This window comes from Tasmannia lanceolata, unplaced genomic scaffold (assembly GCF_043159265.1).
Source record: "Tasmannia lanceolata isolate RefF3 unplaced genomic scaffold, GAP_Taslan_0.1 ptg000007l, whole genome shotgun sequence".
NCBI lineage: Eukaryota > Viridiplantae > Streptophyta > Magnoliopsida > Canellales > Winteraceae > Tasmannia > Tasmannia lanceolata.
Window position 1 is genome coordinate 443,536 of NW_027518684.1, and position 72,089 is coordinate 515,624.

Consider the following 72,089-nt stretch of genomic DNA (forward strand, 5'->3'; position numbering starts at 1 on the left):
TAGGACAATCATACCCTTTGCCCTATTATACTTTCTTTCTATGCCTTCTTTTCTCCTTCCTTCTTGATTCCTCTTCGGGCTTCAATCTTTCTCCTCTCCAACTTTCCTTCTAAAAGCTTTCTTAGTTTCTAGGAAAAAGAAAAACTCCTTAAAAAAAAAATTCCTGGTGGCCAAACGTGGCCATTGTGATTTACAAAAGAAAAACAAGAATTCATTCCTTAAAAAAAATTTCCTGGTGGCCAAACATGCACATTGTGATTTACAAAAGAAAAATGAGAATTCATAAATTTGCCCATTTTTCTTCCAAGGGCCACCCTCTTGTAGTGTAAAAGGGTAGTCATAGATACATTGTAGTGGGCTGGCCCAAGGAAGAAAAGGGGGCGAATATATCATTACCTTTTTCAAAACTAACTTGCGCAAACTATGTAAAAGTCTATTTTAGATGAAAAATAATATGGCAAGGGGTATTATCGTCCTCATGAAAGTTGAGTATTTTTTGCGTTAAAGAGTCCTCAACGTGGAAGAATCTTACTCGCACATGTAGAATTGCGGAGCAGTTTTCTACTAAACGTTGAGGAGCGAAGTTTTGTCCCCATCCACATCCATTCACTTTATTGATGTGGGATCTTTCCTTTCAAGAGAGACCCCCCAACAATCTCCTCATCCACACACAGACGCAATGTGGATAATCTCACCCCTCCACATCGAAGTAACGTGGGAACTACGAGATCTACCTCGAGGGATTTTTCCCATCCTCGATGGTACATCAGGGTTACTGAGATCTTCCCCAGGGAATTTTTTCCATCCACGAGAGTACACAAGAGTTACCATGCCCTGGCTCTGATACCGCTTGTTGAGAAAATCCGATAATCACTTGTTATAAACTGCGATCTAATCACAACACTCATTATCACTCCACCCAGCATCAACGATTACTCCAACCTCAACAAAATTGAACCCGGCCCACACATGTACATCCATGACACTGCGTGATTGCTCACTCTTGATTGGCCAAAAGGAGTGGCTCTACCAAATGAGGCTATGGCCATGTCTAGCAAACATGAAAAAATATTCCATGGAATATTTGTGGGGCCAATTGTGAGATGGGCGGGAGATGGAGAGACTTGAGAGGGCGGAAGTGAGGGATTTTCTTTTCACTAGCTAGTTTTTAGGGATTTTTTATGCTGTTTCTACTCCTTCCAAGTTCCAAGTCAATTCTCTCCCAGCGCCTCTCACACATGCAGTTGCGTCCACGGATATTCCATAGAATAATTTTCCTTTCTGCCAACACACGACCTATGTAGGAAACATTTGAAGTTGTAGTTAGCATGGAGGATAAAGATTTATTGAGTTACACTAATTCTTATATGATCTTTATTATCAATAAAGAGTGCTTATATAATCACTTACAGATAGTGATATGGATAACTTTAAACATCATAATCCTAATCTAAATACCTAACTACCCCTTTCTAATATCCGACCTACTCCGACCTGCCCCCTCAAACGTATTTGGATTGAAATAGGATTACAATGAAATTCCCTAGCTAAAATTTTCCCAATTTGATGCAACCGTCTGCTGAAAATGTCATATCATTTAATTTGCCGATGTTGTTGAAGAGGATGATTTCTCCCCATTGTCAGATGACTAATGCTTGTTCATAATGATGATGTCGCTTGGAAGATGAGCCTTAATAGTCTTGATAGGACTCTAGCCTCGATGATGTGTTTTTACGGACCGAATTTAGATATCGATCTTCAAGGATTGATCGGTTTTAGATACTAATCTTTAAGGAAATGGGTCCCAATAGACCAAGCTTCAATGGGCAAATCATCACGTTCAGTTTTAGTTAATGATCCTCATGTTATTTGACTCTCTCGGGCACAACCTCAAGGAATCGAGACCCCTCAACTGAGTTACTCCATGCTTTCACCTCAAAATGAAGTACCTTAACTAGAACAAAGTGATAAAAGAAATAACAAAAATAGGAAAGAAGTGTGGAGGATAAGTGACAATAGGCAATTAAGAAGGGTGACGACAAATATCATCAATAATGGAAATATGAGACATGCTATAGATTTAGACACTGCGGAATTTTCGTTTAAAAGTGTGCATATCAAACTTTGGGGTACATGGATGGCGATAGCGTAGGTTTGTAAGAAAACAATCTGGAAAAATTAGGATGAAAGGAGTGACAATATCAATTTGGAGAGTAGGTAGTTCAAATAAAACAAAAGAACAAGCTTCGGGAAGATAAGATGTAGAGATTGTCCGTCTTATGGAAGATAATGGAACCGGCATCAATGTTGTCTCAGGGAGCCAGCAGAATGGTTTGAGATGTGATGGATGGTGCTGTTCCTTCGGTCAGGGAGTGAGATGCTTCCATGCATAATTTGTATTTGAAAATGATTGGGGTACCCAGGACCTTGCCGTTCGGCAATAGCTCTGATACCATAAAGGTGATAAAGAGCAAATGAATGCTCTATTCAATTGAGAGTTCTATTGTATTTGATCTTTACGTACAAGTATTACATGATGTTAGTATATATAAAAAGAATTTTCTACCTGACAGGTCTCCCCCTTAAATGAAAAACTCTAAGGCTCTGTTCACTTCTTTTCCCCGGAAAGGAAAGGAAAGGATTTCGTTTTCCTTTTCTTTCCATGTGACATGCCAGAAGGGAAAGGAATGAAGAGGAAAAGGCTTCGCTTTCCCTGGAAAGTCTCTTTCTGATATATTTAATCGGAAAGCAAATCTCAAGTAAGAGGGAAAAAGTCAATTTCTACGTCATTTTTAGCCTTTAAATAAGAAATTCCACATCTGATAATAGTTTTCCCTGGAAAAGAAGTGAACACAGAAATTCTGTCTTGTCAAGGTCATGTCAGGGAAAAAAAAGGCTGTTTTCCCTGCATCAAGGAAAAGAAGTGAACAGAGCCTAAGAGAAAATTCATTCAAGCCCCTCTACTAACTAGCTTATGGAATCACAAATTGCTTTGGAACTCGTAAAACTTAACTAGTTTGGGAACCCATAGACACAATCTACTAAAATTGTCATAAATTTCTAACCACTTATCTGATTTATGAGTTCTTATACTCTTTGGAAGGGGGACAAAAATATTTGCAACTTCCTAGTGTACCACTTCTTGAGATTCTTCAATGTAGGAGTCGAAATAACAAGTACAAAATCTGGCTGTTGCATTATGGCGGGAATGCACATTGGACATTCCACGCAAGCCACCTATGTGTGACAAGGCTGCCATGCTGGCACTGCATCATGAGTACAGTGTCTTAGAGTCTCTACCTTGAAGGACTCACTATCAACTAATAAAAACTGACATATCGACTCGTCTAGAAAAATTGTTCCTGTCAATCATTGAGTTGTTCATGTTATTTCCCCTTTATCATGGACGAGTTCTCGTCCGAGCCCATGTTTCGAATACTGATCAAAAGCTTCAAAATGAAAATCATTAAAAGTCTCTGGTGTCATTATCAACTCGCTACAGTCAATAAAAAATTTACTGCCTCAATCATCGACTCACCTGAGCTGATCCCCTTTTATCATGTCTGAGTTCTCATCTTAGTCCGTGTTTTGAAATACTGATCAAAAGCATAAAAATTAAAAAAATTAACTTATTTTAATATTGACTGCCTTCTTTTATTTTACACTTTTCTCATTGGATGTTACTAAGGCTATTAATTCCCAACCACAAGAAGGAAGTTCAAAATTGAGAGGAGTGCCAATTTCATCATCTTCCCGGCCCTTAAAACTATCCTTTCTTATCCCACTACACCACCTTACACACCCACCATATTAACCATAGCCTCACCTAATCTTGCATGTGGCCACCCACATGGATTCGGTAAGTCACGAAAGTGCACTAACTCTCTCTTTACTTTTACCCTTTTCGTTGCTATTATAATTTATAAATGCACTTTGTGGATATGAACCCAATGGGGGTGCCCTTGGGGTTGGTTTTTGTAAAAGTGCCCTATAGTTTTAGTATTTCTGAAATAATAAATACTCCTTGTTTTTAAGGAAAATAGAAATTTTGTACGGAAAATTATTTTCCACAATTTTCTTTTCTTTTCCCTAGATAAACACTCCATAAAGATAGATACATGCATCATACATGTACACTTGCATCTAGCGGACACATTAAAACGAGGGGGTGCGTATCAGCTTAGATTTTTGTTTTTTGTTTTTTGATGGCCGTATCGGCTTAGATTTGCCATAGACTTTCATATCTAAAGGGCCTCTAGGATGGAAAATTTGATAAAGACACCCTCTTTTTTGTTTCCTGTTTTTTACATAGACAACCAACTTTCTCCAATACTGTCGTACTAGCATCGCATGCATTGCCTCTCATTTTACACAAGTTTTTTCCAAGAAAAGAAAATCCCTAGATCCAAACACCTAACCACATCTCGTGTCATTTCTCTATAAAGCATTAAAGGTGATGCAAATACCTAACCACATCCCACGTGTCATTTCTCTATTGGTGCACGTTGCCCACATTTATTTTAGCCTTTAGTTCCAACCATTCTATTTAAAACAATATAGAAGGACCTCATTGCACCTCCTTGCTTGTGGAAATTGCCATAATGCCATTAAAACTCTCAGTCATTTTCAGAATAAATTTCAGCACCTAGGGCATTTTGGTATTTCTCCAACAAACCATGGGCAAATTTATAGTTCCCTCACTATATCAACCCCATGCCCTTTGTTTTTCCACATCTCACTTCACAACAAAAGATGCCTCTTATCACGGAAGAGCTCAAGGCCAATGCTGAGGTCTATTGTGGAGATGAGCTTGGCAGAGAGAAATCCAGGTTCTTACTCCAAGAAGTAGGCTTGCCTAGGGGACTCCTACCCTTAGAAGACATCATAGAGTGTGGCTATGTGAAAGAAACTGGTTTTGTTTGGCTCAAGCAAAAGAAGAAGAAGGAACATACCTTTGATCAGATTGGAAAGCTTGTGTCTTATGCCCCGGAGATAACTGCCTATGTTGAGAAGTTCAAGATCAAGAAACTCACTGGGGTGAAGACCAAAGAGCTTCTTATTTGGCTCTCTCTTACTGAAATTTACGTCGATGACCCGCCGACTGGAAAGATAACCTGCAAGACTCCCACCGGCTTGTTCAGGACCTTCCCCACCTCCGCTTTCGAGCTCGAGGAAGACAAGAAGAAGGAGGCAGTAGTTTCACACTAAACTTGATTTCTGGTTTCATTATTTGCCCTTTCATGTGTTACGTTGATGTTCTCCTAATTATGTCTATCCTATTAAGAAAAATAAAAGGAAGTTGGATTTTCTACATTGTGTTTGTGTTCTCTCCTAGCTATTATGAAAAATAAAAGGAAATTAGATTTTTAACATGGGTTTTGAATTTTGATCATATTAATGTACTTTAAGCTTGATTGTTGTTTCTTTATCTCCCTTTGATTTGTTCTATTGGTGTTCTCTCCTATTTTGAAAAAGAAGGAACTTAGCTTGCCTGCAATTAAAAAGGAAAAAAAGTGATATTTTGGGTCCCCATAAATAATATTTCCAATCCCTTTTCCAATATTCTTATCTCTTTTTTTGTTTATTTTCTTAACCCATTTTCTTTATCTTTTATAAAAAATGAAATATTTTTTTGGAAAAAGCAAACAAAAGGGGTGGAAATATAATTTCTCTAAACGATAGGCAAGCTTTGCCGTGACAACTGGCAAGGACCAACAGGAACCTTCATTGAGAAGAGAAGCAACATCTCACTAGTCCAACATATTACTGGTCCCTATCAGCACGTTAGCGAGCCAAGGTGACATTATTATGTTGTTCTTGTTAGGAATTAACAACGCAATAGAATAACAATACACGAAAGATAAACAAAAGATTCACACACAGATTTATGTGGTTCACCCAACCAGTATGGTATGGGCTACATCCATGGCAGAGCGACAAGCCAACGATATTACTATTCTAAAGAAGAAATTACAAACCCTCACACCTCTATAGGGCGGCTTCTGATATCACCCCATTTTATATGGCGTTCTCAGACGCGTTACAATAAAGGGAAAAATCATAATTCATGAAAGTGCAAAACTACCCCCAGTATAAAAATACCTTAAAATATTTGTGTCGGGGCCTACCACCCCCGAACCCCCGCACCCCCTGCAACCCCCGGCCCACTCAGCGCTGAGCAGGACCGCCGTAGTCGGAGAAAAGTGTACACTACTTTCCGGATTAGACTGAGATCAGGCTTCACCAATAACAGTTCTCACTTCAATGCTTATATGGGGTCCCCCCTTCTCTCACAAGAAAAGCTCTGACATGTGATATCACTATTAGTCTATAATCATATACTTCATAATGTAAAAATAGAGGCAAACTTAAAAATGTAAGGTATTTAAGGGCAAGTTTGGCTACCATGAATTTTTCCTCCTCATATGAAGATTGTTTGCTTGTTTTCTAGCCACTTCTCACCCTCTACTCATTCGTGCCTTCTCAGATCTCTCATTATCACTCTTTCACCTTGCGAAACTAATTTATCATGGAAAAAAAATTCATGGTTGTTTTAATACGTATATTACCACTCTTTCACCACTTCCGAAACTAATTTATCAAGGAAAAAACAATTCATGGCTATTTTAATACGTATAGGGAAAAAAATACATACAAAAGATATTTTAGGACTTGTAGTTGAAGGCTTCTTTTCATTTTCCTTTTTTTTAGTCCGGGCAAAATAGGCACAAGAGAGAATAAGTTGGAGCGACCGCTTCACTCTGAGAATTCATCGCATATAAGAGTAAAAAATTACAGAAATTGGGAGAGAGGTTAGATTTGTCAGACACCATTCTTGGTTTTTTATTCTCTACAATGAAACCATTGAGACGGGTCAAAGAATGTCACCTCAACAGCTATAAAAAAAATTTACTTGGGAGTTTCGTAAGAAGGGCTGGCTATTGCACGAGAGAGTAGCCACCTCGATGAATTCAAAAGATTGAGACAAAATCTGCTCAAAAGCAAGGCTGTGGCTGCTCTCTCATGCCGCGAAACGCCTCTCTGTGAAAGTCCCTATCAAATCCCTTGTGAGCAACTACGCCAAGTTTTCCCGTTATGCATAATATAGACGATTGAATGCTAAACTGAAAGGAGCCCTCGGAAAAGACCTGCCACAAGGGCACCCCACTGGATCAATGTCACCAGTTGGATTTATCATTCCTTTTATATGCCGTTAATAAATTGCTAAATCACAATGCATAACTACCACCCTCTTACATTTATTTCTGACCTAATTGACAGAAGAACCAATAATAGAATGAAAACATTATCCAGCCCTTTTTGCTAATCTACATTAAAGCATCAAATCATAAACAGCTCTCACAAATATACTAAGATCCTTTTTTACTCATCTTTCAATAATTTACTTCTTTACCATCTTCTTCTTTCCTTTTTAAACCATGGAGACACCAAAGTCAGAAAGAAAAAACAAGGAACGTCATAGGGTCATTACTCTTTTTCTTGCTTCTATTTTCTAGAGATTTTATAAGGGTGTGGTCATATTATATAATCCAACATTTTTAAAAAAGTGCTGTAAGGTCCACTTCATAGGATAATCCAAACCATTCATTTGATGGGCCACAATGTATGTAGGTTGTGCACCGGAAATCATCTCCATATGATGATCCTAACCCTCCGACCTATTGAGGGACTAGATCAGAGGGTTAGGATTATCCTATAGCCAGGGAACAGCCTACTTACGTTATGGCCCAACAAATGAACGGTTTTGATCATCCTATGAAGCGGGCCGTATAATCTCCACCGTAGCAGTGGCAGATGGGGATTGGGGATGGTCATCAAATCGGGTACCATGGATGGCCACGATCCAATAGTCAAAACATTCCTAGCCAATGGCTAACTAAAGTTCTGATGATCAGATGGCACACCTCACATTATTAAAAAGTACAGTATGATCGGCACCATAGGATGATCCAAACCGTCCATTAGATGGGCCACATCCTAAATAGGTTGTGCCCCAAAAATCATTTCCTTAGTTTGATCCTAACCCTAAGTCATCCAATGGTCTATCCAGCTATAGGAAAATATGTATCACGGGAAATGATATCACCACTGCCGTATTTTGATGATCACACCCCTCACATTATTAAAAAGTACGGTCCATACCGCACCATAGGATGATCCAAACCGTCCATTGGATGGGCCAACACCCAAATAGGTTGCGCCCCAAAAATCATTTCCATAGTTTGATCCTAACTCTATGATATAAAGAGGGACTGAATATTAGAGGGTTGATACCATGGTTTTAAATTTCGACCGAAATCCGAAATTTCGGATTTCGGATAAGACCGAAACCGAAATGGCACTTATCCGAAACATGTCATTATTTCGACCGAAATTTCGAAATTTTGGTTGAAATTTTCAATCGAAATTTCGTTATTTCCGAAATTTCATGCTAAATTTTTGGGATTTCGACCATTTTTTTGGATTTTTTAATTATTCTGTAATTATCCCGAAATTTCTACCGAAATTACCGAAATTTCTACCGAAATTACCGAAATTTCAGGGATTTCGATTAGGAATAAAATATTCTTCTTGATTGTCCGTCGAATTTCGAGCGAAATTTCTAAATTTCCAATTTAGTGGGGTCCGAAACCGGTAACGAAATCGAAATTTAAAACCTTGGTTGATCCTAACCTAAATTTTGGTCGAAATCCCTGAAATTTCGGGATAATTACAAAATAATTAAAAAAAAAAAATGGTCAAAATCTCAAAAATTTAGCACGAAATTTCGGAAATAACGAAATTTCGACCTAAATTTCAAAATTTCGGTGGAAATAATGACACGTTTCCGATAAGTGCCATTTCGGTTTCGGTCTTATCGGAAACCCGAAATTTCGGTCGAAATTTAAAACCAGAAATGATTTTTGGGGCGCAACCTATTTAGGCTATGGCCCATCCAATGGACGGTTTGGATCATCCTATGGGGACCGTATTTTTTAATAATGTGAGGGGTGCGATCATCAAAATACGGCAGTGGTGATATCATTTCCCGTGATATTTTCCAATAGCTGGATAGACCATTGGATGACTGACACATATACCATACACATTGTGTGTTGAAGACTAGAACTTGGCTAGTACATTGTGAGCTCCCATTTGCAAGCTTTGACAATTTAAAAGAAATAGTCGGTTATCAGAATCATGAATTCCCCTGTGTGCAACAGTTGCAACTGGCATTTTTCTTCGGGTAGGCTCTTCAAATCACTTACCACTACTAGCTTATAGGGCAGCCCTCGCATTCCTCACGCTCTACAACAAGCGCCATGGACAAAGCTCAAAGCTCATCTTCAAAACTCATTTAGAGGACAAAATAAGAAAGACCCATTTCTTCTTCCTCTCACTCTCTATGAATCTCGCTAAACCACATCTCTTTTCAGCGCTTTTATCTTCGATAAATCAAAATTCAAACATAAAACCAACGATAAATTTCTCAATCTTAGAAACCCAATTGCAGAAATGCGGAAATCTGAAGGAATTCAACCAAATTCACTGCCAAATGATTGTTTCGGGACTCATCAACGACACTTTTGCCGTTAGCCGCCTTCTTAAGTTCTCCACGTCTTGGCTATTCATCAATCTAGACTACTCCCGCCGTGTTCTTAATCAAATCGATAGTCCAAATGGATTCATTTGGAACACTATGATGAGAGCTTATTTGCACCGAAATTCTCCTCGAGACACAATTTTTCTTTACAAATCCATGTTAAGGACGCACTTTGATCCTGATAATTATACATATCCAATACTTGTTCAGGCATGTACTCTCAGATTATCTGAAAAAGAAGGAAAGCAGATGCACAATCATGTTTCAAAAATGGGGTTTGATTCTGATGTTTATGTTCAGAACACCTTGATTAATATGTATGCTGCTTGTCTGAATTTGAGTGACGCACGCCAACTGTTTGATACAAGTTTAGTAGTGGACTCCGTTTCGTGGAATTCTATTTTGGCGGGGTATGTTCAGATAGGAGATGTTGAGGAAGCTACCTTGATTTTTAACTGTATGCCGGAACCCAACACAATCGCTTCAAATTCTATGATCGCTTTGTTTGCGAGGAGTGGCCGTGTATTTGAAGCACAAAAACTGTTCAATGATATGCCTGATAGGGACATTGTCTCGTGGAGTGCTATGATCTCTTGTTATGAGCAGAACAAGATGTTTAGTGATGCTCTCTTGACATTTTCAGAAATGAATCATAAAGGAATTGTGATGGATGAGGTTGTAATGGTTAGTGTTCTATCTGCATGTACACACTTGTTTGCAATTAAGGATGGAGAATTGATTCATGGTTTGATTGTTAGAATTGGAACTGAATCTTATGTTAATCTTCAAAATGCCTTAATTCACATGTATTCTAGTTGTGGGTGTATATCTGCAGCACAGAGATTGTTTGTTGAGGGTCGGCATTTGGACCAGATTTCTTGGAATTCTATGATATCTGGGTATTTGAAATGCGGGTTCGTTGAAGATGCCAAGAGGTTATTTGATTCCATACCTGAGAAAGATGTTGTCTCATGGAGTGCCATGATATCGGGTTATGCTCAGCATGATCGATTCTCGGAGACCTTGTCCTTGTTCCATGAGATGCAGGTTGGAGAAATTAGGCCTGATGAGACCACGTTGGTGAGCGTTATCTCGGCTTGTTCTCACTTGTCTGCTCTAGACCAAGGCAAATGGGTTCATGCTTATATAAAGAAAAATGGTGTGAACATCAATGTGATTCTTGGTACAACCCTTATTGACATGTACATGAAATGTGGGTGTGTGGACAATGCGTTTGAGGTCTTTCATGGAATGGAAGAAAAGGGTGTTTCTACTTGGAATGCTGTCATTTTAGGACTAGCCATGAATGGGTCGGTTGAAGGGTCACTTGAGAAGTTCTCAGAGATGAAAAGGAGTGGCATGATGCCTAACGAGATAACCTTCGTGGGCATTTTGGGTGCCTGTCGACATGCGGGCTTAGTAGATGAAGGGCGCCGACACTTTGATTCTATGACGCAGATACACAAGATAGAACCCAATGTTAAACATTATGGATGCATGGTCGACCTTCTTGGCCGTTCGGGTTTGCTCAAAGAAGCAGAGGAACTCATAGAAAGTATGCCTATGAAGCCAGACGTGGCTAGTTGGGGTGCTTTGCTTGGTGCTTGTAGGAAATTCAGTGACACGGAGATGGGAGAGAGGGTAGGCAGGAGGCTCATTGAGCTTGAGCCTCAACATGATGGGTTCCATGTATTGTTATCTAATATATATGCTTCAAAAGGAAGCTGGAATGATGTTATAGAGATTAGGGGGATGATGAAGCATCAAGGAGTTGTAAAAACACCAGGTTGTAGCTTGATTGAAGCCAACGGCACCGTTCATGAATTCCTAGCAGGAGACAGAACCCACCCTCAAACAAAAGAGATTGACAAAATGCTGAATGTGATGGCTAGGAAATTGAAGATGGAAGGATATGAACCAGAGGTTAATGAGGTTTCCCTTGACATTGATGATGAAGAGAAGGAAAGTACTCTCTACAGACACAGTGAGAAGCTTGCCATTGCCTTTGGGCTTATCAGCATAAGTCCTCCACTGCCCATCAGGATAATTAAAAATCTGCGAATTTGTCGTGATTGTCATGCCGCAGCAAAGGTCGTCTCTAGCGCCTTTGGACGTGAAATTGTGGTGAGGGATCGCCACCGGTTTCACCACTTTAAGAAAGGTTTATGTTCATGTTCAGATTATTGGTAACAAATTTATTTACCAACAATATTGTTTATTTATTTCTTAATGTAAGAAAATTCCATGACCTCAATGTTGTGTTCCTAGCCTAACTTTCAGGGACTAGGCTTGCCATAATCATATACTTTTTGTACACTGTTTCTCTAATACTAAACCAGATATACTTTTTTTTTTTTTTTGAAAATTAAAATTTATAAATAGCAAACTTATTACATCCAAGGGGACAAATTGTCCTGCAAGCAGACATAATTACTAACGCTTCACGGGGGCCCATCAATACATTACACAATATTTTCAGTTCATCCCTCCCCATTTCCTTCAGCTACAAATGCGGTTACTAACGCTTCACGGGGGTCCATCAATACATTACACAATATTTTCAGTTCATCCCTCCCCATTTCCTTCAGCTACAAATGCGGTGACGATGGACATCGATTCGAGTGTAACTCCTTCTATGTTCAATTTTAGGGCGAATAACTCTAACCAGATCACTGATTTCTGCAATGTAGTTTTGTATCCTCAAGTTCCTTTCGATTTCTCTGTGGCCCATGCAATAGTATTTGCAGAGTCCCCTTCAATAATTAGTGGGCCCATATTGTTGGCAGAGAAGCATTTAAGTCCAAAAAGAAGTGCCCTTACCTCGGCTTCATTAGCGTAGCAATTCCCCACCGGTCCAGAGTAGGTCATCACCATGTTCCCTTGATCGTCCCGGATAACTCCACCGATGCCAGCTTTTCCTGGATTTCCTATTGATCTGCCATCAAAGTTTAGTTTCATCCATCTCGGAGGTGGTGCTTACCTCTTCGGCACAAGTTTTACCACAAACTGCTTCTCCCAGATAACTGCCCACCAGTTGCGTAGTATGTCTCCGATTCCATGAGCAATGCCCCAGATATACATTTGTAAATCTGCGTAAGATATTCAATTACAGGAAAGATCCACCTCAAAATGAGAAGAGCATTTCTCACTCACAGGGAAGCATTCAAGTTGTTGTTACATCTAACAGAACTCTTTATTCATAGTGCCACCGATGGTTAGCTACAAGCCTTCAACCATGGTTTCAGACTAAAATATGATGAAGCTTAATCTTCAACACTCCACTGCCACAAGAACAGAGAAAAAAACAGAAGAAACAGAAATGAGTATAAATGTTAGAATATGTGGGATCCAACGGTTGGATTTGTTGTAGATCTCTTCGTTGGATCACCTTAGTGGTAGATTAGGCAAGTGGGTAGAATAGCGTAGCCTAGCTAAATTAAGTAGCGGGATTGAATTAGAAATTAGGCTAGAATAGAATGTTCCATTCTCATCTCTTTCCATAATTATCAAGATTTGATTCTATGTTTGTCATCTATGTGCTCTATATAAGCACACCTTTAGATTAATTGTGATTTATCCAAGAATCAGTGAAATCCTAAAATTCTTCACGGTATCAAAGCGGTCGATCTGAGCGACCTATTGAATACAACATCCGTGAGTGCGTCCTCCGGCGGACGGCGATCTAGGCCGTCTGCCAGGCATTGCACCTATCATCAACACCTCTTCCAGTTGCGCCAATCCTACCTCTTCTTCCCTAGGTTTTCTTTCCGTACTCTTAGGTTGCAATCTCTGCCCTAATTTTTTGTTCCTTTTGTTTACTCTCTTGTTTCCTTGCTGCCTTTCTCACATAGGTATTGTTACATGTTGCCCATAGCACATCTCATACTGTTATCAAGTTTGCCTCACATGATTATCGTCCAAAAAAAAATGGACATATTGATTACCACAAGGTCCACAATGTGTCACTCTCTTTTGTCCTATTTTTTCACATGAGATGTTGATACTGGCACTCCTTTTCTAATCTAGTTTTTGAGATTTTCTCTCTTGCCTTTCTCTAATTTGTACAAGTTTTTTTTTGTGCCCTCGGTGCTCGTCGGCAGCACATCCCCCTAGGCGTTAGGACTTCCCATCGGTGCCCTCAACTCCTCCCTTGCCTTTCATTATCTTCACAGAGGCTGTTATCACCATAATTCTTTTCATGGATTGGTATAGGTATAATGACCTTATGCTATTTGGTAAATGTGAAGCAATCACTGACTTTCTTGTCAGACAAGATGAGAGGAAAGGACAGAGGTGGTGAAATGCATCCACATTTTCATTCCAATACCCTTCTTTAATCACCGGAGAAGCACCCACTTCCTTGACCTAAATACAGCTCCTCATTTTGTCTTATTCCTAAATGCTCAGTTTCATTGTTTCTCATTCTCTTTTATTTGATCGTCCTCATTATGATCTCCACACACGCCTCTAGTCCATCCTTAGCCAAAAGAACAAAGATTACATACTTCCTTGTTGATTTTTCCATTGGCTTCTAAGACGCTTGTTGATGCTTTCTTCTTTATTTTTATTTCTCTAAATTATTCCTCTTTTTAGTTGTGGTGCTTCATATTTTGAAGCGCGTGCCTGAAAGAGAATTTTAATTTCATGAGATCGGTACTCAATGCCGACCTATGATGCTTTTGCCAATCGAGGCTATTTCTTGCCCATTCTGACATTGGTCCGTTGTGACTCATTTTTTGCCCATTTCGGCGTTGGTCCATTATGACCCATTTCTTGCCCACTCCGGCATTGGTCCATTCTGGCGTTGGTCCATAGTGACCCATTTCTTGCCCATTCCGGCATTGGTCCATAGTGACCCATTACTACTCGCCCATCGAGATTTGAGTCTTGTATAACCCATTGATGCTGTGTTTTTTTTCTGATCCATCTATTCACAACACATCAACAAGCAACATTCGGCATCAACATCACGGGATATTCATCATCAAATTTTGGTTGTGTGCTTCAAATTGGAGGATTCTATTTTTTTATGGGGATTTCTAGTGGAGGATTTGGCAAATTTTATTGTAATCAAACGTATATTGATTTTCAATCCATATACGTTTGAGGGGGCGTGTTAGAATATGTGGGATCCAAAGGTTGGATTTGCTATAGATCTCTCAGTTGGATCACCTTAGTGGTAGATTAGGCAAGTGCGTAGAATAGCGTAGCCTAGCTAAATTAATAAGCTGGATTGAATTAGAAATTAGGCTAGAATAGAATGTTCCATTCTCATCTCTTTCCATAATTATCAAGATTTGATTCTATGTTTGTCATGCATGTGCTCTATATAAGCACACCTTTGGATTAATTGTAATTTATCCAAGAATTAGTGAAATCCTAACATCCTTCAATAAATGGATTAGGCGGTCCAATGCATTCAAAGGGACCAAACTTAATTGGACCAGTGACTTGATCTGTCGGGTCTGATTTTGGATCCATATCCTAAGGTCTGAAATCATGATGGATCAGACCCAGACATAGTTGTAGAATTAGGGGTGCAGCTGGTATCAGACCCAGACATAGCTGTAGAATTAGGGGTGCAGCTGGGATTCGATGCAACTGGGATTCGATTTTTAAGAATTCAGATTGAGCTTTTACCATAAATTCTGGTTGGGTTTGGGTTGATTTCAATTCATTTTTTAGCAAAAGTTCAACCCGACCCAACCCAAGCTGCACCCCTACATAGAATCTGTGGGAGTGTCCTAGATCGATCGCACCACTACATAATAAATCAAGGACAGTGACATTGGCAGTACAATGTTTTAATAATTGCACAAAGCTCTATCTTTTCTGCTTTAATTTGCTTCCAAGAGCTTTTTGGGAATTGTAATAACCTTTGACAGCTGTTTAAAATTTGAATAGACAAGCTGAGTTTGTACAAGTATGAAACCATGGTTGTACCAACATCAGTAGCCAAATCAAAATATCAACCTATGTCATACACTGGGACATCTTGTCCCTCCTACTCGTGACTATCTTCATCATGGAATAAATTGTTATTGTTGGAAAGTTGCCTTGTTTCCTATGATGGTGGGAAGCCGTAGTAGGAAAGTGACTTTGTTGGGTTTTAGAAAACCCTAGTTATGATTTTCTTCTCTAGAAAAGAAAAATGGCAAGAGAGGGAACGGTTGAAAATGTGAGAGGCTCTTGGGTGTGTTGGCTGCCCAAGAGAGAGAGAGAGAGAGAGAGAGAGAGAGAGAATATATATATATATATATATATATATATATATATATATATATATAGAGAGAGAGAGAGAGAGAGAGAGAGAGAGAGTAGGTTTCTTCCTGGGATCCTCTTGGGTTTCTTCTTGGGGATATTCTCTTGGCTTTTCTCTTGGGTTTTCTCTCGGATTACTCTTAGTGTACGGTCTTGGGTTTGAGAAGCAAGGAAAGGATTGCGGATTTGTGATTAATCCATTGTAATCCTTATACTTTGTTTTTCTCATAGTGGAAGATCTTGTTTCTTGCCCGTGGAGTAGGCTTGGCCGAACCACGTAAAATCTTGGTGTTCATCTTGTGGCTTGTTTGTTTATTTATCTTTTTTGTTTAATTTGTGCACGACCAGATTGTTTTCCCAGATGGATTTTCTCAACAGTAATCTTTCAAAAAAAGAAAAAAGAAAAGGGCGATGATATTTTCACCCCCTGCATTACACATGCGTCCCCCTTATGACGTGATTTGACGTCAAAAAGTGTTGAAGTTGCTCACTTTTCATGTCAAATCACGTTATAAGGGGAGCACATGCTTAATGCAGGGGGAGTGAAAATATCATCTCCCAAAAAAAAAAATCAACACTATGTCCTCACTAACAACATTAGGCATTCAGCTGTTGTGAATAGGGTTGGCAACGGGGCGGGTCGGGGCCGGATGTTGGGGTCCCCTACTCCTTCCCCTCTGCGGGGAATTTCCCCCATCACCTTCCCCTCCCCACTGCGGGGATGGTGGGGGAATCTCCCTCCCCTCCCCACGGGGAATATCTAATCCCCATCCCCTCCCCTTCCCCGCCCCGCTTCCTTCGGGGACAATCATTTTACTTTCTCACTTTACTTTGTTAAATGTTAGGTTTAAAACTAAAGATTTACTAGGGACAATCACTTCAGGCATGTTGCGGCTTGGCTGTTGCATGTGAGAGTAGCCACACAACCCACATAGGCTAAGATTTTGTCTTATGCATTTTATTAACCTGGGGACCACGGTGGTTGCTCTCAGATTCATTTAATTGATCAATAGTCCCTAGCAGATCCCTAATTCCCAATCTCACTTGCCAAAAAGTATTGTACGTGCCACACCATAGGAAGATCCAAACCGTCCATTTGATGGGCACACCATACTACCATAGGCATAGGATGATCCAAACCTTCCACTTGATGGGCACATTGTAGGATGATCCAAACTGTCCATTTAATGGGCCACAGCGTAAATAGGTTGTGGCCCAAAAATCATTTCCATAGGATAATCCCAACCCTCTGATCTATAGGGGAATTGCATATTATGGTACCTTCTATAGATCGGAGGGTTGCAATCATCCTATGGAAATGATTTTTGGGCCGCAATCTATTTACGTTGTGGCCCATCAAATGGACAGTTTGGATGATCTATGGTGTGGTCTGTAAAGTACTTTAAATTGTAGCCTATCAAATGGACGGTTTGGATCATCCTATGGCGTAGCCCATACATTACTTTTTGAAAAATAATGGATTATACGAGCGCACACCATATAAAATCTCATCACTCATCAGAGAGATGTTGCCTTTATTTGGGGGAGGGAGATTTTCAAAGAATTTAATGTTGCCTTACAGTGATGGTTTGAGGGAGAGATTTTAGGGATTTCTAAGGGTAATATACTAATATAATAAGGGACAATGCCTAATGGATTATGAGTAAAAGAAAACATAAAAAGCTATTTCAGGGACAAAACTCTACTAATGAAAATTATGAAAATTTTGAGGGAATCTTGTAGATATGTTTTGATCCAAGGGGTTTCTAGTACTTTTCCCAAAAAAAAAACCAGTTAAAAAATACAAGAAAAAATGGCATTAATGCGGGGCGGGGCGGGGCCAACTCCATCCCCTTCTCCTCCCCTTCCCCACACCGGGGAATTTTTTAAATCTCCTTCCCCTTCCCCTTCCCCACTCAAATCGGGGAATCCCCTCCCCAAGCGGGACGGGGCGGATCCCCGCTTTTCCGGGGTGAAATTGCCAGCCCTAGTTGTGAAGTCTGTATCAATTGATAACATGTTCCACACTATGAGCAGTCAAAGAGTTCTTTTGCAAGGCCAGTGCCAAAGGAGATCCAATCTGCTTGAGCAAAGCTTGCAAATGTTTATTATGATAAACCTAAAATCAGTGGTCAAATTTTTATTCTGTTTAGCTGTAATCGGTATATGCATCAAGAAAATTTAAAAGCAGCTACAAGAACAGGGAGGAGTTCTCCCACAGCCATCCTAAACCATACAACCCACTGAACCCCCCCCCCTTTAGACTAAAATATCATGAAGCATCAACAATTCACGACCACAAGAACAAGGAAATAACAGAAGAAACAGGAAGGAGTATAAATTGAGTAGGCGGTCCATTGGATTCAAAGCGACCCAACTTAATTGGACTGGACTTGGGCATAGAGACTTGATCCGTACGGTCTGATTTAGAATCCATATCCTAAAGTCCGAAATCGTGATGGAATAGACCTAGACATAGACATAGAATCAGAGGTGAAACTGGGGTTGATTTTTAAGAATTCAAGTTGAGCTTTACCATAAAATTGGGTCGGGCTGGGGTTGACTCCAGCTCATTTTTTTCCGCAAAGGTTCAAACAGACCAGACCTGACCCGACCCAAGTTGCACCCATAGAATCAGTCTCTAGATCCCATCGGAGGCTGCTAATATACCAAATACCATTTATACATATTATTAGGGATTTGCTATGAACCATCTCAGAAGGCATTTCGTGAACAGGCCGTTGCATGAGAGAACAGCCACATAAGACAACCTGTAGCTACGTGGCTGATATTTCTCTCATACAACAAAGTGTCTAGAAGTGCCTTCTGCAATGGTCCCTACCAAATCCCATTAAACGAATAATGATATTGGCACTACCATGTTTTAATAGTTGCAGAGAGTCAGCTTGTCTTTTCTGTTTTAATTAGCTTTTGAGAACTTTTTTTTTTGAAAGCTAACCAAGATTCATTCCAAAAAGAAGAAGCATACAATAGGGACGAGTAGTATCAAGACCCAGAGCATACTCGGGAGTGCTAAGGATAATCCAGGTAAGGCCGGAATAGAGGGAGTGATTCAGGATTCCGCGGAAAGGATATGGATGTCGTAGTCGGGCATGGGGGGCATTTGTGATGCTAATGAGGCGGAAGTAATGGCTCTTCTTTTCGGGTTAAAATGGTTCTCACGGAACAATCTGGGACCTCTAATTGTCGAAGGCGATTCAACTAATGCAATTACGTGGGCTACAACCTCCTCGAAGGGGCCTTGGCAGATCCGAGACTTGATTTCGGAAATTAAAGATTTAGTGGCTCAAATCAGCCCAACTGTGGAACACAGACGGAGGACTGCAAATGTGATGGCTGATAGTTTAGCCAAAGATGGGGTCAACCTACAAGGGATGTCGCTATATACGGATCTGGAATTGGAGGATCCTCAATTGTAATTTGGTCTTATTGAATGTAAGCTATCGGCTATTGTAATCTGGGGGACTTGGGGACATCTTGTTCCCTGCCTGCTTTTGCTCCTTTAATAAAAGTCAATTTAAAAAAAAAAGGAAGACCCGGAGCATACTCCGGGAACTGTTTACATTGTGAACAGATCTAAGATAACATGCCAAGAAGCTCGTAGCATATTGTCGCCACAGAACTTAAATTTACACCCTCATTCGCTAGAGCGTCTGCTTTTGAATTCGTAGAACTTCGCTGATGATTGATTTGAAGATGTAAGATGGAGACCAAATCCCTAATTTCGTTAAGAATATTGGAAAGACGCTATGGCCCCCCCACTTTGATTAGACGCCTAAGTAATCACATTGGAGGAGTCTCCTTCAGCTATCAAGATAACATGCCAAGAAGCTCGTAGCATATTGTCGCCACAGAACTTAAATTTACACCCTCATTCGCTAGAGCGTCTGCTTTTGAATTCGTAGAACTTCGCTGATGATTGATTTGAAGATGTAAGATGGAGACCAAATCCCTAATTTCGTTAAGAATATTGGAAAGATGCTATGGCCCCCCCACTTTGATTAGACGCCTAAGTAATCACATTGGAGGAGTCTCCTTCAGCTATCAAGGCCCAAGGGACCAATATTATGATCCTTGAACCATTTTAGTCCAAATAAAAGAGCTCTGGCTTCTGCTTCGTTTGCATCACACACTCCGGCTGGACTGAGAAAGACATAAGCTTTTGAGAGCTTTTTGAGAGCTTTTTGAGAGAACTATAATAACTTTTGATGGCTGTTTAAAAAATAAAAGACATGACGAGTTAGCGCGATTATTAAAATATGTGAGTGCCAATATCAGTAGTCTAAATGAGAGTATTTATCAAGGATATTTTCATCCTATGAAATTCCTGTCAAAACATCTACACTATGTACTCGTTTCCATCCTATTCTTGCCAAAATTCTCCCTGATCCTACCTATCCGTTGCAGAACCGCCAAATTCAAAAATCTTTCCCACAGAAACTACTACTTTTCTTTTTACAAAAGAATTCATTTTATAAATTTTTCTGCAACTCCTTCAGATTGTTTCTCCCAACACCAAATCCTTTCCATTCTCCAAAGATGTAACAATATGAAACATCTACAAGAAATCCATGCTCATATAATCACAACAGATCTTCACAAAGACCCTTTAGTAATTGGAAAACTCTTATACTTTTGCGCAGTCTCTCCGCCTGGCTTTCTAGATTACGCTGACTCAATATTCCATATGGCTGATAAGTCAAGCACCTTCTTGTGGAATACTATGATCAGAGCTTATTCAGGTAGCTCCTCTCTCCTGAAATGGGTATTTGTTTTTTTCAAAAATATGATTGAAAAAGGAATTGTTTTTTTTTATATGAGTAAGCTGGGGTTAGGTAGGACCCCGACCAGATATATTAAAATGCAGAAGAGAGATACATGAATAATATATATGAAGAATGTTAAAGTATAAAAGATAAATAACGCCTTTCTCCAACAGCATAAGCTTTTAGAGAAGTTGGTAAGTTAACATGGTATCAAAGCCAAATGTCTAGAGTTCAAACCTCCCGGATAGCAAAAATCCACATGCGATGGTCGGTCCGAAGTGGGACCACATGTGCCACGTGTTTGCCAAGTGGGCCACAGAGTGCATGGGCACCAAATGGCCCCAAAAATCAAATAGAATCACATCGCATTCTCCTCCACAAAAGGGTATGCTATCCTCGACATTGTTAAGAAAACTCCCGCCTTAGCCAAAGCATCTGCACTTGAGTTTGCAAATCTGTGCTTGTGGTTAAGCAGTGGGTTTAAAACCCGAATCAAATCTCTGATTTCATCTATAATCTGATATAGACACCACGGGCCGCCGCATCTCCCTTTTGCCCATGCGATGACATTGCTTGAATCGCCCTCGATCATCAACGGCCCAAGATTGTTCAGTGCAAACCATTTTAATCCAAATAGGAGGCCCTTTGCTTTAGCTTCATTTGCGTCGCAAATTCCCGCCGAACTCGGGTACGTTATTATCATCCTACCATCCGGGTCTCTGATTATCTCGCCAAAACCCACCAATCCCGGATTGCCTAACGAACTACCATCGAAATTAAGCTTTAGCCATCCGAAGGGGGGAGGGAACCACATGGGTTTGATACAGGAGTTGCTCTTTTCTTCTGACATCACCTGATTCCAGTTCCTACGGATGATGTTGACCGGATACGAAAGTCCACCCTTAGCCTTTATCCAAGCAATCAGTGAAAGTTTTACTTCTAACGCGATATGATAGAATCCCCTTCTTTTGTTTAGGAAGATTCAGTTCTTCCTCTCCCTCCATAAATGCCACAATACAGCTATAGGGATTGCCTTCCATAAAGATTGACCCAGACAACCATTAAGAATACCACGTCAATTCAGCACTATATCAATTATGCTTCCTTGGAACACCCAACAGCAACCGAACGATCTAATGATGGCTATCCACAAGCTATAAGCATACGGGCACCAAATAAACAGGTCATCGATGCACTCCTACGCCTTATTGCATGAGACGCACCTACTCACCATCTGGATTCCTCTTCTTTTCAATCTGTCACAAGTGTTAATACAACCAGATACCACGGTCCACGCAAATGCAGCAACTCTAGGAGGGACCGTTGGGAGCCATACACGTGCCTTCTTAGATTGAGTGTCACTGCCTTCGTTCACCGTTTTAAAGAAGGGGCGGACCGAGAATACCCCATCAGGATCAGGGATCCATATCCACTTGTCCTCGCGGAAAGGAGATAAGTAACATTTTGACAAGGTGCTCAATAAGTTTTCGAAACATACGATTTCATCATGTTCTAAATTCTGACGCATTCTGATATCCCAGAATATTTCAGAGGAGCCCGTATCACGCACCACATAGGCAGCAATTGCCGCATTTGGATTAACGGCCAATCAGAACAGATTTGGATATTCCTCCGAGAGAAGGCGCTCCACACACCATAGATCACACCAGAATCTAACCTTGGTGTCGATACCCACTTTAAATCTGACGTTTTTATGGAATTGATTCCGCGCAGAGGTGATAGATTTCCATGCTCCTGAGCCCTTCCCCGCCACCGCACTGTTATAGTTCCATTCTCCATAACTGCAACCGTATTTTTCTTTTATTAATTGGTGCCATAGCGCTTCCTTCTTCACCCCAAATCTCCACAACCATTTACCGAATAGGGCTTTATTATGACACCTAATCTTTCCAATGCCCAGCCCCCCATTCCGACGAGCTCTACAGACCTTTTTCCACTTCAATAAGTGCTGCAATCTATTTCCCTGCTTCTTTCCTTACCAAAGAAAATCTCTCTGAAGCTTTTCAATTCTTCTAGCAATCTTAACCGGAATTCTAAAGATTGACATAAAGTATACCTGCATATTGCTCAGGGCCGCCTTGATGAGGGTGATTCTCCCTCCAAAGGATAAGTATTGTTTTTCCCAAGTGCTAAGCTTTTTCTCCACCCTTTCCACAAACTGAATCCCATAGCGATGCTTTTGGAATACCGAAACCCAGGGGTAACCCAAGGTATTTAATAGGTAAATCAACAATCAAACAACCCATCAGAGAGGCATATTTATTAATACGACTCGAGTCCATATACAATCAAACAACCCATCAGAGGGTAGGATTGAAAATATGGGGGTTGAATGGGTGCCTTTGTGAAAAAAAGTCAACAAAAGTGATGTGTAATTCTCATAGAATTTTGGGAGAAATTCAAATAATTCTCTCCTTTTCTCTTCTGCTATAAGAGACCAATGCATATATGGCATAGAAGGTCATATTTATGATATGATCCATATAAGGGTATTTTCTAATGCTGATTGGTTGGTAGTCCAGATGATCTTCGGTCCACTGCATGTTTCTCCATCTTTCTTGGTTCAAGTTTAATTTTATCATGTTCTAAGAAATAACCAACTATATCCCATTCCACATTTTAAGAAAAGTATTGAGTCCTTATTGAATACTGTACATTCTTTGTAACAGAGATACTTGAGTGCCCAATTGCATGTGGGCCCACTCTGTTAGGATGATCCAAAGCATTCATTTGAAAGGCCCTTACATAGATAGGGTGTGTACCAAAAATCAGCTCCATAGGATCATCCTAACCCATCCATTTGTGGAGGGCAAAATGGACAGACCACAAATCTGCCCATTTTTGCCCTCCACTTTTGGAGGGGTTAGGATAATTCAATAGAGCTGATTTTTGGTACACAACCCCTTGCAAATGAATGCTTTGGATCACCACAAAAAATGTGGGACCCATGTGATTGGGGCACTCGAGCGTACCATAAGCTTGGTACGCTCGAGTGTACAATCCTTTTCCTTTTATACATATATATATATATATATATATATATATATATATATATATATATATATATATATATATATATATATATATAGAGGAAAGTGTTGGTGAGCTTAAGCGCCCCAATCACATGGGTCCCACATTTTCTGTGGTGATCCAAACCATTCATTTGCAAGGCCCTATCATAGATAGGGTGTGTACAAAAAATCAGCTCCATAGGATCATCCTAACCCCTCCATTTGTGGAGGACAAAAATGGCCAGATTTGTGGACAAATAATGTCTGTCCATTTTGACCTCCACAAATGGATGGGTTAGGATGATCCTATGGAGCTGATTTTTGGTACACACCCCATCTATGTAAGGACCTTTCAAATGAATGCTTTGGATCATCCGAACAAAGTAGGCCCCAATGTGATTGGGCGCTTAAGGTCACCATAAGTTTGGTGAGCTTAAGCTCACCAACACTTTCCTCATATATATACGGTTTCTACACACGTGTGTAGACAAGTTATTTACACACTAGCTTAAAATACAGTGGAGGGCATATTGTTTGGGTGATCCAAACCATTCATTTGATTGGCCCTCACATAGATAGGGTGTCCATAAAAAATCAGCTCCATAGGATCATCCCAACCCTACGATTTGTGGAGGTAAAATGGACGTGTATAAACTTTCACAAATCTGTCCATTTTTTGCCTTCACGGTTCGAAGGGTTAGGATGATCCTATGGAACTGATTTTTTGTGGACACCTATCTATGTGAGGGCCAATCAAATGAATGGTTTGGATCACCCAAACAATGTGGGCCTCCACTAGTGTGTAGATAACTTATCTACACATGTGTGTAGAAACCGTTCTCTCTCTCTCTCTCTCTCTATATATATATATATATATATATATATATATATATATATATATATATATATATATATATATATGAGAAAACAGTTCCTACACACATGTGTAGATAAGTTATCTACACACTAGCTTAAAATACACTGGGGGCCACATTATTTGGGTGATCCAAACCATTCATTTTTAAGGCCCTCTCATAGATAGGGTGTCCACAAAAAAATCAGATCCGTAGGATCATCCTAACCATTCGAACTTTGGAGGCAAAAAATGAACTAATTTGTGAAGGTTTAAAGACATCCATTTTACCTCCACAGATCGTAGGGTTGTGATGATCCTATGGATCTGATTTTTTGTAGACACCCTATCTATGTGAGGGCCTTTAAAATGGATGGCTTGGATCACCCAAACAATGTGGGCCCCCCACTTATTTTAAGCTAGTGTGTAGAGAACTCTCTACACATATGTGTAGGAACCGTTTTCTATATATATAGGCCTTCATATAGATAGGGTGTCTACAAAAAATCAGATCCATAGGATCATCCCAACCCTACGATTTGTGGAGGTAAAATGGATGTCTTTAAACCTTCACAAATTAGTCCATTTTTTGCCTCCACAGTTCGAATGGTTAGGATGATCCTATGGATCTGATTTTTTGTGGACACCATATCTATGTGAGGGCCTTAAAAATGAATGGTTTGGATCACCCAAATAATGTGGCCCCCACTGTATTTTAAGCTAGTGTGTAGATAACTTATCTACACATATGTGTAGGAACTGTTCTCTCATATATATATATATATAGAGAGAGAGAGAGAGAGAGAGAGAGAGAGAGAGAGTCCCGTGCTTCATTGTTAGAATGCCACCGCGCTGTATATGGCTGCAAATTGGGTCTTTCATGCACGGTCTAAGTACATGAGATTGAGTATCACGTGGTTAGAGTGAAGGTCTCTAGCAGACAACTTCACTTCTTTTATATCCCGAGTTTAGATCGGATAGCCGACCTCTTTTGCCAAAGTTCTTTCTCAATTTTAAAAGATGCAAGCCAAACTATTGCATTCACCACCAATCCACTAGTTTGAGAAATGTATAAAGATAATAGGTAAATGATGTTTAGGATTGTTGTTAACTTAGTCCGTTAGAGCATGTTTGAAAACGTACCCTAAAAAATCCCATGGAATATTTGCTTACCCCGGGTGAGAGACGGGCACAGAGAGGTAAGAGACATTTGAGAGGGGACAAGTGTGGAGAGCATGAGACGAGACAGGACTAGAAATCAGACTCCAAGAAATTTAGTTTCATGGTTTCCAAACATGCCCTTAATGCAACTGTATATATTACTGTTTTTGTATAATATATTGACTGATTATCCCCAATCAAGATGTAATACTCTATTTGTCTCCCGTTCCTTCTCCTTCATTTCAGACTCCCACATACTGCAAAATAGCTATATTTATTGAATAGAAGCTCGTATGTAAAATAACCTCTTTGAGGGCACAAAGACATAGAGATAGATAGATAGATAGGAGAACAATGTACGACATCTGCTACTAGTGGCAGCAGCATTAGTAATGAGTGTTTATGTTTACATGGTTGCCTATTGTCTAAAGGGGTAGAAGGGTTTCCCATCTTTGTCAAACACTCCATAGTTTTTGTGCCATGCACTCCCATGCTTGTGGTTCTCGTCGTACATGCTATAAATGTAAGTCTCAAGAGGTTCTGGCCTCTTGGGAGTTCCCAATGGAATGTGTTGAAGCAGATTCCAGTTGTATTTCTTAGCATTTTCGACTGATGCATCTCGTCCTCCGCCGCGAGGCCATCCGGTTGCCGCCACAACAATATTCACATTGTACATATTCAGTTCTTCCATGGCGGAATAGAACCCATCCAAGATGCATTCGAACACATAAAAATAGTTGTATTCTCCATCTGTCACGAGTGGATCAGTGCTGGTGAACAAGTAATGGGAGAGCGCGGGCTCTTGAGGGTTGTTAACACGCAATGTGTGAGGGAAGATGTTAACAAAGAGTGGGGTGTTGTTGGAGTCGAGAAATTCAAGGATAGGTACCAGGTTTTCTATGACGTTTTCATTGAAGGAGCAAGTGGAGGGAGGACTCGTGGGGTCATATGAATCAAGATCATTTATGCCAGCGGTGGTGGATACTTTGATCATATCCATGTCGGTTAATTCTGCTTGGATTGCGTCGTTTATGTTTCTCATGGCTGGAAGCAAGTGATCAGAGTGTGTAGTGAGTAGTGCCTCGTTACCAACACAAATGTACTTGAAGTTGATACCAGGCAAATAGTCGATTATGTGTTTCTTAACCCATGAATATGCAATGGCAGGATTGATAGCGAGTGATCGAAGATCCGCGTTTGGAATGCCGATTGTGACTTCAAGTTGGCTATTGAAAAGGGCGTCAAGAACTTCAATATTGGGCTTTGGAAGCCACATTTTGAAGATTTGATTTTGCTTGTAATGTTTGATGGTTTGTGTGACTGATGGTAACTTGTTTCCATCTCTTCCATAGACGAAACCCAGAATAGAAGCAATATCGATATCATCATCATCATCATTGTCGTCGTAGTCATCATCATCATCCTCGTCATCGTCCTTTACATCATGACCTATATAATATAATAAATTGATAGTTAGTACCGAAAATATATATGTTCTCATGCATTACTATATATTACTTATGTCCTGCTAGAAAAAATATTTACTTTCGCAAGAAATGATTACTAATTTGATGAAAGAGATGACACTTAAGTTTCGTCCATATATGTATGTGTGTGGTGTCAATTTGTATTCTCCTAGGGCCCTTTTTGAATAGCTATTCATTCATTTACCGATTGTTAGCTACACTAATAGTCACCTATTTTCACGTAAGGAAAATGATGCTTCTTGGAAGAAGAATCTGATTGAGAAGGCAATCTGCACTTCTGCAATTTGAAAAGAATCAAGAAAACAGAGGAAAACTTTGAGAGAAGAAGTAGAGGAAGAGAATAGAGAGAGAGCGAGAGAAAGTTATGTGTTATTCCTTGAGTTCTCAATCATCCAAACTAGCTACATATAAGCAAGTACAATTCAGTTACAGTTGTCCTAACCATCAACCTGTAGTTACATGAAGACTACTAACTAACTAACTCTAGTTCTAACTAATTTCAACTGACATAACCTCCCATGTGCTTAGATCATTTTCCCTCTTATTTCATTACATTATCTGACATCCACTTTGGTTGGCATCCGCCTCTTTGAAGCCTGACCCTTGCTGATGAACTTGTTTCCTGAACCTCCGAACCAGATTGAGCTACTAATGTATCATTGCCTCCCCCATTAAAAACCACCTTCTCCTCAAGGTGAATAGAAGGGTATAAAAGTTGAAATTCGAGAGCATCTTCCCAAGATGTTTCCTCCAAAGATGAGTGTTTCCGCTGAACCAACCACTGTTTAACCCATTTATCTTGCCGCAAAACCTGTCTCTCACCCACGATAGCTAAAGTTTCAATGACTGGATGATTATTCAAGCTAGTTATGGGCAATTCAGGTAGTACACCAACTGAATTAGGGTCTCCTTTAGATGGCTTCAGTACCGAAATATGAAAAACTGGATGGATCTGAGATCCTTCAGGTAACTGTAGCTTATAAGCAACCAATCCAATCTTCTTGAGAATTTGAAAAGGGCCAAAAAACTTTTTACCTAGTTTATGATTAGGCTTGTGACCCACAGTCACCTGACGATAAGGTTGTAATTTTAATAAGACCCAGTCTCCCACCTAAAAGTGTAATTCTGTGCGGTGGCTATCAGCCTTAGCTTTCATTCGAACCTGAGCTGAAGTAAGGTGATCCTTAAAACAACGCAAGAGTTCATCCCTCGTCCCCAAATCCTGATCTAATGCTTCTAAATTAGTACTGCCCCTGCAATACGCTGGTATGTTTGGAGGAAGTCTACCAAATACAGCTTCAAACGGGGACATTCCTAGTGATGAGTGAAAAGCTGTATTGTAATGATACTCTGCCCAACCAAGAAAAGTATACCACTTAGCAGGATACTCAGATGTGAAAGCCCTCAAATATTGCTCTTAGGCTAGATGTTGAATTCTTTTTCTTCATTTTCCACCGCCTCATCACCTCCCCTACTTTGCGGTCAGTTTTCTATTCACCACCACCTTCAATGTCACTGATATCACCCTAATCAACAACGACCGAATTTATTCCTTACTCAATTTTTTGGGATTTTATGTGGTCACACGTGTGAGGGTTATAATAAGTAATTCAATGAAAATTGGGCTTATGTACGTTTTTCTGAAACATGTTGAATTACGTGCACCGTAATAGGATAGTGCATATAGGTCACTACATAGTATAGAGTGACAAATGCCCATGCCGAGACTCTTTGCAATATGGCGATCGAAGTTGAGGAATTAAATATGGAATTCTGAATTATTTTATATTTAATTATATTTAATTTGAGTCAGTTTAGGGTACCCAACATATGCACGATAATTAAATATACAAAAAATTAGAAAATGGTAAAATCCCCTTTGTTTCACTCAATTCAAAATAAGGGTTTAATAAATGTATTTGATTGGGAAACTATCATAGGGTTGTGCACACTGTAACCTTATAGGAGTACCAATTGATGATGGCTAACTTGGTAATTAAAGTACTGGTTAACGGATTGAGCAATTTGTCTCTCACAACTTTGGAAATTACAGACCTAGCCATGGCTTCAAGGTTTTAAGGACCATCTATAAAAGCTTAAGGGATCCTACTCTCTGGCATTTTCAACACCATACAATTCCTAGAATTTTAGAATTAGAAGAGAGCACCGTAAAACTCGAAGGTGAACAAAGAGTGACTTGGATTGGTCGATGACTGAAGAACGTCTAGATCAGCGATCATCAGTCCGCTGTGCACGAATCGAGGTACTTTTCTCCCTCATCATAATCTTTTGTTTTTTCAGCTGGTCCCTCTTCAGAATCTTCTAACCAACGATTTCAATCAGTGCTCATCAGGAGAAACTTCTAATTTGTTGTGTACAATATGCTATAATATTTTGCCTAATTGCATATTTTCATCCAAAAAATAGTTACTCTTCAGTATCTTTGTTTCTATACCATTATAATAAGCCAAAACTTCCGGTGATGAGGAACGGACTTATCTATGTCATTATAAGCTAACGATTCCTTTTTTTCAATTCTTCTTTGTATCAACTTCTTTTTGGGTACAACATTTAAACAAAAAGAAACAGAGAAGGGATCAGAGGCAAGATGTGGTAGCCAGCACGTTGGGGATTACATGTTGCCAGGATTTTGATGACAATTTGCAAGTATTTTTAGGAGTTTCATAGTAGGAGTGTTGGGGTTCTGTTCATCTCTCTGCAATTTCAGCCAGAGTTTTTTGCAAACATGAAATGTTGGGCAGCTTTTGTCTATTAAGTAATTAACACAGTCGGTTCCCAATGCACCTATTCACATGTGGGGTGCATCTAGAATATGAGGAGGATTCAATTCGATGTGGCACTAAACCATGAACGCGCAAATCGCTTAAAACCGATTTCGTTTAGAATTTTGCCCTTTGTGCACGAGACTCCTTACTCCTTAACACACACTTGCTCTCTCTCTCTCTCTCTCTCTCTCTCTCTCTCTCTCTCTCTCTATGTGTGTGTGTGTGTGTGTGAAAAATCAACACCCCCATTCTATCGTCGTTGCATGCTCTGTTTTGGACATTGGACTCAGTCATCCTCATTTTTCTCAGTCGCAAGACGAGATTTGGATATCTGTTTCCATTCGCATTGAATGTAAATAACTCTGTTTTGTTCTGCTTTGTTGCATCAAAGTTGTATGGTCCCTGCCATAGTGAAAGCCCCCATAAATCAAGTTGATCAACATCTGTTTCTATTTTTTCTGTCATTGTGATGTTGATGACAATCCTACAGTGGAAATTTCTCTATATGGCAATAATACATGTGTGGAGCTGATGCCATCGTCTAGGTGGGGCGGGAATTGGTCAGTTTGATGAATATTTTTGACAATATCTAACATTTAGAAATCTAACATCTAGCAATGGATAAGCAATGATTTCGCTTATTAAAATTTTCATTTTTAGAAGTTTTAATGCATCCTTTTCTTGTAGTGGGTTCAATGTCTGATTTTTTGTTTCAGTAAAGTGGAGAATGAAATGACCATTTATACAGATTTGTATACAGGTATTTAGAGAGAGAGAGATACCGGCAGACATCATTAACCGCCTGTAAAACCTTGAGAGGCGCCTCATTTAGCGGTTCCATTGGTATATGTTTTACTGGTAGTGCTTGTTGGCTTATAAACTTAAATAGGCAGTACCACATATATCATCTCCATAAATCGACCTTCTTTAGCATTTTAGCAATTTGTTGCATTTCGCAGCTGGGCTGTTGCATGTGAGAGCAACCACACGGCCCACACAGGCTCAAATTTTGTCTTATTGATTTAATTCTTCTTAGTTGGCTGCTTTCACATGCAACAGCCCAGCCCAGCCGCGAAGTGCCTTCTCCAATGGTCCCTAGCAAATCCCGGTTTGACCCCTTTTCAACATTTGAACCCTTTTTAGTTTTTAATTTCCCCAAAATGATTGCATTTCTACCAGTTTTTGTTTGTATGCTATTGAAAATGCAGAGAGAGAGAGAGAGAGAGAGAGAGAGAGAGAGAGAGAGAGAGAGAGAGTGTACCATAAGGAAGGTATTCCGATGAGAAATAGTGAATCCATGCCATTGAGAGAGGAACACAGTCTACTGACAATAAAATCAAATGAAGATACCCCAACCCTCGCACCCACCTCTTATAAAGAGTTGAGTGGGTGCTTGGATTTTTCTACCCCCTCCCCTTTTCTTGTCATAATTCAATTTTGTTGATGTTATTCGTTTGGTTGATTAAAGAAGATGCGATGCCTTGCCTTTTCTTTTCGCGGATTCGGATAGATGAGCATCTTATCCATACCTCACCCACCACAGTTAATGCTGAGTGTATCTTTGTAGGATATGCCAACCCTTACACCCTTCTCTCATAGAGATTTGAGTGGGTGCTTAGATTTTTCCGCACCCTCCCCTTTTCTTGTCATGTCATGACTCAATTTTGTGGATGACTCTTATCCATCTGGTTGATCAAAGTAAGATGCGATGCCTTTCCTTCTTTTTTCGTTGCCTTTTCTTTTCACGGATTCGGATTGATTAGCATCTAATTATATTCTGTATCCATTATACCTCACGCACCACGGTCAATGTTGAATGTATCTTTGTAGTAAAGTGATGCATATATATCAGAAATATACATAGATATCCAAAAGGCTAGGAATGCAACAGGGTCGGGTTGGGTTTTTCAAAACCCTAGCCCAACTCTGGATCCCATTATCTCAGCCCTGACCTGCCCTGACCCTGAGTCAGGGCCGAAAATCCTCAACCCATTGCCCGTCCTACAGGGCTCAACGTGGTCTCGGTCTGCCCTGATTGACCCTGCCCGGCCCGGCCCTAATTGACCCTAGTGCAAATACCTGTTAAGAGTGCCAAAAATAATGCAACCACATAGCATATAGAATAAAATGATCAATAAACAGAGAAAGGGAACAAATAAGATAAAATGAATTCAACAACATGACGGGCAGTAGAGACAATTAAAAATAATATAAAGAAACATCAAATCCAAGATAATAAAAAACATTATCAAAAGAAACATACACAGATGGTTCAATTCTATAATAGAAAACTTAGGGTTGGGCTGCGTTGGGCTGACCCGAGGTATTAACCCTGAACCCAACCCGACCTTGAGTTAAGCCCTAAAAAATGAATCCTGACCCGCCCTCAGGGTTGGAAAATCTAGCCCAGACCTTGTTCGGGCTCAGGGTGGGTAAGGGCTGACAGGGCCAAACTTGCACCCGTACAAAAGGCTATTGATATCCGCATGAACATGTTTTGATACTCGTGAAAACTCACCTTGTTTTGCACCTTTTAATTGTTGTAATAGAATTTGATGGTTAAATAATGTAAAACAAGGCAAGTTCGTCGCATTATCAAAACATGGTAGTGCCAATATCAGTAGAGCCTATTGAAAATTACGTTTATATTCAGGGATTTGCTAGGTGGTTTCGCGGAAAGCCATTTCACGGCTGACTTTTGCAAGAGAGCAGCCACACAAGCTCACTTTTTGGCAGATTTTGCCTTAAATTCATTTTTAATTCATCTGAGGTGCTGCGAATTGTTTTCCGCCAAATTGCCTAGCAATTCTCTTGTATTATTAAGGAGATGGACTCGAGTTTTTATCGAATCAAGGGTTACTTGTTCGAAAATACATTTATATTAATACTAAGATGGCCTCGAGTTTACCTACCAAAAAAAATAGATGGGCTCGAGATTTTAGCAATTCACAAGGATTTCCGAGTTTGTTCGAAGTGACTCAACTTGACAATTTATAGTCAAATTCAGTTTTTTTGAGTTTTAAAAATATGGATCATTGTTCCATCATTATGGTTTCGTGCTGGACAGATGATCTTACCCCTAACAAATTTTATTTCTTGATATGTACAGACCTTGGTCAAGAAGATGAGATCTCCCAAAATCATAAAGTTGGGAGTGTCTTGTAAGTACGATTGCAATTTGGGCTTTTGCAGAAAAAAAGAAGAACTAGAATCAACCCGATCCAAACCGTTCAATTGTTGGATCTCACCATAAATACGTTGTGTACATGCCATGAACCGGCCCACTGCACGCCATGAACCGTTCATAGAATCCAAGGAGGGCAACTAGGTAGGCACTTTGGATTGATTGCATGCGGAGCCCACCTCAACTGAATAAACAATTGACCCTATACGTTGGGTCTTGGTGGGCCCACATAGTAGACAGTTTGGATTGATCATTTTGCTGGGATCTACCTAAATTCATCAAGGAGTTTAGATTGCTTTGGTTGATGGAGTCCATGGATGAGCCCACAAAAGCCAGGAGAGAGTGTGTGCAATGGTCGTGTGTGTGTGTGTGTGTGAGAGAGAGAGAGAGAGAGAGAGAGAGAGAGAGAGAGAGAGAGAGCAGGTTGAGGGTACTTTTGTCATTTTAAATATCTTAATGAGAAAAGTGTAGCTACACTTATGGGTAGCTAACTTAGCTACTCCGTCGGCTTAAAATACAGTGGGGCCCGCATTGTTTCGGTGATGCAAACCATTCATTTGATGGGCCCTCACATAGATAGGGTGTGCCAAAAAAATCAGCTCCATAGGATCATCCCAACCCTACGATTTGTGGAGGCAAAAATGGACGTGTAAAAACCTTCACAAATCTGTCCATTTTTGTCTCTATAGTTGGAAGGGTTGGGATGGTCCAATGGAGCTGATTTTTTTGGCACACCCTATCAATGTGGTGCCTATCAAATGAATGGTTTGGATCACCCAAACAATGCCGGCCCACTGTATTTTAAGCCGACGAAGTAGCTAAGTTAGCTACCCGTATGTGTAGCTACACTTTTCTCTATTTTAATGGAAGAAAGTAACTCTCGTTTGTTTTTTGGATGGTATGGCAATAATCTTCCAAAGGCAGGGACTAGTTGGCATTTATGAAATTCTTAATGAGGAAAAATACCTTTAAAAAAAAAATAAAACTAAACCGTAATGGAATGAGGCTTGTTGACGTGTGTGTGTGTGTGTGTGTGAGAGAGAGAGAGAGAGAGAGAGAGAGAGAGAAGAAAAGGGGATTTTTCTGTTGAAATTTGTTTCAGGTATTTTCTTCTTCGTTTGGGTAGATAAGGTAAGTGATCTCTCACCTTCTCTAACATGTTTCAACACCTTATTTGTTAAAACAAATAATTTTAGATTAAATCGTAGTTTTCATATTGAATTTATTGATAAGTTAAATTATTTTACTTTGAAAATTTTTTTGTGCAAAAAAAAATCGTTGTTAGGCTACTAAGTCTCAATTGTTATCCAAATATTCTTGAAAAGGGAACCTTGTCGTTGCATCCTATCTGATATGAAAATTTAGTTTAAATAAGTCGTTCGGATCAAGTATGTAAAGAAGTGTCTTACTTAAACCATTCGATTTTCTTTGCTTATGATACTCAAAATTGTAAACATATTTTGCATTGTAATTAATATCCTCTGTAATTACCCTATTAAATTTTGGAAAGATTCTGTTATGTACTTGTTCGAGACAATCGGACTGACTATGATATGATCCTGCCAATTGTTGTGTGTGTGTGTGTGTGTTTTGGGGGGGGGGGGGGATCGGTAACAGATACGACAGTGACGTAAGAGCTGAGCTGGAGGACCCGAGGAGCGGAAGTGAAAGAGATAAGGAGTTGAGTCCTGCACAAGGAGCGAACGAGGTCAGAAGACCAACCCGGAGTGTTACTCCGGACAGGCCCTTTGACACTCAAGTCAGTATGAGCAGGAGTGCAGAGCTAGTTTTAAGAGTGGTTGAAAAGAAGTTATTACCCTTTTTTATGAGCTTTGGAAGCCCTTTTATAGAGGGAAACCTGGGGTAGTGTGGATCCCGTACCGGTGAGGGGTGGCCCACGAGGGTGTGTTTTCTTTTATGATGATAGCGCCTTTGTCCATTTGATTTGAATATGGTTGCTTTTTCCATAAATTTAGGATAAAAATCCTAACTTCACGAAAGAAGCAACTGACCAGAGTCGCCGCCTAGATTAGGGATCTAGGACCCATGATTAACTCTGTTAATTTGGTCTATGCTTTGAGTTCTGGGTAAGTTACCTGGTTACGAAGTCGAAAGGTGCACCGCACAAAGTGTACAACACCGACCTTGGCTAACTTTTAAAAGCTTTAATTATTTAAGTTTAACTAAGGGGGTGAATGTGAATTTTATTAACCTAAGTGCATTCTAATTATTTTAGCCGTTCACAGTTTAGACTCATGCGGGCCAGGAGTGCATCCTACATGCAACTACATGCCTATGTGCCTATGTGAGTGTTTTTGACATTTCATGAGATTACTGCTATTCGGTTTGAGTTGAATTAGATTGATTGATTTGAGGTGGAGTGATCTATGCTATATGAACCTAGATTTAATGCAATGGACCTAAGTTACATTTTTAGTATATTTGTGAACTTTGAATTCTAAGAATTCTATTTTGAAAACCTAGAGTGTGATCTCTAAGTTTAGAGCCTAGAACTTTATGTTTTGGAGATTGGGATTTTTCATCTTAGATGATTATGAGTTCTTAGATTCTTTAAGATTTTTGAATTCTTTTGAGTTTCAAATTTAACAAACACAACTAATCATGCAAAGAAAGCAACTAGCATACTAAAAAGCAAAACAACTAGCATGTGATTCTAAGCTTACGATAAGAACAATTAAAGAGATCCAAACATGCAACTAATCATGCAACTAAGCAAAAGAAAATATCTAACATGCAAAAAGGGTTTAAGTGAAAGAAAATGGTGAATAGGGGAATGGAAGGGATGAAGAAGGGTGTAAGGGAACGGGAAGGATGGAGAAAGGTGCGAATGAACTCGGGGATGCCAAGTTGCCTACGTACCCCGTGATGGGGATCAAGCCACACGTAGTTCCACTGGGTGGTTGAGATTAAGAATTGGGATTGGGATTTGGATTAGCTTTGGAAGCTAGGATTGAGAATTAGAGACTTGGATGGGGAATTTTGAATTGGAAACTTGGAATTAGCTCCGAAGGATTGAATGACAAGGTCATCAAAAGAGATGGACTTATAGATTCGGGCATAGGAATGCAACTCGGTTGGGGTCTAGGGGTGCAACTCGGTTGGGGCTAATGGTAGTTGGATCAAAGAAGTATGATTCGGTGAGGTTAAAGGGGTGCGACTCGGTCGGACAACGGTAGGTGTGGCTGAATTAGGTGCATGACTCGAGTGAGTCAAGGGGCGCAACTCGGGTTAGGATCGGGATAACTCGGGTTGACTTGGGTTAGCTTAGGTTGAGCAGGGTTGAGGTCCGGTTGGTTTTTGGGTAAAGTATATGGGCTGTTTGGGTGGCCAAATAAGAGCATTATGCGGTTGTTTTGTGGGTCAAATTGGGATAGAACAGGAGATACAATGGGCTGTCTTTGGAGGTGTAGTTGGAGCGAAAATAGAAGATTCGGTCATGGGATGGTGGTCGGTATGTGGGGTTGTGAGGGTATGTTATGGCGGCTCATGGGATGATGATGGATGGGTATGTGGCCCAATGTGATTAAATTGGTATGGGAGAGGGCGCTGTTTTAAACATTTGGGATGTGATTTGGGGTTTGACCGGACAGATTGGCTTCACATGGTTTGTGGCAGATGGATAAGGCATTGGAATTTCATATAGTTTGAATCTCTTGCTTTCATATAGAATGAAGTGTAGTGACACATGCACAGCACATGGGTTCAAGGGATGGGCATGCTTGACATGGCCATGGAGTTGGGTGGGCTCGGACATGGGTGAAGGTCCACTCGGGTTGGGTAGAGTTAGGTTGGATTGGGTTGACTCGGGTAACCTCGGGTTGGTTTGGGTTGACTCGGGTTAACTTGGGGTGCCTCGTTAGATTCTCTTGAGTGGGCCCAGTTTGTAACCGAATGGTGGTGGGGCCCAAGTTTGTGACCGAATGGTGGTGGGGCCCAAGGAGATGACCGAATAGTGGTGGGATAATTGTGAGGTCAAATGATCTAGATAAGATCTGTTAGATCACTTTAGGAGCATTCTATGGGGTATGGGTATGTATGATGGCTGTATGAGTTGTAGGCATGAAAAAGGTTTGATGGGATGAATGGAAATAGGTGAGGTTGGATGAGATGTGGGAAATAGGATACGGGATGGGGAATTGGTTAGTGGCTATGGGTGGGGTGTGTGGAATATAGATGTAGAAGGGAATGTGAGGTCTGATGTGAGTGTATGGCAAATATGGATGGTCATAGCTATAGCTAAAGGTTTGTTCAACTAAGGCTCGGCTAATGGGATTTGGGCATGGGTTGAGGGGGGCCAGCCGGATGAACCATTAGGCGTTAGGGTCGGGTTAACCTTAGGCCGAGTGGGCCTCGTTGGGTTGTATGGTGTTAGCTTTAGCCGAATGAACCATTGGATTAATTTGAATCTCCTAGGCCGAGTGGGCTCTGGGATCGGGTTTGGGTTCGGATTGAATTGGGTTAGACCGGGTTAGACCCGTGTTGGCTCGGGTTCAACCCGAACTGAACCGGATTGGGTTGGATTGAACCGGATGAGTTGGGACTGAACCAGATTGGGTTAGGTTGTGACTGAACCGGGTTCGGGTTGGGTAGGGGTTGCAGGTCCGAGTTGTGGGCTGACGCGGGGTCGGGGTTAGGGTATTGGGCCACTTCAATGTTTCAGCCAGATGGAAACGGTTAAATATTTAACATGAATAATACACACATCATGTGCACATGTGCATGTATGCATGAGTTATTTGAGCATAGGTATTCAATCCACGAGCCTTGGGTCCACACAGAACATTAATTTTTATACGATAGCATGCAGATCTGTTTCTTTGAGCTTATGTTCGTAGGCTTGTTCTCCACATTTACACACACTGTGTTTTGATGATTGACCATGATACACTTATTTATATGCAACAAATGTTTGTATGTCTATGCATAGCACATGTACATGATGTACGGATGCATGCACAGGCAATGCATTTGCACATGCAATATATTAGATTTAGGAATGGTGTGTGACTTCAAAAGATTTGGTTCATTAAAATGGGCCAAAAATGAAGAATAAAATGATGGCCTACCTCTCCCAAGGCTTGATGTTGATCCTTGCTCCAGGTGATGAAGACGATTTCTCGGAGATGACTCGATTCCTTAACGTTTCCACCACCACCGAGGGTGGGTAAGAAGAAATGAGAGGGGGGGAAGGGGAAGTTTGGGGCGGAATTTAGGGGGGAGGGAGGGCTCAAAATAATGTAATGAATGATGAGGGGAGGGAGGGGGTATTTGTAGGCGAGCGAGAGGCAAGAGTTGCCAAATTGAGAAGATTTAAATGATTGAGATTGGATGGCTGAGATTAACCACTTATTCTAGGTAATATTTCGACGGACGAGATGGAAGAATAATAGAATATTCCTTTTCTTTATTTTAGCAAGTCTTTGGAACAAAGGAAAATGCTAAACTTGGGCACAAGGGTTGCTCTAGAAAAATAAAGGGTGAGATCAAAAGATCAAAAGTGGCTAGACTTGTTTTCCCTTTTTCATTCCAATTGGTGGAAACAATTCAAAAATCTCTCAAAATATGTTCAAATCCTAAAAATTAGGAAATATTCCAGCAAGACACGTTTTCCCAAGTTCGGAAAAAAAACGTGGGTTGATGAGAGAGAGTGAATGGACAGAGAAAATGAAAGGAAATTGCACATTTTGAGAGATTTTGTAAGATTGGGCAACTATTTCTGAAATTTCCTTCCCATTTTCCCTGATTTTTCCTTGATATTTTGAGCCCAATATTTCCATAGAAATTCCAGATTTAAATTCTCCGCCAAATGAGAGCCGTCGGTTTTTAACAGCGAATCGTTTTTCCAACCGTTGATCAAATTGACGATTCGATTGGTCCAACCAACTTGATCAATTTTGGATGAATGATCCTAACATTTGAAATATGAATTTGACAACAATTAAAGTACTGAAAGCATTGTCGTTGATAATTTGGTTAAATTATTTCGACGGCTCTCATTCACCCGCATTGATCCGTGGCTTTTCGTTGGGTTTTGGCTCAATTAAGTGATCTGATGTTTAATCCGGATTTGAAATCAACCGTGAGCAATTTAATTTTGATTAAATGATCACAAATTATTGGTAAAGAAAGATACCCAGGTCAAGATTTGCCCTCGATCTGGCGATTTACGGAAATCGGGTCTCGGAATGGAATAAGGGCCTGGGCTGTGAAGTGACCCTAGCTTATTTTGTCCCGATTGATGATCCGTAAAGTCAGATCGAGATATTAATGACCTAAAACATATAAATCCATGATAGAGGGACTCTCACATGGATGTAACACACTAAATTCACCAATCAGGGTATTTTTCAATTTTTTGGATCTAATCATCTCACCAGGTACATCTCTTTATCATTTTGGTTTTCAGAAAATTTGAGGATGCATATTTTACCAATGAAATTCCACGGATTAATATATTAGGTTATTGTTGGTTAAAGTGTAGCAAAATGAGGGTGTCTACAGGTAGTTTGGGGAGTTAGTATCCCAGGACAGGTGTCGACCAGCTATAGGTTCGAGTTCACCTACTCTGCGGTAATTACCAAACTACCCCTGCTGACGTGGGATATGCGGTGGGCCATCCTCGGGCCACATGTCGACAGCTAATAGGCTGCTGTTTTTATACCCCATCAGTTGCCCCCCAGTTCTCCAAGTCATTGTAGTGATTTGGGGAAGTGTGGTGAGTTATATTCTTGATTGGGGGGAGTCTGTCCGGTGAAGCCGTTTGCTCGGCCTGCAGGATTAGTCCGGAAATTTGTCAGTCCGGCCTCTTCAAGGCATAATATTGAAAATGCTCATTGAATGAGCATTCTCAATAACAGATCTTGGAGAAATCAGTCCGGAAAATATGTCAGTCCGGCCTGGGAATCAATTCAGAAAATTGTCAGTCCGGCCAGGAAATCAGTTCGGAAATTTGTCAGTCCGGCCTGGAAATCAGTCCGGAAAATCTATCAGTTCGGCCTGGGAATCAGTCCGGAAAATCTGTCAGTCCGGTCTGGGAATCAGTCCGGAAAATTGTCAATTCGGCCTGGAAATCAGTCCTGAAATTTGTCAGTCCGGCCTGGAAATCAGTCCAAGCATTCTATCCGGCTTGGGCCGGACTGATTTTTGTCGCGTAGCAGACGCGCCATATTCTGTCCGGCTTTAGCCGGACTGATTTTTTGTCATTTAGCGAACGTGCCATATTCTGTCCGGCTTGAGCCGGACTGATTTTTGTCGCGTAGCGGACGCGCCATATTCTGTCCGGCTTTAGCCGGACTGATTTTTGTCGCGTAGCGAATTGAGGCATATTCTATCCGGCTTGGGCCAGACTGGTTTTTGTCGCGTAGCGAATCGAGGCATATTCGCCGGACTGATTTTTGTCGCGTAGCTCTGTCCGGCTTGAGCCGGACTGGTTTTTGTCGCCTAGCGAATCGTGTCATATTCTGTCCGGCTTGGGTCGGACTGATTTTTGTCGCGTAGCAGATGCGCCATATTCTGTCCGGCTTGGGCCGGACTGATTTTTGTCGCGTAGCGGACGCGCCATATTCTGTCCGGCTTTAGCCGGACTGATTTTTATCGCGTAGCAGACGCACCATATTCTGTCCGGCTTTAGCCGGACTGATTTTTGTCGCGTAGTGATCGCGTCATATTCTGTCCGGCTTGGGCCAGACTAATTTTCTTGACGGGCACAATCGCTTTAAGAGCTATCCCTTACACGAACACTTCACGGGTGCCCTTAGCCCCTTGGAGATACACGTGTGTCTGCTCCCGCCCTTACCTCGAAGTATGTCCCCGCCATTAATGAAAGACACGTGGCACCATTCAAGGGCCCTCGAAGTGTGTGCCCTTCATTAAATGCGAACCGCCTCACTTTTGCCTATAAGAAGAGGTTTTTCTTCCTTCATTTTTTACATTTCACTTTTACTTTCGCTCCCGTCTCTTTGCTTTTTGCTCTGCCTGTTCGGCTCGCGTAGGTTGTTGTTGTGATCGTCTGAGGATTAGGAGCTTATCTGTTCAGACCGGTAATCTTCTTGAGCGCACATTTTATTCGTTTCTTTTCCTGCTTTCATGTCAAGTAGTAGCTCTAGTTTTGAGTCCGGTTCAAGGGAGTCGTCTTCCAGTAGCTTAGGGTCTAGTTCGTCGAGTAGGACCCAAAATAAGCCGATAAGGACTCCAAGGCCAAAAATGGCAAGTCCTGATGTCAGCATGGAAATCGTAGATAGTGAGTACGAGGTTATAGAGGAGGAGGTGATTTTGGATCTGAATACCACCCCGCTCCCAACGGATAGTTATCTCCGAGCAGCGGTGAGTGTTGGCAGTGACGCCGCCGAGGTGTCCACAACATTTCTCCCTGGCCGGGCCGTTGAGGTTGTAGCTAGGGCCCGGATGGACGCCAATCCTAAATACAACGTACGGGCCCTTGACGAGGAGAATTACCTTGATGAGTCCATGATGGGGGACATTAGGGATAGGTACTGTATTCCCTCAAGGTTCGGGCTGAGGGCAGCGACAGAGGGAGATAGGGCTTGCAACAAAAGCTCTGATGTCTGCATATACGACGAGTTGTTAAGGGACTGACTCAGGTTCCCTCTGCACCCATTCTTCACCGCGGTCCTTCGATATTATGGGTTGGCTCCGGCTCAGGTTGCGCCGAACTCATGGAGGACGCTGACTGGGTTCATGTACCTCGTCCATGGCCGGCTCGAAAGAAATGTGTCTGTGTCGTTATTCCGCGCATTTGAAGAGGCATAAGGACGGGAGCTGGATATACATTAGCCAGTGCCCGAAGCTGAAAATGATCACTGTCATTCCTTCTTCCATTCACTTATGGAAGAACAGGTTCTTCTACGTCGAGGACAGGGAGTCCACCGAGCCTTGGCCGGTTCCTCTAAAATGGGACGCCCCAGATACACATGCGATGAGCAGTAAGCCGTTCCTCGAGGGCGAAGATGCGAGAACGTTCACCCTAATCTGTGAGGAGTTGGAACGAGGGGGCCTCATTCATTCCTCAGAATTATTTGGGGAAGCGGTTCTGGTCGGGCTTGGCCTTAGTACGGCGACCTCGGCACGTATGTGGCTAGTCTTGTTTTAAAACTCATTTTCTTCTTTTTCTTGCTTCTGACTGGTTTTGTTCGTCTATGTTGACTTTCAGAGATGCAGCAGCAATCCAAGATAGAGAGAGTGAGGTAGGGGGCATTCGGGAGGGCCCAGCAGGGCCAGAAAAGAAAAACCGCTGAGATATCGAGTCCGGCTCCAACCCAGGATACTCCGCCTCCCAAAGGCAAGACAACATTGAGGCTGGTCGGCCCCTACGGCCGAGGAGCCGACTCTTCAAAGTCCGGTGGGACATCTACTGGAGCCCGTCCTCCCCCTGTGAGGACCGGAGATAATATTTTTCGGCCCAACTGGGCCGTGCAGAAAAATGACTCCGGCCTCGGTGAGAGCCGGGTAGCTGCGGAGCTCCTCACTAAAGTTCTCCTCAGCAAGGACAAGCACCAGGTTCTCCACGAACCTCCAGCTGCGGCCGATGAGGCCATATTCTCTTCACTTTATCAAGTAAGATGGCCCAGGAGCATGCTTGTTTTCCGTCTTTTGCCTCGCTTTCTTGTGTTAACACTTGCTCGCCTGTAGATTGGATTGTATTATAACGACTTTCGGGAGAAGAGCAAGAAGTTCTCCGAGGCAATAACAAAGTCTGAGGAGGAGAGTGAGAAGCTGATGAAGGAAGCTGAGGAGCTCCAGAGGTCTATTGGACAGACGGTCGAAGAGAACAAGCGGCTCAAAGAAGAGTTGGCCACTCAGAAGCAGAAGTCAGCCGAGGCCCTCAATGCACAGAGGGAGAGAGCCCGGGAGAGACTCGAGGCGGCCGTTCAGAAGAAGGAGGACGAACTCATTAGTTTGTCCAGTGAGTCCTACAAGGTGGGATTCTTTGACTACCTTGAGCAGGTTAAGGAATCCAACCCTACTGTGATCTTGACGGGAATGGTTCTCCCTGACCCACCGGTGCCTGATGACGACGAGCCGGGAACCACCGCTGCCGCAGAAGTCCCGGGGGCGGACCCACCAAGGGGTGGTAGCCACGGGGTGTCTTGAGCTCCCCTTCTTTCTCTTTCTTTTTTGTAATGGTCCTTGGAGACCCAATGTTTGTAACAACCTTTTGAGGCCTCATTTTTTGTGTAATGGCCCTTCAAGGCCCTACTTCATGAATGGAAATCTCATCTTGTTATTTATCGTCCACTCTTCACTTGTCTGCCTCTGGCTCTAGTTAGCACTGTTTTTACTTACACTGTGAGTTAGAAATAATCTGGGCAGACATTCAAGCTTCAACCGATCCAGGTCTTAGCGGGGTGAATCGAGGGGAATTAACCAGCGAGTACCCTAGTTTTAGTGAACTGGGTTTCCGTGTGATGTTGGTTTTTGCGTCCGGGCTTGTTCCAGACTAGGAGTGCGCTCTTGGTCTTTGCGGAGACGAGCCGTGGCGAACCAAGCAGCGAGTACCCTAGTTTTGGTGAACTGGGTTTCCGAGTGACGTTGGTTTTTGCGTCAGGGCTTGTTCCGGACCAAGAGTGCGCTCCCGGTCTTTGCGGAGACAAGCCGTGGTGAACCAAGCAGCGAGTACCCTAGTTTTAGTGAACTGGGTTTCCGAGTGATGTTGGTTTTTGCGTTCGGGCTTGTTCCGGACCAGGAGTGCACTCCCGGTCTTTGCGGAGACGAGCCGTGGCGAACCAAGCAGCGAGTACCCTAGTTTTAGTGAACTGGGTTTCCGAGCGACGTTGGTTTTTGCGTCCGGGCTTGTTCTGGACAAGGAGTGCGCTCCCGGTCTTTGCGGAGACGAGCCGTGACGAACCAAGCAGCGAGTACCCTAGTTTTAGTGAACTGAGTTTCTGAGTGATGTTGGTTTTTACGTCCGGGCTTGTTCCGGACCAGGAGTGCGCTCCCGGTCTTTGCGGAGACGAGCCGTGGCGAACCAAACAGCGAGTACCCTAGTTTTAGTGAACTGGGTTTCCGAGTGATGTTGGTTTTTGCATCCGGGCTTGTTCCGGACCAAGAGTGCGCTCCCGGTCTTTGCGGAGACAAGCCGTGGCGAACCAAGCAGCGAGTACCCTAGTTTTAGTGAACTGGGTTTCCGAGTGATGTTGGTTTTTACGTTCGGGCTTGTTCCGGACCAGGAGTGCGCTCCCGGTCTTTGCGGAGACGAGCCGCGGCGAACCAAGCAGCGAGTACCCTAGTTTTGGTGAACTGGGTTTCCGAGTGATGTTGGTTTTTGCATCCGGGCTTGTTCCGGACCAGGAGTGCGCTCCCGGTCTTTGCGGAGACGAGCCGTGGCGAACCAAGCAGCGAGTACCCTAGTTTTAGTGAACTGGGTTTCCGAGTGATGTTGGTTTTTGCGTCCGGGCTTGTTCCGGACCAGGAGTGCGCTCCCGGTCTTTGCGGAGACGAGCCGCGGCGAACCAAGCAGCGAGTACCCTAGTTTTGGTGAACTGGGTTTCCGAGTGATGCGAAGAGATTTGCAAAAGAGCTTCTATCATTCACATTCAGTATATATTTACAAAGTCACTTTCACGCTGGGTAGCCTACTACTGATAGTATTTGCGGAGGTTCTTTGAATTCCAGGCATGGGGTAATAGGTGCTCCTCCAGCGTCTCCAGCTTATAACTCCCCGGGCGAATCACCTCTTTTACTCGGTACGGCCCCTCCCAGGTCGGGGAGAGTTTTCCGACCTTCTTTGGTTGGGAGATAGCAGCTTTCCTCAGGACTAGATCCCCTGCTCGAAATTCTCTGGGGCGTATCTTTGAATCATGGTAGTTGGATACTTTCTGTTTGTAGGCAGCGACCCTGATTCAGGATTCTTCCCTGGCTTCTTCCAATAAGTTGAGATTTGGGTGGAGCCTGTTGTAGACACCCCATTTTGTTTTGTTTTAATCAACAAATAAATTAGTGTGTTAAATCCATGTGAGAACCCCCTCTATCATTGATTTATATGTTTTAGGTCATTAATATCTTGATCTGACTTTACGGATCATCAATCGGGACAAAATAAGCTAGGGTCACTTCATAGCCCGGACCCTGATTCCATTCCGAGACCCGATTTCCGTAAATCGTTAGATCAATGGCAGATCTTGACCTGGGTCTAACCATCCAAAACCACCTAACCTCTCCTCTCATCCTAACCATCCAAACCTCACCTAACCTCACCTAACCTCTCCTCTCATCCTAACCATCCAAACCTCACCTAACCTCACCTAACCTTACCTAACCTTACCTAACCCCACCTAACCTTACCTAACCTCATCCTCTCATCCTAACCATCCAAAACCACCTAACCTCACCTAACCTCCTATCCCATTCTCCTATAAATACCCTCTCATCCCACCATCCAAGAGGAGAAAAAAAAGAACCCCTCTCTTAGAAAATTCATCCCTCTCCCTCATCTCTTCAAGGGTTCGGCCATCCTTGCCGGATCGGGTGATTTTATACGTTGGGTGATATATATCAAAAGCAGTCATTATCAAGCAAGGAATCATCTTCAAGGAATTAACATCAAAGAAAAATCAAACACAAAGTGGGTTTCCAAAGAGGTAGGCATTTATTTCAATTCTATGTAGGGTCTGTTTTCATGCATATCTTTTACTTTAAAAGAAAAACCATGTTAGGAAGCATGTAGGGTCCGTTTTCCCCCTGGTTAGCCTCTGGTTAGACCCTGGTTGCACCCAGGTTCGCTGCTGGTTGCACCCAGGTTCGATGCTGGTTGCACCCAGGTTCGATGCTGGTTGCACCCTGGTTCCCTACTGATTCGCACCCTGGTTCCCCTGCTGGTTGCACCCTGGTTCCCTACTGGTTGCACCCTGGTTCCCTGCTGGTTGCACCCTGGTTCCCTACTGGTTCGCACCCTGGTTCGATATTGGTTCGCACCCTGGTTCCCTGCTGGTTCGCACTCTGGTTAGACCCTGGTTGCACCCAGGTTCGCTGCTGGTTGCACCCAGGTTCCCTCCTGGTTGCACCCTGGTTCCCCTGCTGGTTCGCACCCTGGTTCCCTGCTGGTTCGCACCCAGGTTCGCTGCTGGTTGCACCCAGGTTCCCTGCTGGTTGCACCCTGGTTCCCCTGCTGGTTCGCACCCTGGTTCCCTGCTGGTTCGCACCCTGGTGCACCCTGGTCCGCACCCTGGTTTGTACCCTGCTTCCTCCTAGTTAGACCATGGCTAGTCTCGGGTTTGCTCCTAACTTAGACCCGACTCACTTGACCCTAACCATTAACCCAATCCAACCAAGTAATATCCCAACACAATCCGAGTCGCATGTCTGAATCCATTTGGCCGAATCTCATAAGCCCGCCCACTTTGAATTCCGAAAATTCAAACCCTTGATGATTCCTATATGCTCAATTCTTTGATGCAAATTCCCAATTCCAAAATCCCATTGCTAGATCAATGTTTCTGAATCTCAAAGTCCAATGCTCAAATGCAAACCCGATTCCAGATACAAATACCAATTCTGTCTTCCAAAATCCAAGCAACCTCGCCAGTGGAACTACGTGTGGCTTGATCCCCATCACGGGGTACGTAGGCAATTTGGCACTCCCAAGTTCAGTCGCACCTTTCTCTATCTTTCCCATTCCCTCACACTATTCATCATCTCGATTCATCTCGTGTCTCTCGGAACCATTGGATTATGGTTTCCGTCGTAAGAACCCTTAGAGCCCAATTTAGGAACAATGGTGTCGTGTCGTGTTGTGTCCTAAGTTTTAGGGAGTCCTAGAGTTAGGAGTCCAGCCTCATCACGGACGTTTGCTATGTATAGCAACCGTGCCATAGGTCTAGTTACACTAGTCACCCAATCTTTCCCTAGGACAAGCCTAGTAAACTAGGATGTAGGCAAACCTGCATTAGTCTAAGGGACCATTTGCATTTAGATGAGAATCATATAGCATCTTAGATGAAATCCTAAGATAATAAAATCCTCAACTTGAATTAAATAACTTCTCCTAAAACTGTTGAAACAGTCAATCCCGTCTAGGTCGGTGTCCTAGTTGAGTTAGGCATAAGTAGCTTAGCTTAGGTGCACCGAACTACGTCGACTCTGATCCCAGTGAGGCTTGGGTACGTAGGCAGCTTGGATGTCTGATGGCATACCACCCGCGAGTCGGCACCACAAACAAATTGTGGTGTTTTGTATATTAATTTTCTTGTAAATGCTTAATCAAATCACTTAGGACTTTCCATGAAATTAGAATTTTAGGAGAACTTTCACTTAGATTGAATCCAGACAAATTAATAAATCAAGATACACATTTAGGATTCACATTGAAATTAGATCATAGGATGCATGTCACTTAGTTCGCACATTAACATAGAGTTGAATGAGCCATTTAAAATAAATTTAAAAGAGTTAGCTTTTGGAATCGAAGACCGATTATCGGGCAAGAATGGTGCATGTGGTGGATAACTCCCCATACCTTCCATTCTCGTAACCAGGTAGCGAGTCTAGATTTCTGGTTAATTACGGGTCCTAGATCCCACATCTAGGTGGCAACTCTGTCAGTCTCTTTCGTGTGGAATTCGGATTGCCTTAGTGATCCCAAGTTCACAGGAAAGATTAATTCAAATCAATAATAAAATGCACACGCCAATCGCGTGGATACGAGAGACCAAGAGAGAGAGCGCGGCGGCTCGCGCCCCACACCCCTCTCGCGGGATCTGTGTCCCACAGTCTGGCGACTCTGCTGGGGATCACCTAACTTCATTAAAATTCCAAAAGATAATTCATTTGAATTTAATTTAACTGGCTCATAAGAACTCTATCTCTTGTATACTTGTCAGATTAGTTTGTCTTGTTTTATTTTCTCATCACATTTTACTCAAACTTAATCTAACAAAACCTGAAGGCATCATAGATCGCGCGAACTTATTGCACACACTTACATCACTTGCATCTAAACTCTTGCATCTCACGTGCACACACGTCCTATTTTAGGAACCCGGAGTGTTATCTAGCATGGTTGACTGGGATTTCATCACCTGGTGCCTCTGTGCTAGAGAAGCATTCCACCCTTAGCCTGGTACCTTTATGGTACGTAAACGGATCTCTTGTTCACGTACTGATACGCCGGACACTGGTACAGTATATCGAGCAGGGATTCGCGCTAAGGGAACTCTTGGCCTTACCCCTAGATTAACCTACACATGCATGTAGTATACGAACACATGTGCATCACGTGTGTGAGCCTAGTTTAGGATATCCTACCCATTGGTGTCTAGATTAGGCCGTGGTCCATCTTCCAATGGTCACGATCGGTCCTTATATACACGAACAAAGTCATGAGTCGAGATTCTCTCTCCACTCCGATAGATTAGGATTAAGGTTGATGCCTTCAGGTAACACTGATAAAATGTGAAAAAAAAAAAAATTCCCTTTGGGTTAGGATATAAATCCCATCATTTCCAAAGATCTCATAGGATTAGTCATTCATGATCTATCCGTTGAAAGCAATCTTATGCTATCTCATCTAATCTTTTGATCGTGCGCCTTTCGTTCTTCTGTCATACGATTCGATCGTATCTTCATGCCATCCCCTAACTGGCAGATGCAGAATCTCACAATCTTTCGATTATGCGTTCTCATGATCTGATCATGCCTGGTCCAGATAATCCAATCTTGCTTGTACCCCTGGTCTGTTCCTCCTCTAGAGGCTACCTTTTTCAAGATTATTTTGCTAAGTCCTTCAGAGTTCACTCTCAGAATCATTGAGCTAGGGGCATTTCCCTATGCGAATCAGTCATCATTGTCCAAAATTGAAAGTATCAGCCATGATGATGTTCAGAACGAACCAGCCTTCGCCGAGCCTTCAACGCCAAACAGTTGCAGCAGTTAAAGTTTTAGTCACTTACTATTTTATGTTGAGTCAGTCATCATGGTCAGTATAATTGTTGAGTCCGGTCTTACAGTTAAAGGTCAATGCCTAGTCCAGGCAAGTTATCTTCTGTTTCTCTTTCTTATTTAGAGTTGTGAATCGTGAGCATGTTCAGGATAGGTCGTCTGATGTAATAGCTTTTCTTTAAATAAAATTTCAGTCAGTTCCAAAAAGTTCACTTGTGTCTGTTCTTAAGTGTGCTTCTGATCTTAAAATAAGACTCCCTCCTCAAATGAGGACAAAATTGACGAAACTCCACTTGAGTCACAGCAATTACTTGAACGAGAGGAGGAGCGCCAATCCCAACCTTTCAAAGATGAAATTGAAATGATAAACACTGGCACTGAAACTTTGATTCAGTGAATGCCGATTGAAAATACATTACCCTCTAAAGAGTGTGAAGAATTGATAAAATTATTTCAAGAATAAGAAGATTGTCTAGAAAAGCTACAACCGATACCAGGGGCAAGACATAGATGGAAAGCTCAAAGAAAATGAAGAAAGTGAGAAGATATATGCTATACAAGGGGCATAGAGTGGAAACAACTTTCATATTTCCAATCAATGACCTTGGTTCTCAAATTCATAGCAAAAAGCCAACAAATTCAAGATGAAAAGTTCAAGAGCAAACAATGAAAAATGATCATCAGATATCGAGAGTACGAATCCATAGATGGAGGATGTCAAAGAACAAGTTTCGCTCTATGAAAGTCGAAAGCACACTTTAGAATCTTGGAAGAAGAAGATCCATTATCTCTTACCTGGAAATGCCGTCAAACTCCGTAAAAAAAAAAAAAAACAAAACAAAACAAAAAAAAAAAAAATAATCAGTACCAGACGGACTCTAGCCAATCTGAACATCGGAAGGCCCCCTTTGGCCGAATAAATCCCAAAATCAGAACCAATGTCAAAAGAATACCGGTTTGCAAACCCTTCGAGCCTGAATAAAATTTTCTTGAAAACCCATCAAACCAGGGGCATTTCCCCGAACTACGCAAGACCTGATCCCTACACTGGGGTACGTAGGCAGCTCGGTTAAACCGAGTTCGGTCGATTCAAAAAAAAAAAAAAAAAAAAAAAAAAAAAAAAAAAGAAAAAAAAAGAAGGACAAGTTCCAAAAGAAGAGAAACCAATTATTCCAGAAAGAAAAGAAAAAAGAAAAATCAATTAACCTTCAAACAATTTATTTTCAAACTAGGGGCATTTGCCCTGAACTACACACGTCCTAATTCCTACATGGGGATATGGAGGCAACCTGTTCACAGGTTTGGTCGAAATCTTTGTTGAGCCTTAAGCCATTCTTTGAAAAGCCCTATCCTACCTATAAAAGTCCTTCTGGTGTTCAGAACTAATGAGCTAGGTCCCGAGACACAATAAAAAAAATGAAATGATGATGAATAAGAAAAAGAACGGAGTTTGAAGATCTGCTAAACTGAAAACCTGAAAGGGCGGTCTAGGCAAAATTTAAGATCATTCCCCTGCTAAGTTTCCGAAAGGGCGGCTTAGGCAAAAGCTAAGGGGATAGCCTGCTGGATCGAAAACCTAGAAAGGTGGTTCAGGCAAAAGTTAAGGCTAATGCGGTCCGCCAAGTTAAAAACCCTGAAGAGGTAACTTGGTCACGGTAAGAGAATCAGTATAAGAAGGCTACAGCCGGTATCAAGACTGAAGATCAACTGAAATTCAAGCAAATTCAAGTGATATCCTCAAAACTGGGGGCATTGAAGCTAAGCAATCTTAGGGGGCGTAATTAAATCCTTGAGGCATTACTGTTTTAAGGAAAAAGTCCAGTGTTTACCAATTGAAAAACTATTCCTCGAAAGGATAGACTTACCAAACAAAATATTAACTAAGTCAGAAGCATCACTGTGTTTGTCAGTATAGTCAGTCAATCTTTGTTATTCTAAGTTCACTCCTTCAGGGCTGCTCAATCCTTTGAGTAGTGTCTTTCATCTAAGTTTTCTCTTTAGAAAGAGTCAATCGTCGTTCCTATGTCCAAATGATGTAACTGTCTTGGTGAAGGAGGCCCGGCCTAGGCAGCTCCCTGCAATTATACCTGAAAGGGTTCGAGAATCTAGTCAAACAGCTACATTTCAAAGAAGATCAACTCAGAAGAGTTCAGAAGTAGAAACATCAGAAAGCCCAGCTTCCGTAAAAAGATCATACCCCAGGAAGGCACCTTAAGCTTGGAAGAGCCCCAGATGCAATGGTGGTTGAGCCAATTTCTCAGAAAGACGAACCATTAAAATTCGGAATCTCCTTCCAGTTTGTTAAATACTATCCTGGTCAAGAAATGTTTATCTAAACACCTGTCAAGAGGCAAATCCCACTTTTCCATGATTATATCCGAGAGAGCCATTGTTCTAAATTACCAATCTCAAATGTCTTGTTCAAGGTTTCAGTTATCAAAATCCCCAGAAGACAAGACCAACAGTCTCATTGAGAAAAATCTTGTTGAAGTTTCATAAAAGTGTTCCTAATCCATCCTTGTTACTAATGGTTCTTCGTTCATAAGGTTGGTCGTCTCATCATTCGTCAAAGTCTTGGTTTCCACTGTCTTTACTGGGCGCGATCTATAATGTCCCCGATTTCATTGAGTTCAAAAAAAAAAAAAAAAAAAATCCAAAATTCATCAAATCCAATTCTACGTCAAATTCAAATTCATGAAAACCTCTAAATTCTTCGAGCCCGTTTGTGAACGGTGCCTCTTTTCTCGAGGCCATTTGTGAATGGTCTCGTCTTCTCCTTGAGCCCGTTTGCTGACGGTACCTCATTTCCCAAAAATAAAAATTCATCAAATCCAATCCCTGATTCAAACAAATCCAATCTTACGTCAAATTCAAGTTCATGAAAAATCTCATGTCCTCTTTGAGCCCTTTTGTGAAAGGTGCCTCATTTCTCGAGTCCATTTGTGAATGGTCTCGTCTTCTCCCTGAACCCGTTTGTGAACAGGTTTCTCATTCTCTGAGTCCATTTGTGAATGGTCTCATGTCCTCTTTGAGCCCGTTTGTGAACGGTGCCTCTTTTCTCGAGGCCATTTGTGAATGGTCTCATCTTCTCCTTGAGCCCGTTTGCGGACGATACCTCATTTTCCAAAAAAAAAAAATTTATCAAATCCAAATCCTTAATTAAAAAAAAATCCAATTCTACGTCGAATTCAAATTCATGAAAACCTCTAAATTCTTTGAGCCCGTTTGTGAACGGTGCCTCTTTTCTCGAGGCCATTTGTGAATGGTCTCGTCTTTTCCTTGAGCCCGTTTGCGGACGGTACCTCATTTCTCAAAAATAAAAAAAATTTCATCAAATCCAATCCCCGATTCAAACAAATCCAATCTTACGTCAAATTCAAGTTCATGAAAAATCTCATGTCCTCTTTGAGCCCTTTTGTGAAAGGTGCATCATTTCTCGAGTCCATTTGTGAATGGTCTCGTCTTCTCCTTGAACCCGTTTGTGAACAGGTTTCTCATTCTCTGAGTCCATTTGTGAATGGTCTCATGTCCTCTTTGAGCCCGTTTGTGAACGGTGCCTCTTTTCTCGAGGCCATTTGTGAATGGTCTCATCTTCTCCTTGAGCCCGTTTGCGGACGGTACCTCATTTTCCAAAAATAAAAAAAAATTATCAAATCCAAATCCTTAATTAAATAAAAAATAAAAAATCCAATCCTACGTCAAATTCAAGTTCATAAAAAATCTCTAAATTCTTCGAGCCCGTTTGTGAACGGGGGCCGCCTCATTTCTCGAGTCCATTTGTGAATGGTCTCGTCTTCTTCTTGAACCCGTTTGTGAACGGTGTCTCATTTTTTTGAGTCCATTTGTGAATGGTCTCATGTCCTCCTTGAGCCCGTTTGTGAATGGTGCCTCATTTCTCTAGTCCATTGGTGAATGGTCTCGTCTTCTCCTTGAACCCGTTTGTGAACGGTGTCTCATTTTCTGAGTCCATTTGTGAATGGTCTCATGTCCTCTTTGAGCCCTCTTGTCAAAGGTGCCTCATTTCTCGAGTCCATTTGTGAATGGTCTCGTCTTCTCCTTGAACCCGTTTGTGAACGGTGCCTCATTTCTCGAATCCATTTGTGAATGGTCTCGTCTTCTCCTTGAGCCCGTTTGTGAACGGTGCCTCATTTCTCGAGTCCATTTGTGAATGGTCTCGTCTTCTCCTTGAGCCCGTTTGTGAATGGTGCCCCATTTCTCGAGTCCATTTGTGAATGGTCTTGTCTTATCCTTGAGTCCGTTTGTGAATGGTGCCTCTTTTCTCGAATCCATTTGTGAATGGTATCGTCCTCCTTGAGCCCGTTTGTGAACGGTGCCTCATTTCTCGAGTCCATTTGTGAATGGTCTTGTCTTCTCCTTGAGCCCGTTTGTGAACGGTGCCTCATTTCTCGAGTCCATTTGTGAATGGTCTTGTCTTCTCCTTGAGCCCGTTTGTGAACGGTGCCTCATTTCTCGAGTCCATCTGTGGATGGTTTTCTATCCTCCTTGAGGCCGTTTGTGAACGGTGCCTCATTATCCAAGTCCATTCGGGAATGCTTCTTATCCTCGTTGAACCCGCTTGTGAGCGGCGTCTCATCTCCTTCTAAAAACTGTTTGAGAGCGATCTTTGTCCTTTCCCTTCAGAATCCATTCGAAAATGATATCTCATTCTCTAATTGCCCGTTTGTGAACGGCGCCGCATCGAGTTTTTTTTATTATTCAAGTTCTAGGGTTTCATCTAAGGTTTTGCATTATGTTAAGGTGCGTTGTGTCTAGAGAGTCCTTTGTCGATTAAAGCTACGCAAAATGGTTCTGTCATTTTTAACTTTGGTATTCAATGACTACGTCATCTCTACCAAAGAGGGGCATCTGTAGACACCCCATTTTGTTTTGTTTTAATCAACAAATAAATTAGTGTGTTAAATCCATGTGAGAACCCCCTCTATCATTGATTTATATGTTTTAGGTCATTAATATCTTGATCTGACTTTACGGATCATCAATCGGGACAAAATAAGCTAGGGTCACTTCATAGCCCGGACCCTGATTCCATTCCGAGACCCGATTTCCGTAAATCGTTAGATCAATGGCAGATCTTGACCTGGGTCTAACCATCCAAAACCACCTAACCTCTCCTCTCATCCTAACCATCCAAACCTCACCTAACCTCACCTAACCTCTCCTCTCATCCTAACCATCCAAACCTCACCTAACCTCACCTAACCTTACCTAACCTTACCTAACCCCACCTAACCTTACCTAACCTCATCCTCTCATCCTAACCATCCAAAACCACCTAACCTCACCTAACCTCCTATCCCATTCTCCTATAAATACCCTCTCATCCCACCATCCAAGAGGAGAAAAAAAAGAACCCCTCTCTTAGAAAATTCATCCCTCTCCCTCATCTCTTCAAGGGTTCGGCCATCCTTGCCGGATCGGGTGATTTTATACGTTGGGTGATATATATCAAAAGCAGTCATTATCAAGCAAGGAATCATCTTCAAGGAATTAACATCAAAGAAAAATCAAACACAAAGTGGGTTTCCAAAGAGGTAGGCATTTATTTCAATTCTATGTAGGGTCTGTTTTCATGCATATCTTTTACTTTAAAAGAAAAACCATGTTAGGAAGCATGTAGGGTCCGTTTTCCCCCTGGTTAGCCTCTGGTTAGACCCTGGTTGCACCCAGGTTCGCTGCTGGTTGCACCCAGGTTCGATGCTGGTTGCACCCAGGTTCGATGCTGGTTGCACCCTGGTTCCCTACTGATTCGCACCCTGGTTCCCCTGCTGGTTGCACCCTGGTTCCCTACTGGTTGCACCCTGGTTCCCTGCTGGTTGCACCCTGGTTCCCTACTGGTTCGCACCCTGGTTCGATATTGGTTCGCACCCTGGTTCCCTGCTGGTTCGCACTCTGGTTAGACCCTGGTTGCACCCAGGTTCGCTGCTGGTTGCACCCAGGTTCCCTCCTGGTTGCACCCTGGTTCCCCTGCTGGTTCGCACCCTGGTTCCCTGCTGGTTCGCACCCAGGTTCGCTGCTGGTTGCACCCAGGTTCCCTGCTGGTTGCACCCTGGTTCCCCTGCTGGTTCGCACCCTGGTTCCCTGCTGGTTCGCACCCTGGTGCACCCTGGTCCGCACCCTGGTTTGTACCCTGCTTCCTCCTAGTTAGACCATGGCTAGTCTCGGGTTTGCTCCTAACTTAGACCCGACTCACTTGACCCTAACCATTAACCCAATCCAACCAAGTAATATCCCAACACAATCCGAGTCGCATGTCTGAATCCATTTGGCCGAATCTCATAAGCCCGCCCACTTTGAATTCCGAAAATTCAAACCCTTGATGATTCCTATATGCTCAATTCTTTGATGCAAATTCCCAATTCCAAAATCCCATTGCTAGATCAATGTTTCTGAATCTCAAAGTCCAATGCTCAAATGCAAACCCGATTCCAGATACAAATACCAATTCTGTCTTCCAAAATCCAAGCAACCTCGCCAGTGGAACTACGTGTGGCTTGATCCCCATCACGGGGTACGTAGGCAATTTGGCACTCCCAAGTTCAGTCGCACCTTTCTCTATCTTTCCCATTCCCTCACACTATTCATCATCTCGATTCATCTCGTGTCTCTCGGAACCATTGGATTATGGTTTCCGTCGTAAGAACCCTTAGAGCCCAATTTAGGAACAATGGTGTCGTGTCGTGTTGTGTCCTAAGTTTTAGGGAGTCCTAGAGTTAGGAGTCCAGCCTCATCACGGACGTTTGCTATGTATAGCAACCGTGCCATAGGTCTAGTTACACTAGTCACCCAATCTTTCCCTAGGACAAGCCTAGTAAACTAGGATGTAGGCAAACCTGCATTAGTCTAAGGGACCATTTGCATTTAGATGAGAATCATATAGCATCTTAGATGAAATCCTAAGATAATAAAATCCTCAACTTGAATTAAATAACTTCTCCTAAAACTGTTGAAACAGTCAATCCCGTCTAGGTCGGTGTCCTAGTTGAGTTAGGCATAAGTAGCTTAGCTTAGGTGCACCGAACTACGTCGACTCTGATCCCAGTGAGGCTTGGGTACGTAGGCAGCTTGGATGTCTGATGGCATACCACCCGCGAGTCGGCACCACAAACAAATTGTGGTGTTTTGTATATTAATTTTCTTGTAAATGCTTAATCAAATCACTTAGGACTTTCCATGAAATTAGAATTTTAGGAGAACTTTCACTTAGATTGAATCCAGACAAATTAATAAATCAAGATACACATTTAGGATTCACATTGAAATTAGATCATAGGATGCATGTCACTTAGTTCGCACATTAACATAGAGTTGAATGAGCCATTTAAAATAAATTTAAAAGAGTTAGCTTTTGGAATCGAAGACCGATTATCGGGCAAGAATGGTGCATGTGGTGGATAACTCCCCATACCTTCCATTCTCGTAACCAGGTAGCGAGTCTAGATTTCTGGTTAATTACGGGTCCTAGATCCCACATCTAGGTGGCAACTCTGTCAGTCTCTTTCGTGTGGAATTCGGATTGCCTTAGTGATCCCAAGTTCACAGGAAAGATTAATTCAAATCAATAATAAAATGCACACGCCAATCGCGTGGATACGAGAGACCAAGAGAGAGAGCGCGGCGGCTCGCGCCCCACACCCCTCTCGCGGGATCAGGGTACCACACCTGTCACCATTGAGCTGTTCATTGAAGTTGGTGACTCTACGAGACGGGGTTCCTACATCGACTGGTATTACTGCTTCCGTCCCGAAGGACAAGTTGAATGGTGACTCCCCCATTGGTGTGCGTGTGGTGGTGCGATACGCCCACAAGACGTGATAAAACTCATCTGCCCACCGGCTAGCTTTTTCGTCCAGCCTCTTCTTTATCCCCTGTAGTAGGATTCTGTTCGTTACTTCTGTCTGCCCATTCGTCTGAGGGTGCGCCACTGAAGTAAATCACTGTTGGATCTTCAAGTCCGAGCAAAACTTTCGAAAGTTCTGGTAGTCGAACTATTTACCGTTTCAAGACGCGTGGGATCCCGAATCTGCAAACCACTGACTTCCAAAAGAAGTTCTGCACGCTCTGCTCTGTGATCTGGGCTAGAGGTTCACCCTCCACCCACTTGGTAAAATAATCAATGGCCACTACTACGAACGCGCGCCTTCTGGAGGCCGGTGGAAAGGGGCCCAAGATGTCCATCCCCCAAACTGCGAAGGGGAGTGGGCTGATGATCAGGGCCATAGACACAGCAGGCTGGTGAATGGTGGGAGAGAACTTCTGGCATCTCTCGCACTTCTTGACCAGGTTCAGTGCGTCTTGCCTTAAGGTGGGCCAGTACAAATCTCTTAGCAACACTTTGATCGCCGGGGCTTTACCCCCTAGATGTTCCCCACAAATACCTTCGTGGGTTTCCTGTAGAGCGTACGCGGCGTTGCTTGGCCGGAGGCACTTTAGGTACGGGAGAGTATATGATCTTTTGAACAGGCTCTCACTATTGAGGGAAAACCTGGCTGCTCTCTATGTAACTTTGCGGGCCTCCTTCTTGGCTTCGGGAAGCTTCCCGCTGCGTAGAATATCAATGATTTCATCCATCTAGCAGGATTCGTGCCCCACCTGCATTACTTCAGCAGCCTCATTTTCGATACTGGATTTCTGTAGAAATTCCATACATATACTTCCGAGAGTTGTGTATCCGGATGCGGCCAACTTAGACAGTACATCTGCTTTTGTGTTTTCTGTTCTGGGGATTCTGATGACCTCAAAACTTTTGAACCTGCTGGCTAACTGGCGGACCTTGGAGAGGTATTTGATCATACGGTCGTCGCGGGCCTCATAGACCCCTTGAATCTGGTTTGCAACCAACTGGGAGTCACAGTACGCTTTTAGCTTTTGGGCGCTGGTCTGGACCGCGAGATTCATTCCGGCAAGGAGGGCTTCATACTCTGCCTCATTGTTCGACGCGTGGAATCCGAATCTCAGGGCGTAGTCTAGAGTGAAGTGGTCAGGCCCGGTTAGAACCAGACCGGCTCTACAGCCACCCTTGTTCGAAGATCCGTCCACGTATACTTCCCAGAGCGGTTCGGCGGTCAATGGATCCTCTCGTACTGGTACGGGGATGGTTTCTGTTTCAGTTCCGTCTTCTGTTCATTCCTCAGTTGTGATTACCTTTTCCACAGCTGGGGTTTGGACAATTTCGGATTCGGTGATCTGTTGGGGAATGGTGCATTCAACCACGAAGTCTGCCAGTACTTGAGCCTTGATTGCCGGTCTTGGCATGTACTGGATATCGAATTCGCTCAGCTCCACGGCCCATTTCACGAGTCGTCCTGAGGTGTCCGGCTTATGGAGAACTTGCCTAAGCGGCTGATCTGTCAGGACCTTTATTGTGTGGGCTTGAAAATAAGGCATCAGCTTCCTGGCTGCCATCACCAGGGCGTAGGCCAATTTCTCGACCCGCTGGTACCTGATCTCGGCATCATGGAGAACTTTGCTGACACAGTAGACATGCTTCTGTTGGCTGTGCTCTTCACGGACCAGGACGGCTACTAGAGCCGTGGGGCTCACGGAGAGGTATAGGAGCAGCTCCTCACCCGGTTCCGGCTTTGTCAATAGTGGTGGAGAGGACAAGTACTGCTTCAGCTCTTCGAATGCGACCTGGCACTCCTCTGTCCAGGGTGTGGTCTTGAGTCCTTTGACGGCCTTGAAGAAGGGCATGCACCTCTCTGCAGATTTTGAGATGAAGCGCCCCAATGCGGCCACCATTCCTGTTAGCTGTTGCACTTCTCTGATGGTTTTTGGTGGAGTGAGCTCCACTATGGACTTGATTTTCTCTGGATTGGCCTCTATCCCTCTTTGGCTTACCATAAACCCCAAGAATTTTCCCGAACTGACGCCGAAAGTGCACTTGGTAGGGTTGAGTTTCATGTTATGCTTTTTTAGGACCTGAAATGTTTCTCTCAGCTCGGACACATGATCCTGTGCACTTCGGCTTTTGACCAGCTGTGGACCCCGATCCGGGAGAGAGATGAGGGACGAGCCCCCAGCGGCCTCATTGCATAGCATGAGTGGCAATATAAAAGAGATACCTCTCGATTCGGGAACAAGTCCAAATTCGAAACGTACCTAAACAAACTCAGAGTCGCCATCCATGGTATACGGCCATGGATCCTCAAACAAAATAGGCTTTGTATACCATGGATAACCAGAGATATGTATGGGTTCGTGCCTGATTACGAATGGAGATGGTCTGAAGAGCACCCCCAATTCGTCCGAGTGCAAGCACTTGGTCTCTTATGCCATTTATTATTAACCTCGAAGAGTTTCGGGCGAAAATCATATGAAATAGGAACAATTCCCAGGAATCGTCTACCTAAGCATACATTTTCCGAGGATAAAGAAATAAGCATACAAAAAATGAAATAAAAGATGGTGTTACCTAAGCAAAGCTAGGTTACGAGTGACATGCCTAATGGGTGTCTAAATTCTGGTGGACATACACATGCAAGCTACAGCTAAAGGTATAGGTCTGTACAGGAAAGGAAATCTAAAATTAGCAGTTGATCATGAATAGTAAATGAAATAAGGAACAAACAAAAATGCCAGGCAAATAATAGAAGAATGAAATAAAACCTATAGCGTGCACATAGCGCCTATCTACAATATGGCGAATACATAGCGCCTAATATAAAATCCTAACACATCTCATCTAGAAAGCAGTAAATGACAGATAACAATTGCAGTAATAAAAACCTACGGCGTGCACATAGCGCCTATCTACAATGGGGCGAATACATAGCGCCTAATATCAAATCCTAACACATCCCATCTAGAAAGCAGTAAATGACAGATAGCAATTGCAGTAATAAAAACCTACGGCGTGCACATAGCGCCTATCTACAATGGGGCGAATATATAGCGCCTAATATAAAATCCTAACACATCTCATCTAGAAAGCAGTAAATGACAGATAGAAAATGCAGAAATACCGTAAAGTATTACAGCTAAGAAGATAAACCTACGCAATGAGCAAACATCAGTAGATGATAGTAAATGATAATAATCAGTAACATAATAAAGATAGAGAATTACAGCTAAACATGCGAGAACTACAGCTAAGCAGGTAAGAACTATAACTAAACAACTAGGTAAAACACATAAACAGGTAAATGTTACAGCTAAGTACGTAAGTAAGTAAGGAAATGCACACACGCTACCATGATCTTACGCTAAAATCATCAACAAAATGCAAACACAAACCCTAAAGTACTATCAACAAAACCTAAGACTCTAATGTTTCAGCCTGAGTCTTTAGATGATCTGATATTCATCCAAAGAAGCCTACGTATCCCCGCCTCCACGAGAATCAAGGCAACGTAGTTCTTCACACATATTCTAAGCTAGGATGCCTAGACACCTAAACCTCTATCCTATACTCGACCTAAAAGACCGGACTAGTTCTTAAAGCTTCTTGAACGATCATTTAGATTTAAATGAATTGTAGATTTTAGGACACCCTATATGCCATAAATAAATGCATGTTAGCCCTAAGCTAATGTAGGTGGTTCTTATAACCTATGTGTAACTAGGCTGTGTTTCCTAAGAAAAACAAAGGGTGGACTAGCGTATCTTATTCTAGTCATCAGTCGGCGATGTGGATCACCAGCTGACCGGACGGAGGCGCTCCTATAACTCTAGGACAAACCCCTAACTCTAAAACAAACACATAACAAACAAACAACCAAACAACCTATCAAAAGAAACTCCTAACTCTAAAACTCTCTATCTAGGAGAAACTCCTAACTCTATAGGAAGAGCTTTTCTAAAACATGTTGTATAAAAGATTTTTGTATTTTTTAAAAGGTTTGAATGATTTATTTTACAAAATTTGGCTGGACTTGGGATGTGAATCCCAAGCTGCACTACGTACCTCGTGAAAGAGGATCAAGCCAACGTAGTTCGAAACGAACTCTCCTAATACGCTATAAAACTCAACACTTTAGCTGATTTAAGGTTTTTTTAATATTTTTCAAATGTTTTTGATATTTTTAAAGTTTTCAAATATTTTTTGAGTTTCAAATTTATACTGTTTTTGGATTTTAAAGCTTTTCCAATGCTCTGGACCTTTGAATGCTTTCAATCTTAAAGGGAACACGCAAGCACAACCACAAACTAGGGCAAAGCCCTAAATCCAAAGGTGAAAACCCCGAACAAGCAACTAACGCCACAAAGAGACGATCCACAACAAGTAACTGGTGTCCCAAGAACAATGAAAATGATCTAAGATCCCTAGCAGATAAATGCATCTTAAATGATAAACTCCTATCTAACAGACGAACCAAAAGGCTACGGGGCAAACTCCTAACATATAGGATAATCAACTCTAAATGGGAAGCCAATGAGTCCAAGACTCTCTATTGCTCTATAAGAGAGGGCAAATGAGTCAAAGACTCGCTCTAAAAAGGAGGGCTCTAACATGAGGCTAGGTAAGCCTTCTAAAGGGAAAACTCTCTAAATGAGACAAGACTTGTCTCCAAAAAAGGAAAACATTCTAATGAGACAAAGTGTGTCCCCTAAAATGAGACTCATGGAATTTGAAAGGTCTGGACATGATTTGGAAGTGATCCTAGAAGTTTAGATGTCTAGGTTGACATATAGCACGAGATCCACTCATTTAGCATAAAAAAAAATTGAAAGCACTCTACACAATAGGCAATTTTTGCAAATAAGGCTCTAAAATATAAAGTAAATCATGAAAATTGATCAATATATGATAAATGACTTGCTAGCATGCTCATTATATCCCGATACAAGCATTAGAATCAATATAGGCTCAAAACAATCTAAAAAAAAAAAAAAGAAAGGGTGAAATTTCCACCCAATATGTAATTTTCACCAAAAATGGTCAAAAATGCCAAAACAATCATGGGAATGATTCAATATATGATTTAAAACTTGCTACCAAGCTCAAAACATCCCAAACACCCATTAAAATTGAATAGAGCTCATACTGTCCATGATTTTCAAGAAATGGCACAGTTATGTCATATAATGTGAAAAATGCAATTTTGCACTGACTTTTAGACCCCTCAAACATCAAAACCATCAAAAACTCTACTAATCAAAATTGTAGATCTCAGCATGAATGACATTCTCTCAGTTGACCATTTCGTTTGGATTTAACCAGAAGTGGCTGAAAAATGGCCTCTTCCGATCCATCGCCATTAAAAGACATATTAGTGTTTTAACTAAAAGTTCGGGCTCAGTTTTGACACTTAAAACATCTCTTCTGGAAAAATTCACTCAAGGACAAAGTATTAGAAAATCTTGTGAAGAACATTTTTTCTTTGTATGGCTTCGGACGAAACAGATCTGGAATAGCTGCTGTTGCAGAAATGACAGTTTTTTCAGAAAAACTGAAGCTTGCAAGTCGTTTTTGACATATTAAAAAGCATTTATGGAAACATTTGCTCAATAAGACAGTTTTAGAAGATATTATAACAAACACTTTTCCAGTTGACAGTTTCGAACAATTCCGATCAGAAGCAGCCCAAAATGTACCTTGCATCAAGTTACATGAAACTACAAAATAAGGGTTCTATATAGAGCAGCTGTAGGTAAATCTTGTCTATGTTGAATCACATTTTTTTTATTTTTTATTTTTATTTTTTTACAAGTGGGTATAGCTAATGACGACACAAACATGCATGGGCTGAATGGTGCTTAAGACACGGGCTGAAATGAACTGAACTGAACTTGTGCAACAACAGGGGCTAAATCTTGGACTGAATCTTGTGCAAAACTGGGACAACAACATGGACTAAATTGTACGCGAAACAAGGGCAGCAATATTGACTGAATTGTGTGTAAAACAGGGCTGAATTGTAGGCTCAAAATGCGCATAAAACTCAGGCTAAACCATGGGCAGAATTATGCCAAAATAAGGGCCGACTTATGGCTTGAATTTGTACCAAAACTGGGATCGAAACATGGAATGAATTTATGCCAAAACAGGGGCTGATTCAACAGGGACTAACATAGGGGCTGATTCAGCAGTGGCTGAACCATGGAGCTGATTCAAATAATGGGCTGAAACAGGGGCTGTTATGGGGTAATAACAAGGGCTGTTAATATCCCAAGGATGTGGCTGCCCAAAACAAGAATAAAAGAAGGGCTGTCATTATCAAAATGAATGTGTGGCTGCCATTATAAAACGTGTATGGGGCTGCACATATCAAAAGATGTTAGGGGGCTGCACATATCAAGGTAATATGGGCTACCATTAATTATCCATAGACGAAGTATTTCCCATTCAACTATAAACCCAATGATAAGTAGGACATTACCTGAACTGTATGGCAGAAGTGAGAAATGGAAGTGGCTAATAAGGGAAAATGGTATGATGAAGGGTAAATGGCAAGGGGTTCATTGACATCCCTAAGAACAAGATTGTATTGGTGATACACTATCTTGCAAATTGCGTCAAACCCAATTCAACCCATGCTACAACCTGACCCTCTAAACTACTACAGGTCCAACATGAAATACACTGAAATATGGAACCCCAAGCAGCTGCAAGGAACTAGATATAGCCAATTTGAACATCACTGGTTGACTACCAAACATGTCTTTTATAAACACTATTGAAAGGGAAATCCATACATGAAGCCAATTATCCTCCTTTTTCTCAACAAAACTGATTCTCCTAGGCAATGCCCATAAATAAATCCAAGAATATACAAACCTTAATCTTGCAATCATTCAAGGTCAATTCACATCTTATTGCATATATGCAGAAAAGAACTAAATAGAAAACATCATTTTTAGGTATTATAGCATACAATATGATTAAATCATTCGGAACAAGCATTCATTAGCATAGAAACAGGTTTATGTTCATAGATTCAACCAAAGTCATTTGTAACTTAAACAGAGCTGATCAAAATCAGAAAAAGATAACACTATAATTAATCCACACCACTTCATAAGATGAAAGTTCAGGGGTAATAAACTGAAAATATGATTGAGAAAACCTTAAAGCTCATTTAGCAATACTTATAAAAAAATAAATAAAATGAAAAGAAAATAAATAAATAAATAAATAATGAAGGATCATACCTTCTATTATGGCTGCCAATTACCTCTCACATTTGCTTCTTCTCAGTTATGCCTAATCACTCCCTTGCTAAGAATTTTCAGTGAAATCAAAGGCAAGATCTTGAAATAGTTCAGATTTGTGCTGAGTTTCTGATATGAAACTTGCAGCTCTGGATCAAAGGCTCAAAAAAAGTTATTCTAGAGCAAAATGAAGCATTATAAAGTCTGATTGCCTTTTTCCTTAAAATCTGATTCCTGCTCTCTCGTAAAAACTCCTCTCTGAAAAAGGATTTTCCACTGGAATTGATGATTTTAGGCTCTGAATATGCAGATTAAAGCTATCACAATCCAGATCTAGGTTTTCTTGAAGCCAGCTAGAGGTTTCTACAGAAAAGGCTATGAGATTTTAGATTTCTAGGGTTTGGAGCAAGGAAATTGAAATTCTAGGGTTTCTAAAGTTTAAAACAAGGATCGGCAACAAAGAAAGCTAATAAGGATAGAGAAATGGAGTAATTGAACCGAAGAATACATCCGGCCAGATCTCCGGTTAAATTACCGGAGAAGATAAATGTTTGCCGGAATTTACGGGAAGATGATCGGAAAATAGGACTTAGGTTTTGAGAAAAATGCAAATGATTATATAACTTTCCAGAGATAGCAAAACAAGGTAGCTTGAGAAAGAAAAAGGGAACCGGAGTTTGGCCAGAGCTCAGGCGAGCTTGCCGGAGAAGAAGAAATAAGAACGAAGGTTAGAGTTTAGTTTTGGCTCAGATCTATTTTCTCTCTCTTGTTTTCCTTCTCTTTCTCTCTCTAAATATTAGGTTTAGAAAACCTTGATTAGCAAAAATGAAGACCCTTGCCCTCTATTTATAGAAAAATCCCATAATTTTTACCCCCCATAAGTTGTCTTGGTACAACCCCCTTCTATGTACATTTTAACCTGGTTTTAAATGGGTTGGGTGGCCCATGGAAAAGAGTTAAATGAAAATCAAGAGGATAAATTCGTGCTCTTTTAATTGCCCTAGGACACCCATCTACTGCAAAATACCCATGTTTTATTCCCACCAGGCCACCTCCTGGTCAGGATAATGCACACCCCTTCTGCGACACTATATTCACACAACACTACCTACCCCTCTCGTTTGCTATGCAAACCGCGATGGATTTTTCTGAAATTTTAGAGGGACCTAAATGGGACCCTGACCTATGCTAGGACTGATTTTGGGAGATCATATTCACCTATTTAAATAATTTTTTAACAAAAGCAAGGGTTTAGGGTTCGGTCAAAATGGGGTGTCTACACCAGCATGTCGTCGACATAGACTTCCATGTTGCGGCCAATCTGGTTCCGGAAGAGTTTGTTCATGAGCCTCTGATACGTGGCCCCGGCATTTTTTAGGCCGAAGGGCATGTCACGATAACAGTAAGTCCCCTGATCTGTCACAAGGGAAGTCTTTGGTATGTCCGACTCATACATTCTGATCTGGTTATATCCAGAGAAGGCGTCCATGAAGCTCAGAAGTTCGTGACCTGCGGTGGCGTCAATGAGCTGATCGATTTTTGGGAGCGGGTAGCTGTCCTTGGGACAGGCCTTGTTCAGATCAGTGAAATCAACGCAGGTCCTCCACTTTTCATTTGTCTTCTTTACCAGGACCACGTTTGCCAACCAGCCGAGTATTGGATTTCTCGGATGAAGTCAGCCCTTAAGAGCCTCTCCACCTCTTCTTTTATTGCCTGCCGCCTTTCGAGGGCGAAGTGTCTTCTTTTCTATTTCACCGGCCTGTAGGTAGGATCAACACCACTATGCGTGCTGACCTCTGGGTCTATGCCGGGCATGTCAACAGGAGCCCATGCAAAGACGTCTGCATTGTCCTGAAGAAACTGGGTGAGGCTATGCCGGATGCTGCTGTCTAGGGAGGAGCCAATCTGAACGACTTTCTCATTATCATTTTTGCACAAGGGGATGGAGATGAGGTCTTCGGCGGGCTGAGTCCCCTGAGCTCCATCCCTTAGATCTAGTAGTTCAATCGGCAGTGATTCCACAACGTTCTTGCCTTTAAGTGCCATGGCATAGCACTCTCTGGACTGGGCTGGTCTCCCCGGACTTCTCCCACGCCGTTTGGTGTTATGAATTTCATCTTCTGGTGATACGCCGAAGCGACGGCGCGGATCAGGTTCTGGCCAGGCCGTCCCAAGATAGCGTTATAGACCGAAGTGGCTCTCACTACCAGGAAGTTGACCATGGCGAAAGCTTGGCAGGGCGGCTCTCCGACGATGGCTGGGAGTTCAATCTGTCCCTCCTCCTTGACGACCTCTCCTAAGAAACCGAACATATCTGAGTTTGCCGGCCTTAAGCGGTCGTCACCTATCATCATTCTCTCGAAAGCATGATAGTACAAAATATCGGCCGAACTCCCATTGTCGACCATGATTTTCTTCAACTCCCAGTTTGCGACAAGTATGATTGAGACCAAAACGTCATCATGTGGCAGTATCAGGTTGTCGAGGTCCGCATCTGAAAAGGAGATCTCATTCTCCATTTTCATCTTTTTACTGCATGTGTGCATGGCGTTGACTCGTCGTGCGTATGCTTTTCGAGCAGCAGACGATGTGCCACCAGCGGCCGGTCCGCCCATAATTGTGCCGATGACTCCCCTTGGCTGGGGTCAGTGTACCTCTGGTTGTGGACTAGATGGCGAAGGAGATTGACCCCGGGCAGGGGGCGGCAGCGACCGCCAAGGGCTCCGGCCCTTGGGACTTTTCTCCTTGCGCTCACTTCTGTGGTTGTCGCTTATGACGTACTTCTTCAAGTATCCCCGGCCAATCAGTAGCTCAATTTCTTCCTTGAGCTGCCAGCATTCGTCCGTGTCGTGACCGTGGTCCCTCTGGAACCGGCAGTATTTCGACTTGTCTCTCTTATTTCCCTTGGAGATCATTCTAGTCGGCCACCTTATGAACTCTTCTCTACTGATAGCGGCCAGTATGTGTCTCCGGGAGGTGTTGAGAGGGGTAAAGTTCTCTTCCCTCCTATGGGGGGACTTTTCTCTTCTGACGGCCTTGTCATCCCTACGCTGCCTGGTAGGGTTCTTGTCTTCAGAGGTTCTCCTCCGATTCGAGTCCAGGGCCGCCAGTGTCTCTTCCACTGATATATATTCTTCTACTCCGGCCATCAGATCTGCCAGTGAGTGCGGGTTTCGGCGAGCCACTGACCGGCGGAAATCGGTAGATCTAGCACCCGTGAGAAGCGCGTTTATGGCGGCTGAGGGATCTAGATTTGGCACTTGGAGTGCCTCCCTGTTGAAGCGGCTGACGAATGCCTTCAGAGGTTCATTATCCTCTTGCCGCAAGGCCAGCAAGGATGCTGTTGTTTTCCTTGGCCTGTGGCTGCTCATGAAGTGGCGGACCAGATCGTCCCCAAAGTCCTCAAAGTTGCTGATGGAGTTCGATTTGATCCTTGAGTACCAGTCCCGGGTCGCACCAGTCAGTGTGGTCGGGAATGTTCTACAAAGGAAGCCGTCTGACGCGCCGTGGAGGAGCATCATTGTTCTGAATGTCTCCAGATGGTCTACAGGGTCGGAGGTTCCGTCATATTGCGAGACTGTTGGCATTTTAAATCCCCTGGGTGCTGGGGTGCCCATGACATCGTCGGTGAACGGCGTTCTGCTTGAGAACGCCTGCGGGGCAGATCGGCTCTGATCTCTTGCCAGCTCTTCTATTCGATGGTCCATTTCTTCCATCCTCTGTAGCATCGGATCAGCTCTGCGGTCTAGTCGATCGAGGGACCTGTTTCTCTCCACCGATTGGCTCGCCGCGGAGCTGGACTGACTTTCCGGGCTCCTACGATGAGGTCGGAGTTTTTCTTGCGGCGCATGGTCTTCTTGGGCTCGATGCTTTTGTGCAGAGCGGGACCGCGATCTCCGACGGTGGTGAGGTTCTGTGTGGGCGTGATGGGCTCTGGAGTGTTGAACTTGTCTCGTGGAGTGGTGAGTCCGGTCTTCATCGTGGCGCGCTGACTCTCCCTTGTACAGGTCGTGGAGCTTCTGGAGGGTGTTGGGGAGGCGCTTGGAGTAGTTGTTGGTACTGACTGATGAGAGCCGTCATCTGCTGAAAAAGAGCTTGCACTTGACCCGGAGTGGGTGCGGGATCGAGGTGTCCCGAATGAGCTGGGCTTAGCTCGGCTGTGGCAGAGGGACCAACCACCTGTGAGGCGATTCGCTCACTCCGGGTCCTACAGGGTGGCGCGGTTCGGGTAGTCTGTGCGGTTGGTACCCGAGCGTTCGTATGTCCTGCCATTTTGTAAGGGGATTTGAACAGCTTTTAGTTCAGAGGTCCCACGGATGGCGCCAATCTGTTAGGCCTAAAATCGGTAACAGATACGGCAGTGACGTAAGAGCTGAGCTGGAGGACCCGAGGAGCGGAAGTGAAAGAGATACGGAGTTGAGTCCTGCACAAGGAGCGAACGAGGTCAGAAGACCAACCCGGAGTGTTACTCCGGACATGCCCTTCAACACTCAAGTCAGTATGAGCAGGAGTGCAGAGCTAGTTTTAAGAGTGGTTGAGAAGAAGTTATTACCCCTTTTTATGAGCTTTGGAAGCCCTTTTATAGAGGGAAACCTGGGGTAGTTGGGGAGTTATTATCCCAGGACAGGTGTCGGCCAGCTATAGGTTCGAGTTCACGTACTCTGCGGTAATTACCAAACTACCCCTGCTGACGTGGGATCTGGGGTGGGCCATCCTCGGGCCACGCGTCGACAGCTAATAGGCTGCTGTTTTTATACCCCATCAACGTGTGAAGATCATCTAACAAAACATTGGTAACATGATCATTTTCTGTGTTCCACATGGCATTATTTTCGACCTTGACTCAGAGATGATATGGGGTATTATCTTCGACCATGTGGCTGTGGTCGTAGGGACTATGGTTTCTGAAAGTATTTGAGTTTGTGAACTGTTTTAAAAAAATGTGGTTTGGAAAATACTTGAAAACATTGATTTCAAAATTCATATCATTTTTAAAATTGTATATATCAGTGTATTTTTTTTAAAAATCTCTGTATTGAAATATTTGGTCTCACATATTTGATCCGGCTGGTTAACGCAGGTGATTACTTACTGAGTTGTTTATCTCACTCTTAATTAATCACTTTTCTTATGATCAACCAAATTAGTTCATTCCCAGATTGGTGAGAATGCATGAAGGAATTCCGTAGAAGACGAAAAGACTTAGTTCTTTCTCATTTTTATTTGATAGTTAGGAACTTAATTTGATGATTGTAATTCTCACATTTTGGAGGCCCACATTTATTCTTTATTGATTAGTATTTGGAGATTTATGGATTTATTGATGACTTTGACCAATTTTTGAAAATTTAGTTATTTGATCGTCATTGATGTTATTTAGAATTCCTATTGTGAATTTTGAGATACAGTTAAAGACCTTGCATGCTTATGGGCCTAAGCCTCATGGGCATGGCATGCTGTCGCTGCCAAGTCCCTGGCGTGTGCTACCGGGTTGGGGGCGTGACAAAAACTTGTTCACAGTATTTCTATTTTCCATGTTTTTGTGGTAGCCAAACATATATATTACTGTTTTGTGTAATATTTTAAGTGGTTATTGTGGACCCCAATCTGAGAGAGGCGGGGGACGAGCCCCACACGAGTCTCATGATCATCCACGTGAATGGAAAGCTCTACCAAGGAACTCTCGAAAGAGGTTGCCCTCACATCATGAGTTGCGATATAAGGTGTGAGACACCTCTCAATTCGGGGATTAGCCCGGATTCGAGGCGTACCTTAAACAAAGAAGAGTCACCATCCTAAGAAGTGGGCCCAGGATCCCATACTATGCTCTGTTGCAACGGATAACCAGAGATATAAAAAGAAGGTTCGTGCCTGGTTACGAATTTGGAAGGTCCGAAGATCACCTCATCCGCCCAAGTGCAAACACCTAGTCTCTTATGCCATTTATTATTGATTTTGAAGAGTTTTGGGCGAAAGTCATGTGAAATGGGAACATTTATCTCCGAGAAGACGTCTACCTAATCATGCATGTCTCGGAGATGATTAATAAGCACACACAAAAGAAATGAAATAAGTGTCACCTGAGAATAACTAGGTTATGAATGTGTCATACCTAATTGGTGTCTAAGTTCTGGTGTGCAAACACATGCATGCTACACCTAAAACTATAGGATCTGTACATGAAAGTAAGAAAACACAGCAAAACACACAACACAGATCAACTTTATACATGACTGGACAAGATAAATCCTAAAACTCTAATGCAGGACTTGACTCGGACCAGAATGACCATCCACCCTGGCTGCTTTACGTATCCCGGCATCGGGAAGAATCAGAGTCAACGTAGTTCGATGACCTATTCTAAACTACAATGCCTAACCATCTAGAACCGCTATCCTAGACTCGATCCACTAGACTCGATTGATTTTTAAAGCTTTTTGTATAATTGCTTAAATTCATGTGAATTGTAATTTTTAGGACTCTATATGCCCCAACTAATGCAAGTTGATTAGCCTTAAGCTAATGCAGGTGGGCCATACATCCTATGTGTATCTAGGCTATGCAACCTAATGAAAACCATGGGCTAACTATATGCTTCCTAGTCTAGCCATCAGTTCGACTAAATGTCTAACCGATCGACTCGAGGCCTCCTAACTCTAGGGACACTCACACGACAGGACACACCATATCAATACAAATCAGGACAGCCTCCTAACTCTAAAAACACCCCAAACATCTAAGACATACTCCTAACACTAGGGGAAGATCTTTTTGAAAAGGTTTTGAAGAAGTTTTGTATTTTTGGAAAAACTTTGAAAAAGTTTATTTTTAAAGGTTTGGCTGGACTTGGGATGTGGATCCCAAGCTGCATTACGTACCCTGTGGAAAGGGATCAAGCTAACGTAGTTCGGAAACAGATTTTCCTACTACTCTCCTAATGACTCAAGATTTTTGAGATTTTTGATTTTTCAGATGTTTTGATGTTTTTGGAATTTTTGACACAAGAGGACAGAATCCTATCATTATGAGGGTAGGACAGACTTCTGATATCCCGCAAAGGTTTGACAGCATCCTATGCTTTGCGCGGAAGGCTGGATGGAATCACATCTCTGCAAGGGTTGGACAACATCCTATACCTTGCAAGAAACTGGATAAAATCACATGACTTGACGAGAGGTTGGACAGAACCCTAACCTCTATGATGATAGGACAGACTCCTGATCTGAAGGACTTACTCCTATGCTAAAGGACTGACTCCTAGATTAGTGACTCTAAGAGAGATGCTAATGAGATAAGGCATGTCTCCTAAAAAAAAAGAGATAAAGAAGGGTGCTAGTGAGACTATGCAAGTCTCCTAGACACAGAGGTTGGCAATTGATGTGGAGATTGAGCCTGTGAGGCGGTTTTCTGATAGGATCAATGAAGTGAGGGAAGAACATTTTCCAATCTGGGCTGGAATTTCACTAGTAAGGAAGTTATTTGCCAATTTGAATTCCTTCAAAGGATCTGCTCCTCCAATTTCTGAAGGAATGGTTCCATTGAGTTGATTATCACTCAAATCAAGAACAGCAATGGCCTTCAATTCCCCAATGCTACTAGGAATCGCACCCACAAGAGAATTCCAAGAAATATTCAAAAACTGCAAATTGCTGAAAATCCCCATATCAGATGGAATTCCACCAGAAAATGTGTTATCAGATAAGTCCAAGACCTGAATGTTCTGGCACAATGCATTTGCCGATCCCAAAGGAGGATTTCCAGCTACATCAATTATTTCACTCCATGAAATTGAATTTCTCTGCAAACCCAGTCGAGAAAGCCACAAGGGAAGATCACCAGTCAACGAATTGCGACTTAAATCCATGGCCAATAGGCTTTTGCAACTACTCATAGACTCGGGCAAGCTCCCAG

The 72,089-nt window shown here is 42.2% G+C and overlaps 2 protein-coding genes, 1 long non-coding RNA gene and 1 pseudogene across 4 annotated transcripts; 3 read left to right on the forward strand and 1 right to left on the reverse strand.

Annotated features, from left to right (window-relative positions):
• Nucleotides 1-4,752: 4,752 nt before the first annotated feature.
• Nucleotides 4,753-5,208, forward strand: LOC143881231 (uncharacterized). Its single transcript, XM_077384220.1, has one exon. The coding sequence runs from the start codon at nt 4,753-4,755 to the stop codon at nt 5,206-5,208; it is 456 nt and encodes a 151-aa protein (XP_077240335.1).
• Nucleotides 5,209-9,157: 3,949 nt separating this feature from the next.
• Nucleotides 9,158-11,921, forward strand: LOC143880748 (pentatricopeptide repeat-containing protein At3g62890 pseudogene; annotated as a pseudogene).
• A 14,032-nt stretch (nt 11,922-25,953) lies between these two features.
• On the reverse strand, nt 25,954-31,520 carry LOC143881321 (glucan endo-1,3-beta-glucosidase-like). Of its 2 annotated transcripts, none has more exons than XM_077384330.1 (2): nt 31,233-31,378; nt 25,954-27,147 (listed from the first exon to the last, which is right to left on the reverse strand). In XM_077384330.1, exons 1-2 carry the CDS (start codon nt 31,273-31,275, stop codon nt 26,117-26,119), a joined length of 1,074 nt encoding a protein of 357 aa, XP_077240445.1. In that variant the 5' UTR covers nt 31,276-31,378; the 3' UTR covers nt 25,954-26,116. The 2 variants fall into 2 exon arrangements, 1 of the variants encoding a protein (XP_077240445.1); XR_013251923.1 differs by lacking the exon at nt 25,954-27,147 and adding an exon at nt 27,567-30,373 and having other exon boundaries at nt 31,233-31,520.
• A 13,611-nt stretch (nt 31,521-45,131) lies between these two features.
• On the forward strand, nt 45,132-49,928 carry LOC143881322 (uncharacterized). Its single transcript, XR_013251924.1, has 2 exons — nt 45,132-45,772; nt 48,835-49,928. It is a non-coding gene; the product is annotated as an uncharacterized LOC143881322 (long non-coding RNA).
• Nucleotides 49,929-72,089: the final 22,161 nt, after the last annotated feature.

Bases quoted from the DNA above. Each gene is read 5' to 3' on its own strand.
- LOC143881231 (XM_077384220.1), top strand. From the start codon at position 4,753: ATGCCTCTTATCACGGAAGAGCTCAAGGCCAATGCTGAGGTCTATTGT.
- LOC143881321 (XM_077384330.1), bottom strand. From the start codon at position 31,275: ATGGCATGGATTCACTATTTCTCATCGGAATACCTTCCTTATG. The intron at 27,148-31,232 runs GTACACTCTCTC...TATATTATATAG, and splicing joins ATCGGAATACCTTCCTTATG to GTCATGATGTAAAGGACGAT.